This window comes from Neophocaena asiaeorientalis, unplaced genomic scaffold, assembly GCF_003031525.2.
Source record: "Neophocaena asiaeorientalis asiaeorientalis breed wild unplaced genomic scaffold, Neophocaena_asiaeorientalis_V1.1 scaffold85, whole genome shotgun sequence".
NCBI classification, from domain to species: Eukaryota; Metazoa; Chordata; class Mammalia; order Artiodactyla; family Phocoenidae; genus Neophocaena; species Neophocaena asiaeorientalis.
Genome location: NW_020174301.1, coordinates 826,400 through 891,961, shown reverse-complemented (window position 1 = coordinate 891,961; position 65,562 = coordinate 826,400). Strand labels below are relative to the sequence as shown.

The 65,562-nt window shown below is 40.1% G+C and overlaps 1 pseudogene; it reads right to left on the bottom strand.

Moving 5' to 3' along the window:
* Nucleotides 1-20,592: 20,592 nt before the first annotated feature.
* On the bottom strand, nucleotides 20,593-50,964 carry LOC112406894 (nitric oxide synthase-interacting protein pseudogene; annotated as a pseudogene).
* Nucleotides 50,965-65,562: the final 14,598 nt, after the last annotated feature.

The window sequence follows — 65,562 nt, the reverse complement described above, 5'->3', positions numbered from 1 at the left end:
ATATATACAAAAATATATATATATATATATATATATACACACACACACAATACATAAACAGATACATAGTATACCTATGATATTAAAACTTTATTGGAGGAGGGTGATTAGGAAAAATTGTCTAAAAGGGCTCTTTTGAGGGATAATAATGAAAAAAAGTTTGAGAAACACTGTTGTAAAGCAGTGGGTTTGATTTTAAGGTTAAAGCAAAGATACAGATTTTCCACCTGCCTTGGAGTTTGACTAATTCATACAGATGCCACTATTGAGTTGTGAGTAAGAAAAACAGAGTTAACTGGTAGTTCAGAGATCAAGAAAAAGAACCTTAAGAAATTTGAAGACATCTGTGGGCTAAGGTTTAAAGCAGACCTTTCATATTTAAGAGTTGTTTGGTTTTTCTTTGTCTTGTTTGTTTTTTAAGCCTGATAATTCTTTTACTCTTTTGGTAACCTGACTGCTCTCTGTGTGACCTAGAAAGTAGTAGTGGACATAGGAGACAAACAGAAATACTATTTGAGAAATACTCAAAAGCAGAGAAAATAGTTTTTCCTCTGAGGCCTTGCATTAGAGTTTGCAGAAGTAAGCTACAGAGCGGTTGGGCATAAATGATGTAGGAAATGCTCATTAATCACGACTTGACTGCCCATTTCTCAAGCAGCTTAGTGACAATATAGTTGGAATTTTCTTTTTCCACCAAAATCTCTCACATTAAGCATCCTGAATGAGACTTTATGGGCATCTCTCCTGTAGATTTACTGCTTTTCCTGCAAGAACATCTTCCTCCTTAAATGCTGGGCAGAGGGAACTTAGGCTGTGAACAGGTGTGCCTGCTTGTCAAGGATCATAGCAGAGACAAAGACTCAAATGCCAGATGTGCTGTTCTCTGGAAACCATTTCTGTCAGACTATGCTTCGTGTCAGCATATGAACTTTGAATTTTCATATTGCACGTATTTATTTTAGAAAGAATCGTTCCATTCCTCTCACCCCACTTCTAAAATAAATACATACACAAATAGATACATCACCTTTAATGAAGTAAAAAGTAAATAATAAATGCTAAGATACTTGCAACTTCCGTAAGAGGAAATAGTTACTATTATTAATATTAATAAAAATTACAAATGTTCAAAAATATGTACTCATGTCACAAATAAAGAAATGCCAAGACCCATAAAATTGTTCTAAATGTCACTCCTCACTAATAATTTAAGATTTAAAAATTAAAATGTATTCATCTACTTATTTCCTCAAAAAATTAAAATAGAATTACTATGCAATCTAGCAATTCCACTTCTCGGAGTACACCCAAAAGAACTGAAAGCAGGGACTTAAACAGATATATGTATACCCATGTTCATAGCAGTGTCATTTACCACAGCCAAAATGTAAAAGCAACCAAGTGTCCCTGGTTGGATGAACGGATAAACAAAATGTGGTAAATGCTTACAACAGATTGCACACGTTAAACATGTGTAGGTCTTTGTATATTAACAATACTAAGTAAATACATAGGGGACTCATATAAACCAAAAGCCAAAAACCCAAATAATCCAATTAAAAATGAGCAAAGGAATTGAATAGACACTTTCCCAAAGAAGACATACAAATGACCAATAGTTTTATGAAAAAGTGCTTAACATCGCTAATCATTAGGGAAATTCAAATCAAAACCCAATGAGATATTGCCTCACACCTGTCAGAATGGTTATCACCAAAAAGACATGAAGTAACAAATGCGGGAGAGGATGTGGAAAAAAAGGAACCCTTATACACTGATGGTGGGAATGTAAATTGGTGCAACCAGTATGGAAAACAGTATGGTGGTGTTTCAAAAAAGTTAAAAAAAAACTACCACATCATCCAGCAGTTCTACTTTTGAAAATATATCCAAAGGAATCGTAATCACATCTTGAAGAGATATCTGCACCTCCTTGTTCAGTGCAGCATTACTCAGAATAGCCAAGACACAGAGGCAACCTATATGTCCATCAGTGAATGGCTGAATGGCTGAATGAATAAAGAAAATATGGTATATATGTACAATGGAATGTGCTTCAGCCTTAAAAATGAAGGAAATCTTGCCATTTGGGACAAGATGGTTGAATCTGGACAGGGGTACATTATGCTAAGTGAAATAAGCTATACACAGAAGGAAAAATGCTACGTGATACCATCATGAAGATTCTAATATAGTCAAACTCATAGAAGCAGAGAACAGAATGGACTGCCAGGGGCTGGAAGACGGGGTAGGTGGGGAAGTATTAGTTAAAGGGTACAAAGTTTCAGGTATACAAGATGAATAAGTCCTAGAGAGTGATGGTACAGCATAGAGGCTATAGTTAACAATACTGTATTGTATACTTAACAATTTTCTAAGAATATGGTTCTCATGTTAAACATTCTTTTTACACACTAAAAATAATAAAGAGAACAGGAGAAAAAAAGAGAAATAAGTCTCCAACTTCACCTATTAAATCATGAAACGTTAAAAAAAGCACACTAACCTTTTGAGTTTTCTTTTAAATACAGAAAAATTTTAAATCTTTTTCAGCTCGTTTGTTATGTTTTCTATCTAGCAGTGCCCAAAGGTATGGCTAACCTAAAATATAATAGTAATAAACGGAAAAGCAAAGTATATGAGGCAAACAATAAAACTTACCTTGAAAGACATTTCAGAACAGAATTTTTCAGTAAACAGTAGGGTCATCTGCTCTAAGAGAAGAAGCAACGCTAGTACACAAAGGGACAAATGCAGTTTAATAGACACCATCTAGCAATACCTGGTGTGAGAAGACTTACTTCTCTGGTTAAAGAATTATGGGATGAGATAAAAAGTAAATGTGATTCTTTCATAACAACATTCCATAGCCACATTTTATTAGTAACTAGCATTTGTGAAAACCTGAACCTACCTCTACAGTAAATGGAAACATAACCAGATAATTCATACCTCCCCTGGAGCGCTACACTCCATGCTGTGCGTGTTAATTCCAGCAGATCTGGAATCAGGCTGAGCTGTTTTGCATGACACTGACCACTGATCAAGGCATGAAGCGTACTGATTAATAGTGTTGCTTTGTCAAAGGAAACTACAAACAAGAGGACAAAACAACCCTCAGAATGGGAGAAAATATTTGTAAATGAATCAACAGACAAAGGATTAATCTCCAAACTATATAAACAGCTCGTGCAGCTCAATATTAAAAAAACAAACAACCCAATCCAAAAATGGGCAGAAGACCTAAACAGACATTTCTCCAAAGAAGACATACAGGGCCAAGAAGCACATGAAAAGCTGCTCAACTTCACTAATTATTAGAGAAATGCAAATCAAAACTACAATGAGGTATCACCTCACACCAGTCAGAATGGCCATCATCAGAATATCTACAAACAACAAATGCTGGAGAGGGTGTGGAGAAAAGGGAACCCTCTTGCACTGTTGGTGGGAATGTAAATTGATACAGCCACTATGGAGAACAGTATGGAGGCTCCTTAAAAAACTAAAAATAGAATTACCCTATGACCCAGCAATCCCACTACTGGGCATATACCCATAATTCAAAAAGACACATGCACCCCAATGTTCATTGCAGCACTATTTACAATAGCCAGGTCATGAAAGCAATCTAAATGCCCATCAACAAAAGGAATGGATAAAGAAGATGTGGTACATATATACAATGGAATATTACTCAGCCATAAAAAGGAACGAAATTGGGTCATTTGTAGAGACGTGGATGGATCTAGAGACTGTTGCACAGAGTGAAGTAAGTCAGAAAGAGAAAAACAAGTATCATATATTAATGCATATATGTGGAACCCAGAAAAATGGTACAGACGAACCGGTTTACAGGGCAGAAATTGAGACACAGATGTAGAGAACAAACGTACAGACACCAAGGGGGGAAAGCGGCGGCGGGACCGGTGGTGGCGGTGTGATGAACTGCGAGATTGGGATTGACATGTAAACACTAATATGTATAAAATGGATGACTAATAAGAACCTGCTGTATAAAAAAATAAATAAAATAAAATTCAAAAATTCAAAAAAAAGAAAAAAAGAATAGTGTTGCTTTGTAATCCTGGGTCTGAGGAGTTTCAGGGCTGGGTGCCAGCACTCTTTGCGCATAACAGTGAGACTGACAACTTGCATCTGGTCTCAGTGAGACTCCTGGAGGGCTCTGCTGTTGAGGCTGGTCACTTAACAGAAGGATGCCTACATGACCAGGAAAATATAAAAATGTCCAGCTGAGACAGCATTTTGGACCCCCTGGTTCCAAGGTGTTCTCTGCACACATCAGTGGTTCCTGATCTTTTTGAGAACGTATATTCTGCCAGGGCCTTACAGTAGGGGCAAAGGCAGCTTTCACCTGGGCGCTCCAGATCCCCTGCTGTGAGATAGCCTTTGGCTGTGATGCACATCCTTATTTAATGCCCTTGCTATACTGAGTATGCATTATCTGTAATGAACTGTGGATTTGTAAGCATTGTCATTTGGGGTCCTGTGAGTCTTCTTTAGCAATCCAACCTTGTTTAACTACCACCATCATGCAAAATCACACACAGAACCAGATTAAAATTATACTCTATCAAAAAAATGGAAGGAAATTCTGACACATGCTATAACATGGATGAACCTTAAAGACGTTATGCTAAGTGAAATAAGCCAGTCACAAAAAGACAAAGAAGGCTTGATACTATTTCTATGGGGTAACTAATGTAGTCAAATTCACGGAGACAGAAAGTAGAATGGTGGTTGCTAGGGACTGAGGGGAAGGGGAATGGGGAGTTAGTGTCTCATAGGTATGAAGTTTCAGTTAGGAAGATGAAAAAAGTTCTGGACGTTGATGGTGGTTAGGCTGCAATACAATATGAATGTCCTTAAGACCTCTGAACTGTACACTTAAAAATAGTTGAAATGGTAAATTTTATGTTATGTGTATTTTACCACAATTTAAAAAATGTTTTCACTGATATTGGCAAAGTGGCTTTTTTTCCGCCAATGATTACACACTGAGTTTGCTAACGTATTTAAAAAATTTTTTTAATTGAAGTATAGTTGATTTACAATGTGTCAATGTACTTTTGATAGGACAATAAGTTGGTACAATCTTTTGAGAAAGCAATTTGTTGGTATGTTTCAATGATCCTAAAAATGTATATATATCTCTTTGATCCAATTTTCTCTCCTAGGAGATTATCATGGTTATACTCAAAGACTGTTCTATTAAGAAATGCATTGAAGCATTGTTTGTATTTTTTTTTTTTTAAGCAAACAGTCTGAAGTTTCCAAAATTCATTAAGTAAATAATGATGCATTTCTACTCTGGGACACTAAGTAAGCATTAACATTATTTATGTGAATATTTAAAGGTATAGAAAAAAGTCGCTAGGACATAAATTAGTAAAAAAGTCTACATACAATTATGAAACTATAATAAACTCCGTTTGTTTTGTTAAAAAGCAGCTGGTTAGCTAGCTAGAAAAAATATTACTATCTACTATTATCTATTGTTACATATGCACATATAGAAAGATTTATAAGAGAATATATTATCCTTTTGTGGCAGGATTATGGTTCATTTTTATTTTCATCTGACAGCTTTTTCCCCCATGTAGTTTCTAAACATTCTGCCCTAAATATCTATTCCCTTGCTAATCATAATCAAGTAATAAGAGTTGTTAAACATACAAAGTATTTTTCCAGGCCTGTGTTTCCTAATCTCTTTCTTTTGTCCAGGTGAAACCAAAGCAGAGTCAAGGTTTAGTCTGGGATAAACAGAGGCATTGGAAAAAGTTTTCGAGGATACTCTGGACCAACCAGTGACTGTTCTTGGCAGAACAGAAATGTGGCTCTTGTAAGGTACCCGGCTGGGAAGCAAGATGGTGGAGGGAAACACTACTGCCTGGGGCACTGGAAAACTTCTCTCCCTCTAATTTTATCAGTGACTCAAGAGGGACCCTGGGAAAGTCACTTCACAATTTGGGACCTCATGGCTCTCATTATAAAACAAATTTGGGTCTTTTAGGCCTTCAAGTTTAATTGCTTTGCAATTTAATGTTGTGTATTGTTCGAGGTTGATTTGTGTCCAGACTGGGAAAGGATTAAGCCCTGCCTTTTGCAAGCAGTTTGGAGTGTTGTTGCTTCTTTTTTTTTAAAAACATATTTATCTAAAATATTATTATTGTTATATATCATTACATAGATAAAGAACCAAAAATATATATGTGGTCAGACAGAGGAGCAAGTTTGGCCAGCTTTCAGGAAGAGAAACATTAGAGACTGTCATCACGGAAAACATAACAGAGGAGTGTTTCATGTAAGGAAGGGTCAAAACGTCAAATGCCACTAAAATGTCAAATAAGGTAAGGATAAAGATCTATCCATTGATTTTGATGACAAGGTAATGAGGCGAGTCAGACTCTTCTATTAATCTATTTAAATTATTTAAAAATAATCCTCACACTTTGTTTAAAAGTATGACAGTCAGCCATCTCCTGAGAATTAGGGAACACTTTTTTCCCTTCTGAGTAGGAAGACTTTTCATGATTTCAGAACCAAAGATTCCTGAGATGTGGCTTCAAGTAAGTACAACATATTTATCAATTAACTCTACAATGGAGAAACCTAGCCAGCACCAGACCAAGTGACAAAAGTTCACATCTCTCGTTACCAGGCTCATGGATATGATGTCCCTGATATGTGACTCCTGATACGATGCACTGAGACGAGCACAGCATCATTTCGGTGTGATTCCTGCTTAAAATGCAAAAATCACGACGGAACAGTAGAAAAAACTGAAGGACCTTCTACAAAGTAATTAGCTTCAACTCAAAAAATATTGAGGTCATGTAAGGCAAGGAAAGACTGAGGAACTCTTACACACTGAGACGCCAAAGGATACGACATGACATTTAAATGCGATGCATGATCCTAGTTTATATACCAAGCCTCTGAATTATATTATCGTAATTATTTATAAATCTTGACTAGGAACACATAATTATTTTCTGATATAAAGAGAAAATAAACTCTCAGCAGCAAATACCCACATTGCTTTTCATATTGAAATTTTGCCCACCCTTCCCTAAAAGATGCATCCTACAGATTCTACCAACGTTATGCTGGTTTATATTGGTTTACCTCCTATAAACATGTAGTTTGGGAAGGGTGGGCTGTTTTAAAAGGCTTTGATTATGTAATCATGGGAATTAAGATTTTGGGAGTCCTTTTCCCCCTTTATTTGTATACTGGGGACAGAAACTGATTTTAAAAATGATTAAAGTCCACCGGAAGAAATATAATAGTAGGGTTATTATTAACAGCGATAATAGCGACTATTGACTTGCTTAATATAAACTAGGCACTGTACAAAGTACTTTGCATACATGATCTTATACAGTTTTCAAAATTCCATTAGTTAGTTATTAGGCCCTAGATTTATATATGAAGATTATAAACTCAGAGTGGTTGAATGATTCTTAAAATCACAAAACTATTAAGGTGACAGAGCTGAGATTGAACTCCAGCCCTTTTGTGACAGATGAATCAGGGGAAGGCCATGGAACTGACACCATGCTCTGTTCCCTGAGCATCAACATCATTGAAGGCCCCTCTGTAGCTCCTAATATATTAGCACTTGCCATAAAAATCCAAATTCTGATGGTAGCGCAAAGAATGGCCAAACAAACCATCATCTTTTCCTTCTATTAAACTTGTTTGGCTGTACTCACCCTTGCCTTTTCCATTGTCTCTCTGCTTATGTAGTTTACGGAACTATTTCAGACTATATTTCATTGCTAAGAAAGATCTGAATGACTCCACTGGTGCTGGATAGTAAGAAGTACAGTGAGAACAAAAGGTAAGATTCTGAGCACATTTCTGTCCTGATGTTTCTAGACGGTAAAACCACAACATGACATTTATGAATCTCATCTCACACTGAATTTTACTCTCATATAGAGGAGAGAGGAAGAGGTGATCTAAAAGTCAAGAACAGGACTCTAAATAAGATGCCAGTGTCAGCAATTTGGGCAGAGATGTAATTGGCACTGCTGCCTCCTAATTCATGGCCAAGCAGCCAGACACTGATAACCCTCAAGGAGGTCACCAAACTGAGAAAGAAAGCTAAGGCTGATGAATGGTCTAGTAGAATAATGGCAAATAATCTTCTTGGCTTTTTGCTGAGTGAGCCAATGGAGACGTATTTTGTCATCACAGTAGTTTGCAGCTGTAATGTGGATATCTTCACAGTTTTCTGTACCCCTAGAAATATCCTTGTACTTTTCGGACACCTTTGCAGTGGGGCGTGTCAAGGGAGAAGAGGGGATCTAGATGTCATTCCCAAGGATGACTTATGCTTAAAAGTTTAATTTCCAATGCTAGGCTTCTCTAACATAAATCATACTGTTCTGGGGAGAGAACTAGTTATATACTCTTTTCAAATATGTTTTCCCAACTAATGATCTTACATGGCTTAAAGTTATACTGACAGAAAAACAACTGCAGTTGCTTTTAAACTAATGATGCAACTCATGGATAATTTCCTCTAAATACCTCAGAGATGTGAATGAATGAATCATATATCATTGCAGGAAGCAATTTCCCTCAATGGATTCTACCTGATGGAACCTCAATGCATATCAGATTGGGTAAAAACTTTCAATTGAAGTAAGATTCTGAAACTGGCTCTGGAGCAAAACCCAAACCCTGAGGGGAAACAGCTGTGAATATATTTAGAACTTTCCACTTTCCAGGAGCTCTTGTGTTACAACATCTATTTTCTGTGCACAGCAACATATTTTGTGAAGGAATCTAATGACATAGGTGGCTTCAACAATTCTTTCCAAGTTGAAAGAACGTGGGTTAGCTTTCTTACTGGGTCACCATCCTGCAATGTCTTAACTATATTCCCCCAGAGGTTTCTTTCTTTCTGATCTATGTATGTCACAGACATACGCATGTTCATCAGGAAACTAAGACACCTTGACAAACCCAACGGCAGCTCCTGGGAAGTTGTAATCAGAAGTAAAGTGATGCCTCCCAGGCCTAGAAGGGTTTAAAAATAATGTAATACCTTTTGAGAGAGAGAGAAAGAGAGACAGAGAGAGACAGAGAGAGAGAGACAGAGAGAGAGGAGGACTTTTTCTGCCAACCTGGGGCAGATCTTCAGAGGAAATCCTATTCATCTTTGTTTGCCCAAGTGTTCCTTGTGCTTTTCTTGTTTCTAGGTCTCTTCTAGGAGAGGAATAACCAGAAAACCTTTTGTATCTTGCTACTCAAGGAATACAAATGAATTACGCAAAATCAAGCACCTAATCTACATGGACTGGGCTCTAGTACAAGTCTTCTAATGCCCCCTAATGTAGTGGCTACGGAATTGTACGTGGCCTCATGCTGCTGTCATCATCACAGTTACTCTGTCCCTCCAAAGAGACCACAGGCACCTTATGGACACAGAGGTGCTTCAGGGTCACCCCGTCCCCTACACAGGGTTGAGTACACTAATAGTTTTTGTTTGATGCCCTGCAGAATGGCTTTGTTCAATACAGGCTTATGACAGATGAAAGGGGTTACTGATGACATAGTAACTTTTAATTCTCTGATTCAGGTTTTGGAGAGATTTGGAACATATAATAGACTCAGCCTGTAATATGGAACCATAGCTTGTGGTGAGAAATCATAAAATCTGGGCTCTGGTCTCTTCTCTGACACTTAACTGGTTAGACGCTCTTTGATGACCTCATCGACTGAAAGGGGGACAACGCCTGTTCAAATGTCCCAACTGGCTGTTGTAAGGATGTAAGAGATGAGGATGTAAACACTGTTCAGTGCCACACAAATGCCTAAGCATCACTGTTGACATGATGCTGTGTTTTCTGGGGCTCCAGAAAACCACAGGGATAATTACATGGTACAGGAAAGCAAAGAAAAGAGACAGTAAAGGTAGGAGACAGTGAAAGGATTGATGGGCACCTGCTTTTCCATAAATCTGTAAGGAGATTTTTTTTAAAAAGGCCTTGAAATAACCAAAATCCTTCTACAAATACCTGTTTGTCAACTACTATAATTCAGGCACTTTCACATGTTCCATCAATCAGGATAATAAAGATAAGATCCACCATTTACTAAAAGCTCATTATGTACCAGTGCCCCACAGCAAGAAATGTATTAGGTATAATCACCACTGAATAAGGTTGGTATTGCTATTCCCATTTTACAAATGATGAAATTAAGGCCCAAAGAAGTTAAGTAACTGTCCTATGGCCATCCAGCTAATGAGGGATAAAAAGAGCAAAAGTCACAAGGGATCAGCACCTGCCTCTGTTACATCTTGGCTGTTGTCCTGTTCTGGTGGCTTTATGTTCTATGTGACCAGGGGTCACTTCCACATCGCACCGTTTGGTTCTTTACAGCATGTGGCGCTATGAGTATCAGTTCAGAGGCCCTGCTGGTGCAGCTGATGGTGTGTCAGATCAGGGCAGGGTCTGACCCTGTAGCTAGTTCTCTGAAAGACACATGGCTTGTGATGGTGCTAACCCTGGTAAAAACAGTAAGTTCAAGATCAACATCACATTTCATCCAATTCCCAGAGACTGTAAACCACAGATGGCAAGGTGACTGGGTCAAGGAGAACCAAGACAAACACAGGCGGATCTTAGCAATCCAAACAGGAGAATCTGAAGTCTGGAGATCAGTGCATTGGGAAAATAAGTACGGCTTGGTCAACAGGGGGCACTCAAGCTAAATCCAGAGCCATCTTGAGAGGCTGCTGAACCAGCCCTATGATTACTTCTTGCTGGGTAGAATGAGGCAGTCAGGGGCATCTAGGTGACCGCCTATCCCTGACTGGGACAAAGCTGGACCCACAAAAGGCCCTCACACGGAGAAGAAGTCGAGTTAGATACACAGGTGGCAGGCATTTCTATGACTGCGTGGGGGTCTCTTGGACTCCAGAGAGTTTTCTAACTCCAGAGCAATTCAGACATCAGTACCAGTGCTCAGGCCTAAAGGAACCAATGGAAGGATAAGTGAAAGACTTGTTTCCAATGTGAGTGATGGGATGCCAGGGCTTTTATGGTGACACCAAAGATTGCCTATAGACATATGGTCCAGGCCCAGGAAAGATCTTTTATCTTCTTTCCTCCTATAGTTAAAAATAAACAAATGAACAAACCAACCCAAGCTGCACTCCAGTGATTCATTCCACCTTACATTTCAAGGGAAGTTAAAGCCCTTGCTTTTGTATTCTGTGCTTGATACGTTTCATGTTTCTTGCACTCACTGCTCTGATTTCTTTGCAGAACAGATGTCACCTTGACAGAGGATAGACGTCATCTTTATAAAGTATTTCTGAACAAGGGAGACTCACGGCTAATGACTCCTGCATACAGCAGGCAGCTATGCCCCCTCTCATCCTTCTCAGAAGGGAAAACACCAATCCTCAATTTTTATGGCCGCTGGCTGCCCATGAATGAAAGGCCAACTGATTTCAGAATCATCCCTAAACTTCAAACCCAAATGAAAGTTTGAGAGCCACTGCCTCTGTGAGCTACTGTCAATGACTTAGCACTGCTATGTACGCTGACGGGAGATTGGAAGCTCTGTGCTGGGGGAATAAGGGGAGCCAGTTTCCTGCTCCAGCTCTTTCACAAACTGTGGGATGTTGCTGTTTAACCCATCTGGGTTTGTGTCCTCATCTGCACGATGTGAGACTTAGAGTTAATCCTCCTGCAACAGGCTGTAAAGCTATAAAGTATAAATTAACACACATGTGCGTATTTTCAAAGCATTTAGAATCACGGATGTTGAAAATATTAGTAATGTTTAGCCACCATTTTTTTGTTCCAGATGTCTAAGAGGTATTTAATGAAAGAGTCATATTTTTTCTACCATAAACTACTTCTGGGCTTTCCACATGCCATTTAATGACAATGGACATCTTTGGAATTATGACTCAATATGTATGTATATCATTCCTTATTTAGTTTACTGGTATTACTGTCACCAGCATCACACAGGTTGTAAGAAAAAAACACTGCAGGTTATTTTTCTTTCCTTGGAATTGACAGAACACTGCCCCATCTTCCCGCCTTGCTTGGTTTCTGGTATCGTGTAATGTCTGGTACATCCCCCACCCAGTTCCCCACAAATGGTTGTAACAAGGACAATGCATTCCTTGGTTCTTTTGTGAGCGAGAGCACAGAAGAGGGCTGTAGTCTGAACCAATATGTTCTGATATTAAGTAGTCTTGGGGAAAAATAGCTTCAAACTGCTCTTCAAACACAAGGCATTAGAATGACTGATGAATGTACCCCTATCATTGTTACACTTCTACGCCAAGAATCATGACACTTATGTTGAAAGAGAAGCACAACACAGCACAAATCACCCTTTGTGCAGAATTTGTTTGAAACAGCTCAGGCGCCTGAGTGGGACCACTTGCCAGGATGATGGCTATCACTGCATCCTGGGAAGAAGAGCCAGGAGTCCAATGTGAGCTTTGTGTCCTGTGACCATGGAGCTAAGTTTGCTTTCCTCCCATGATCACCCTCATCTTTAGCCGCATGCCTGGGAGGCAGGTTCTGTGTGCACTTTTGGCCCAAGCTGTATCTTCCTTTTCGACTCAGACTCCTTCACTGTAAAAGGAAGGAGTCTCACACTGTGGTCTAAGTTTCTGTGTGTCTCTTTATCCTGACGAGACCTTTGAGGTCAGTGACTATCCTTTTTATTTTTCTCATTTTCCTCTGACTTTAAAGGGGTGCCTGGCACAAAGTAGATGCTCATAAATACATACTGAATGAATGCACATATGGATGGAAGGATGAGTAAATCTTACTCTTATTTTTTCAATTAAATTTTTAAAAAACTGCATAAAAGATTGGATATACAAAAAGGTATAAAGACTAATACGATGAACTGTGTTATCATAGTGATTCACCTATGAATGTCTCATGCTTCTACCTATTTGAATCTTCCCCTCATCCCCCATCTCTTCTCAGGGAGGTTACTGAACTTGTTCATCATTCCTGTTTTTACTCTTTATATCTTTAATACATATATATGGATGCCTAACAAAAAACTACAGTATTTTTTTGTCTGCTTTGAAAATTTACAAAATATTATCATACTGTACTCTTCTGAAACTTGCATTTATAATCAAAAGTATATTTGTGAGACAAATGCATGTTGATACACATCCTTCTGGTCCAGGCGTCTTCCCTGTTGTGCAAATGTATCATAATTTAGGTATCCATTCTTGTGTTGATGGAATTACAAACAATGCTGCTAGCAACAACCTTACCCCTGTGCTGTGGGCACCTGTGGGCAGGATTCTATAGTGCACAAGCCGAGGAGAGGAACTGCTGGGTCACAAGGGATGCATATCCTCAACTTTACCGGGATTGCTGGATAATGATCCAAAGCAGCTGTACAAATTTACATTCTCATAAACCCGCATTTATAAGATATCTGTTTTCTAACACTAATGCTTGTCTTTTTAGGTGCTGACTTCTGCTGCAGAATAAGCTTTGTTGCCAAGCCCGCCTGAGGGCCACCTCTGAAATAGGCTGATTCAAGGGCTGGTATTCTGTCCCACAGTGGTCAGAGTGATTCCCATTCCTCTGCTGTTGTTTCATAAGCTGAAGCCACTGTACTGCCTCAGTGTCTGAAGTATCGGAGTCCCTTCCTCCTAACCCTCAACTGTTTACACCCTATATTCATTGCAAACTCAGGTTACATGAAAATAAAAGGTTGCTTTTAATGGTAAAGAAAGTGTTACCTTCATCTAAATGTGATCTGTGTTCACAGGACTGATGGCCATCCCTTTTCCACACTCCTGGCGTCCCCATATCCTGACACCCTTTAAGTCTCGTTATATTGCATTGTGGGATCACAGAACCATAGGGTAACAATGTTGCTGCTGGAATTCTGTGGTTTTGGTAACAGTAGGTTTCACCTTAACGCCTCCTACTTCAACTTCTTAAATATAATGCTTCAGAATAGGGGGTATTAAAACAAATCAGACTATGTAGTATTCAGATCATATTTCAAAAGGAAAATCTGTGATAGGTGACCATGTAAATGATGATTTGCTGTCCAAACTATCCTATCATGATTTGGAGCCGAGGTTTTTTATTTTTTTCCTTTCTAATAGTTACTTATCTCCTCAAATGAGATGAAGATTCATAGGGGGTTTAAACACTTTAAAAAACATTTTTCTATGTTTATACTTGACCTTTTTCTCCAATTAGGATTTAAAGTGCCTAGTATATTTTTTGGTTTGTTTGTTTCTAATGTAAACTTTCTTCTTGAAGAATAAAGTACATATAGAAAGTGCACCAAGAGTAAGCTTACAGACTGATGATGTTTCACGAAGTAAACACTTTCTTGGAACAGCAGTCAGGTCAAGATTACCAGAACCTCAAACCTCCCCCCCCCATGCTCTCTTTCAGTCATTACACCTCCTACTCCCAGGGTAATCACTATCCATTTATTTTTTTTCTCCAATAGATGTAGCATATCCCCTAAACCAAACTGCTCCGTTTACAGATGAGTTCAGCAAGAGCCAGAGAGATAAAATGACTCACCCGAGGTCACACAAAGAGAAAGTGAAGAACTGGGGCTGGAACTCTTGGCCCGATCCACTATCCATTCTGTGATGATTCACTCTGACTGTTCTTATTTTCTCTTTTACTGAAATGTGGCAAGAAATACTGGGACCCACGTTCTCTGTGCACTGCAGAGGCTGTAGGTCCTCTACGCACATTGTGTTCCCTCCTCTACTAGGATCTTTCTACTCCTAAGGCTTTTTGCTTTTCAGCAAAAATAAACAAATGGGACTTAATCGAACTTGTAAGCTTTTGTGCAGCAAAGGAAACCATAAACAAAACGAAAAGACAACCTACAGACTAGAAGAAAATATTTGCAAATGATGTGGTGGACAGGTAAAGGGCTTAATTTCCAAGATACACAAACAGCTCCTACAATTTAATAACAAGAAACTAAACAACCCAATCGAAAAATGGGCAGAAGACCTAAACAGACATTTTTCCAAAGACATACAGATGGCCAAGAGGCACATGAAAAGATGTTCATCATTGCTGATTATTAGAGAAATGCAAACCAAGACCACAATGTACCACCTCACACCCGTCAGAATGGCCATTAAAAAGTCTACAAATAATAAATGCTGGAGAGGGTGTGGAGAAAAGGGAACCTTCTTACACTGTTGGTGGGCATGTAAATTGGTACAGCCACTATGGAAAACAGTATGGAGCTTCCTCAAAAAACCAAAAATAGAGTTACTATATGATCCTGCAATCCCACTCCTGAGCATATATCCAGACAAAACTATAATTTGATATATATATATATATATATATGCAATGGAATATTACTTAGCCATTAAAAAGAATTAAATAATGCCATTTGTAGCAACATGGATGGACCTAGAGATTATCATACTAAGCGAAGTCAGGAAGAGAAAGACAAATACCATATGATATCACTTATATGTGGAATCTAAAATATGACACAAATGAACATATCTACAGAACAAAAACAGACTCACAGATATAGAAGACAGACTTGTGGTTGCCAAGGGGGAGGGTGTCTGGGGGAGGGAAGTATTGGGAGTTTGGGATTAGCAGATGCAAACTATTTTACACAGGATGGATAAACAACAAGGTCCTATTGTATAGCACAGGGAAATATATTCAATATCCTGTAATAAACAATAATGGAAAAGAATATGAAAAAGAATATATATCTATAACTGAGTCACTTCACTATACAGCAGAAAGTGAACACAACATTGTAAATCAACTATAATTCAATAAAATTTTTTAAAAAGACTTTTTTTACACAAGGGGAACAGATCCTTGTACACATGTGTAAGTTTCAGGACTCTATGAATCAAGGTAGGATTTGAAAAACAATGCAAGTAGTGTTTACTAGCCAGCACTCTTCTGATGGAAACAACCAATTATTCAGTGTATTAGCTACCTTTGTCCTCTCTCTAAGGGAGAAAGCAATGACAACAGACAGGTTCACATCAGTAATGTAACCCAACACTTAAAAACCGGTCACCTTCAACATACACTAATTTCTACATCCAGACTGAAAGCCCTTTCCATCACAACACTCCCTGAACATTCTGATTAACTGAGGTTTCTGAGTGGTGTGGAGCAGCAGATAAACTGTGAAATGTGCAGACAGATATTCAGTCTTATTCCCAGTTTGCCTGTGTACGAGCAGTGTGGCCTTGGCCAAGTCACCTTGGCTCTCTAAGCCTGTTTCTCTTTTGTAAAACAGAGAATAAGATTACCATAGTGTTTGTGATAATGTATACAAATCATTTAGCACAGTGTCTGGCACCCAAAGAGCTCTTAACAGATGGTAACCGACTCCTACTCTAATCTTAACTAGGGGTCAGCATTCTCCATTTTAGCATCTATCTCGCTGATGACAGTATTATTTGGTGTTGGGTTGACAATAATGGTCCTTCAAAAGTATATGTCAAGGACTTACCTGGTGGCGCAGTGGTTAAGAACCCGCCTGCAGGGGTTCAGAGGTTCGAGCCCTGGTCCGGGAAGATCCCACATGCCGTGGAGCAACTAAGCCCATGCGCCACAACTACTAAGCCTGCGCTCTAGAGCTTGCGAGCCACAACTACTGAGCCTGCGTGCCACAACTACTGAAGCCTAAGTGCCTAGATCCTGTGCTCCACAACAAGAGAAGCCACTGCAATGAGAAGCCCGCTCACTGCAACGAGCACAACTAAAGTCCACGCGAAGCTACAAAGACCCAACGCAGCCAAAAAATAAATACATAAATAAAATTTATAAAAATAAAAAATTATATGGCAAGGACCATTTCTCATATTCAGGAGAAGGCTCAGCTGAACTTTCACATAAAGAAGAAAGATTATGTGTGGCTTCCAAAAAGGTTCTGCACTCAATTCCAATTGGAATTCTCTGAATACCAGCTGGGTGTCCTACAGTCCAACTCAATTCTGACACTGTCTACCAGAAGATAGTAACAGATTCCACAATTTGAAGATTCAGTCCTATAAGACTGCTCCCCGACCCTACCCCATTTCAGATGCCAATCCCATCTGAAGATAATTACCAGATAAAATAATAAATATGATAAAGGGAGAACAGAGGATGGTGCTTAATGTAATTTGGGGAGTGGGAGACTGAAGAGGTGGTTGCGGGAGACTTTTCAGAAAAAAAATGATATAAATCTGAGGCTTGAGGATAAGTAAGAGTAAGGCCAGAGAAAATGGATGCGATATGTAAATAAGCAAGGTGAAGGCAGGAAGGGAGAAGAGAAAAGGGGACAGAGAAGGAGAAAGAGAGAAAATCCTAATTAGTCTGGGGGACATAGTAGGGTATCCCAAGGGGACATAGGGGTTTGAAGATTATTTGCAAATCTTCTAAAGAATGTCAAGCCTGTTCCTACTAGGGAAGACAGCCCTGGGTCTGACTCTGCCTGAGCCATAAGAAAGAAAAATTCTAGAGTGGTGAGGAGTGTCAAGTTAAGCCTTGAAGACTGTCCACAGGACCAAAAATCATGTCGAATTTTAATGCATGATTTAGGAGACAGAATGGGTCCCCAGAAAGTTGCAGAGTCGACCAGTTAACCAAGTGGGTCTTTGGTTACCTGTACCAGAGTGTGAACTAAGAATGCCGCCTGCCACATCAGTAAACAAAGGATGTGGCAGCCATCAAGCCACCACATTACAGCCGCCCTGAAGGGGAGCCCTGAGGGAACTCAGGATGGAAACAGAATGCTTGCCATCATGCAGCCAACTGATGCAGCCACTCCCAACAGTGCACCCTGAGGAGACTCAGGATGTGAAAACACAGGCTACTGCCCCCAGACAGCTGAGGTGCATATCAAAGGAATGATTTCAATGAGTCCAGACTTTGCAGTTTCCCATGCATAGAAAAGCACTAATTTCATTAATTTGAGATGTCTGGTTTTCTTTAATTAGCAGTAATCTTCCGATGTTCCGACTACCTGGTCTTTGTTGCAAAAACTCCTATATATCCTGGCCCACCCCTTGCCTCTTCAGAGCAGTCCCTCAGAGGGATCTGAGAGTCCTGTCTCCTCAGAATGTCCACTGAATAAAACATAGCTCTCAACTTTTAGGCTGCGCACTTTTTTTTCAGTCTACAAGAGTTGCTACCTAATTAGTGCCCAGGGCACTGTTCATCAGGTGCCCTGGAAAGCCCAGGTCCCAATTCATGATTCCAACATGTCCTCCAGCAAAGCTCCCATTACCCATGGAATCCAGTTGTGGGAGAAAACAGAGTATTTGATAATCACACTTTCACTGAATCAGTAGTGGCTGACTAAAACATCCTATACCTGTCTAGCGAGTTAGCTACAAAACATACATTTCAGGTGTTGCCCTAGAGATGCAGAGAGAGATCTTTCAGCGGGGGTGGGTGGGGATTTGCCACACAGGCACTTACTTCAACTCCCAGCCACTGGGACTGAAAACGAGCCTCTTGTTTAAAGACACCTATTCTTTCATGATCATCCATCGGTACACACGTATACACGTGCACACGCAGTGCACTTATGTGAAAACACACACACGGCCTCCACAGGAAACCAGGGCCTCACTCACAGATGCTCGTTAATCCTTCTCATTTCATAGTGACAAATTCTCTCGATTTCTGTCAGGGAGATCAGGTCTAAAGTTACATACTTGAGCTTTTCAGCCCAATTTGTTTTCTTTCCAACGCTTAGATAATTATTTGAAAGAAAATTATAACACACATTAGGTAAATAATTGATTTTCTAGGCAAATTTCAGACCTGAAGCATTTTTTTGAAGCATTTTTAAGTTGGGAAGTTTAAGAAAGTAACTGTGGTATTAGGGAAACATTCTACTAGTCATTAATCATTTTTTCTTAGAACACATAAAATTGATTTAAAAAGAGGGACATAAAAAAGAGGTTATTAAGAATTTTACTGGGTCAAATGAACATTTCAAGTTTTCTTGGAGAAGAATAAAGAGACCCTAATAGGACTTGTTTCATGTGCCTTCATGTTCATTTTAAACAGGGGCAGATAATCAATTTGGGGAAAAGCCTCATCTGGTTGGAGTCTCACTAACACCCCTTGTGCTTGGACTGCCTTGCAACAATAAACAGGTGACTTGTATTCACATCAAAGTGTGAGAAGCAGTGTTTTGTATCAGGATGACTTGGCTCACACCGTTCCCACTAGCTGCAGGTGACCCCCCACCCATCCCTTCCTGTGGAGTTCTACACGCTTCATAACAAGACGAAGGCTTCTTTGATTAACCATGTCCCTTTTCTGAAGCACGTATTTGCAAACCATTTGGGTAGCACTGAGCGAAGGGTGATCATGCCTGTGCCTGTCGTATCCCCTCTCCCACAGGAGAGGTGGTAGAGTGCAGCGGTTGGTCTCCTGAACACTGAATCCAGATTGCTGGGGTTCAAAGCCCAGCAACTCCAATCACTACGTAGTGACCTTGAGCAAGTTACTTAAACTCTCTGTGTCTCAGTTTCCTCATATGTATAGTGATGATAATAATAGCATTCTCCTCTTTTTTTTTAATTGAAGTAGAGTTGATTTACAATGTTGTGTTAGTTTCAGGTGTACAGCAAAGTGGTTCAGTTAGATATATACTTTTTCAGATTTTTTTTCCATTATAGGTTATTATAAGATGTTGAATATAGTTCCCTGTGCTATACAGTAAATCCATGTTGCTTATCTACTTTAGGTATAATAGTTTGCATCTGTTAACTCCATACTCCTAATTTATCCCTTGACTCCTCCCTTTCCCTTTTGGTAACCATAAGTTTGTGTCCATGTCTCTGTGAGTCTGTTTCTAAGTAAGTTCATTTGCATTATTTTTTAGATTCCACATATAAGTGATATCATGTATTTGTCTTCTTCTGACTTACTTCGCTTACTATGATAATCTCTAGGTCCATCCATGTTGGTGCAAATGACAATATTTCATTCTTTTTTTATGGCTGAGTAATATTGCACTATCTATCTATCTATCATCTATCTATCTATTCCACATCTTCTTAAACTAACTGTCTGTTGATGGGCACTTGGGTTGTTTTTACTTCTTGGCTATTGTAAACAGCGCTGCTGTGAATACTGGGGTGCATATATCTTTTTGAGTAAGAGTTTTCAGCTTTTCTGGATATATGCCCAGGAGTTGAATTGCTGGATCATACGGGAGGTCTATTTTTAGTTTTTTTGAGGAACCTCCATACTGTTCTCCATAGTGGCTGCACCAATTTACAGTGTAGGAGGGTTCCCGTTTCTCCACACTCTCTCCAGCATTTATTATTTGTAAACTTTTTGAATAGCATCCACCTCTTGGGCTGCTAATGAGGATCTATTAACAAATACATATAGGATACTTAACAACAGTGCCCAGCAACCCTGGCACTCAAGAAAAGGCAGTTTGGTATTATTGAGGGCAGAAAGTACGTTATTCCCCTTAAAATCCCAGCTAGCACCCGATACAGTACCTGGCATACAAGACGTGCTCAGTTAACAAAATGGAGGATGTGCTCACCAGCTACCGTAGTGGCCTGGACTTCTCCACCTGCAGCTTCACTCCGGAGCCGCTGCAGCACGATGATGCCGCGGTCCGGGAGCTTCTCCGGTTCACGGGGTCCACGTGGTCCTTGCGAACCGGCTTCTCCACGCGTTCCAGAGTGACCACGGCTCCAGAGGACCGCAGCCCGGCGCTCAGCGAAGCGCTCCTCAGGCTCGCGTGTCCCAGCGCACAGGCAGTGCTTGCCGCGCTTGACGAGCCCCACGCGGTTCACCGAGCTGTGGAGCAGCCTGAAACACACGGGCGTCAGGTGGGACGTGCAGACATGCGCAGCGCTTCCCGAACGTGGGCCAGGTCACGAGGCGCGACGGCTTCTCCTGATTCGTGGCCGTCTCCTCAGGGGTCAGCGGCGGGATCCAGACGCTGGGCAGCGCTTTGTCCTTGTCCTTGCGTGCGGGGCCCGTACTGGGCCCCGTGGGGCATCGCTTGGGTAGTTCCCCGAGGCGGCCTTGGGCGTGAAGGGGTCGAGGGGCCGGCTCTCGGTGGCCGCCTCCTTCTCCAGGAAGCCCCCCGCCGGGTCCTGCGCCGCCGCCCTCTGCAGCTCCTTGTGCTTCTCACGCCCGGCGCCCCGCTGCTTCTCGTAGGCCTTCACCTGCGGCGCAGTCTCCTTCTTCTTTTAGTTCTTGTGTTATCTTCACCAATGATCGACAAGACCGCGCATTCTATTGGCCCCAGCTGGGCCCCATCCCTTATGGAAGTTGTTAGTGGGTGTTTGTGTTGGAGAAACTTCCACTTATTACATGGTAGATATTATCTTCTGGGGAAAGAAAACAAAGACAACAACAACAAAGTGGGTTTATTTAGCTCCTGCGCCTGGGAGCCAACATTTTAAATCTTCTATATGTGGGCACATCAGTTCAGCAGTAGTTGAACAAAGCCATTCAATCCTCTGGTTCTTTAACTAACTGGCATGTTATTACCGTCTTGATTCCTGATCAACCCTGAGGTCCTTTGAAATACCTACACATGGAATGAAATGTGCATTTTAAGCTATCTTTTCATCCATGGGGTTTACGACAGCACCCGACACCATAATCCTGACATGGGGAATTATATCAGAAGAAGAGCAAATAATTTCATTCTCTTCCCCTTTCCCTGTGGGAAAGACTATTCTTCCATCTGCTGAACTGAGGACTTCGGGTTAGGGGCCAATCACTCAAGGCCCTGTAGGGGTAGAACAGTCTGCACAGATTTTCCTACAGGTCACATGGCCCAGCAACTCTTCTACTTCCTGTCCTGGAATTGAGACACAGCTGTGCGTGGAGACGGCTGAAAAGCGCTGATGCTCTGCTTGAAAATTGTGAACATCCATATGGATAAATCTCTATTAAACTTACTCTTTATTATTATTACTAGTCAATAGTGTTTATTTTATGTAAAGTGCTTAGAACAGTGTCTGGCACAAGATAAAGACTTATGTATTGGCCAGTCTCTCTCTATATTATACAACTACTTGGTATGTACTTCATTCTTTTTAAACATTCCATGTTTATAAAACTTTGCTTTTGCTTTTTATTTTCTTCTCAAAACCCTTTATGAGGAGGGGAAAAAGAAGATACTTGCTCCGTGTATTCAAGGAGAAAACTGAGGCTCAGGTATTTGTGGAATTTGGAGCATAATTGCAGAAACTGGTTTTCTGACTTTGAGGCTGGCACTTTCCATAAATCAATCCTCTCCCAAGGGCTGGATGGATAGGGGACTGGATGGATCCAATGATTAATTTTCCTATTTTTCTGAGAATGGTATTTTCCTGAACTGAGGAAATAGCATGTCCATAACAGACCAGGGAATCAACCACTTGGAGGCAAAACCTTCCCTCTCAAAAATGCTAATGCTAATTCCATGCTAATAAGGATGCTAATGATAATAGTAAGTCCAATGCGTTAGAGCCACAGATATGAACACTGAAAGTCAGTTTGCTCCAAAGTCAGAGTCTCAGGTGGGAGGTCTAACTACACATTTATGGCACATGGGGGAGTCCTCGGTGGGTCACATTCGTGATGGAAGTGGTGGCAGAGGCCCTACGTGGCTGAGCTGCTGATCTGACAACATCCACTTATGTTTTGTACACAAGTCTTCATATCAATTGTTCCTAGAATATTTCGGAAATCTTCAAAGGTATAATCTAGTTTTACAAAACATTATTTTGTGGACACCACAGAGGCAGTTTGGTTGCCACACATTTAATGGACAAAAATCCTGATGGGCTTGGGTGAAGTTTATCTTTCACGATTTATTATGGCTATTACTGCTGCTACCATTTCCACAACACTGATTCCAGTGGTTTGCAAGGATGTAGCACTGTTGTTTAAAAGCTTCTTCGTCTGACCACTGACCTGCATTCTGTTTGCACAACAGCATTATGCGTTAAGACATCTGGCCGCTTGCAGCTGTGGCACTGAGGCTACTGGGGTTAAGTGATTTGGCTGCACAGTGGACCGGTGAGACAGCACGGACTCCCAGTTCACTCTTTTCCCCCTAGACTATGAGGACCAAGTGCCCAGGATGTGGGAACACTGTGGTAACGTGCTGGGTTCAGGAGGGGCATGCCACTGCAAGCCTGGCGGTGTACATCTTGGCCCCAGACTGATTCCTTTTTGCTGTGGGATCTTAATCAAGTTACTTTGCCCCCTGGATTTTAGATTAGTTCCCTGAAAAGTGATCAGGATGGATAAAGAATCTTTAAGCTGCACCCCCCTCCTCTTATCACTCTTAGGCTCAGAAGAAACACGCTGAGAGTGCCGGCGCATGCATCTTCCTTTGCCTAGCCAGTACAGAGCAGAGATTTAGAAAAATGAAGGAAGAATGGAAAGAAAGCCAGAATGCCTAGTGAAACCACCCCCAATGACATAGTTTCACCCACTTCCAAGTCCCCCGGAGGTGTTTCTTAGGAATCCAGATGTATCTGTGTTGCAGAGAAGCATGGCTGCCGATCAGCCAGTCATGTTTGGTTGGAGGCCACAAGAAACAATGGTACAGATCTTGGAGAGCATCTGGTCAAAAGCCCAGATAACGAACCTGAGGCTCAGAGGGCAAGAGAGTTTCCCAAGGTCACATGGTAAAACAGAGACAGAGCTGGTGACTATCCCCTGCCCTTCTAGGATGGATGACATGTTTCCAATGAAGTTCAGTCTTGGTCTACTACCAGGTCTTACCTTCATGAGAGCAGGACCCGGGCTATCTTTCTCACTCCCATATCCCCAGTCTCCAGCACAGGGCCCAGCACAGGTGGGTGCTCAAGAAATAGCTGTTGAATAGTTGAATAGATGAATGAACTGATGAAAAAAATGGCTGAACAGAAGGATGCAAAATTTAGATCATTCTTCTCATTACATGGGCACAGACGGCCTACACTTCAGTCCCTGTCCCAGCCTCTTTACATAGACTTGGATGTTGAAGTGATCCAAGCAAAAGAGTCTGGCTAGGTCTATACAGGTCCATTCTTGTTATTTGAAAACAAGCTCACAAGACCGTGAATGTCCCACACTATTAGAAACCTCGCTCTCATAACATAAAGACAATCAACTTCTGAGTGAAGTAAGTCAGACAGAGAAAGAGAAATATCATATGCTATTGCTTATATGCAGAATCTAAAAAGAAATGATACAAATGAACGTATTTACAAAACAGATACGGACTCCCAGACTTAGAGAATGAACTTATGGCTAAGGGTGGAGGGAAGGGATAGTTAGGGAGTTTGGGATTGACATGTACACACTGCTATATTTAAAAAGGATAACCAACAAGGACCTAGTATATAGCACAGGGAACTCTGCTCAATGTTATGTGGCGGCCTGGATGGGAGGGGAGTCTGGGGGAGAACGGATACAAGTATATGTATGGCTGAGTCGCTTTGCTGCACACAACATTGTTAACTGGCTGTACTCCAATATAAAATAAAAAGTTAAAAAAAAAAGACAATCAACTTCTGGGGCACTGGGCCAGGCCAAGACAAGCCTGTCCAAGTGGGCAGAAATAAAGCCCAACTTTAATATATGATTCGGTTAGGAGTCAGGGCTGGCCTCGGAAAAGTTGTAAAATTGAAAATCTGGTCTTTGGTTACTGTTCCCCCAACCAACAGCATAGTAGTGCCCAGTATTCTAGATATTTCCATCGTGGTGCCTGGAAGTGCAATTTATGATTTGAACATATCCTTCATCAAAACTCCCATGGCCTCAATGCTTTATTCTCAGCTATTGGAGAAGATATGTATGTTTCCACTGAGTCATTAATAGCTGATCAAAGTTCCCTATTTCAGCTCTCTGAGGGGTATTTGCCTTTAACATTTAGAAGTTTCAGGCTCTTTTCTGACAAAGAAATTTCAGAGGAATATTTTAGTCATGCAGGTGGGAGAGGGTTCACATCACATAGACATTTCTTATCTTTCATGGCAAACTGCTCTGTATACACACACATATGCACACGTATACATAAACATGCATATACAAATACAGGCAGAGTAATACTTCAAAGGAAGCAGGAACCCCAGCCTTAAAGCCTAATAAATCCTGTTTCATCTTACTTATATTGGTCATTTCTGACTCATTTGCACCAGGAAGATCAGGTCTCTCAGCCCAATTCCTGTAAATAAAATATTTTATTTCCTGACGGATCTCAGACTTTTTAAGCCGTTAGTAAGTAATAAAATAGTTGTTTAATTAGGAATGTATTTATCACTACTAAATAATTGTTATATTTACATCATGTAAAAATGGCTTTTTAAAGAGGCGAATAAAAAGATGTTGTTAAGAATTTACTGAATCAAATGAAAGTTTTAAGTTTTATTGGAGAGGAATAAAGACCCCTAATTGGAATTGGTTTTATGGGCCTCTAGGACCATTAGAAATAGGGGCAGGAGATGAATTTGAGGGAAATGCAATCTAGCTGGATTCTTGCTAACCACGCTCATGCAGCTCTAGGTTGGATCTGGGCTAACACAAAGCCAGTGCCTGTCCTGCCTCCTCTGCTTCTTCCCACGTCACCCCCAGCTTCAGCTTGTTCATGATGGTTTGCATATCCCCATCTCCATGACAACTCTAGTCAAAGTCATTCTTGTCTCCTGCTTGGGCTAGTCCTACAGCCTCCTAGCCAGTTCCCACACCTGCTCTTGCACCTCCAACCCGTTATCTACATTGTGGTTACATCAGAGGAAGAGCTCTTCTAAGGCCTTTCAATGACTGCTGTAATTCTTAGGATAAAATCCCGTGTCATTACCATGGCAGTGAGTTGGACATGGCCAATGATTAATCTCCCACTTTGCTGAGAACAGTTTGTCTTCCTTGGTTAATGTCCATGCCCAGAGTACATGGCAGGGGAAAACCACGGTGAGCCACCAATCTCCCTCTCAGAAACATCAATGGAAAAGCATAATACATTTAGAGTAACAGAGCCAATAGTCAAAGGTCAGTGTGTGTCAAGTCAGTATTTCCAGGTGAATGTTAATTCCATTACATGGTACTTATAACACAGGATGGTACCCACATAGCGAGCCATGTTAGTGGTGAAAATGAGGGCAGATGCTCTCCATGGATGACCTGATGTTCTTCTGAAAACACTTGTTTTATATTTTATATATAAATGATCTAATTAGTTTGAAATATTCCTGGATCTATTAAAATTGTCACTTGGTTCTGCAAAAACATGTTACTATGAACAACAGTGAGGTGAGGTGAGGTGATCTCAAATCAAGCAATACGTCATGTAGATGCCACCTATTAAACAAAGACAATTTTTTAAAGTCTTTACTGAATTTGTTACAATATGGCTTCTGTTTTATGTTTTGGCTTCTTGGACTGGAGGCATGTGGGATCTTAGCTCTCCGGGACTGAACCCACACCCCCTGCACTGGAAGGCGAAGCCTTAACCGCTGAACCACCAGGGAAGACCCAAACAAAGAAAATTTTAATTGCCTTTACTGCAAATGATATTTCATGATTTACTATTGCTATTGCTACTATTGTTGTCAATAACAATGATATTTTAAATGTGGATATAGCACTTTGTAGATGAAAAGTGTCCTCGCATACATTAGATTCATACAACTGTACTACATATAGGTTAGATTGAGAGTCAACAATTTTTTTTCTGCAAAGGGCCAAATAGTAAATATTTTTGCCTGTGGATCATATGGTCTCTGTTAACTGTTACTCAACTCTTCCATTATAGGTATTTACAACAGGTAAATAAACGGGTATGCCAGTAAAACTTTATTTACCAAAACAAGTGTGTACTAGATTTGGCCTGTAGTTTGCTGAACTCTGAGTTAGATCATGTAGAATTATCATCTTTCCTCCTGCAGCTGTGAAGCCTGAGGCCAAAGGGTTAAATGATTTTTCCAAGGCCATAGAATGAATTAGTGAAAGAACAAGGATGTGGCACCATGCCATCTAGCTCCCAGTCTGTCTTCCCTCTACTGAACTGTGATGACCAACTTACAAGTAGAGTGTAACCCTGGTTCATCGCGCTGTGTATCAGAAAGGGTACATCACTAGAAGTCTGCAGATCTGGGCCCTGGCCCTAATTGGCTTCTAGTTAGATGTGTGACCTTAATCAAGTCACTTCACCTTCTTTAGCTTCAGTTGATTCATCTAAAGAATGAGGAGATTGGTTGAGGAATCTTCCCTCTGGCTTTCAAATGGTGTATTTTTAAGATGAGGGATGGGAAGAAATATTTTATTGTGAAGTATTTGAATTGATCATTTGTTACAAATTTTGCAGTATTTATTTACACAGAAGTCATTATTAACCAACCAGCAAATATTTACTGGGCCTGTTATGCTGTGAAAAGATGGAAAAAACATCTGACATAGTCTTTGTATTTAAATAATAGTGAAGAAAAGCAATTCCTCGCATTTAGAGAAAATGAGTAAATAATCAGTGTAAGAAGCATTGCTCAGAAGGCATGGTGAGTTCCTTTGGGTTTCTGAAGACAGATGTCAGTGAGAGCAGCAGCTCTCAGAGAAAACCGCATGGAAGGGCTAGACAATGCTCTGGGGCTAGAGGATGGGCAGTGGGGTGGCAGTGAAGAGAAGCATTCCAAGAGGCAGGTGTGAAGACCTATGTACACAAGTTGCTCATGTGGGTTGCAGCAAGTCAACGGGTTTGATTAGGCTAGATGGCGTACATTGGGGAAGGTAGGAATTATTGATTTTGCATCACTTTTTTTATTAGTTGGAATATAGCACCATTAAAAAAATATACAGCACAAAAACCTTAGCTTTGCCATTTGTTACAGAAAAGGTTTTGCTCCAATTAGTGCACATCTGGGTGGTCTGCCCAGATTTCATCCTATTTTGAGGCTCATTGTGAGGCACCTCTTATGGAACAGCTGAACATTCATGATCATTCACTCAGGTCTCTTATCTCAAATCCCCAGAAGAAAACTAGCCATTCCAGCTTCCTATTGGGTGGTGTGATGAGGGGAGGGCTTCATTCCTTCCATCCCTGAAGACCTGAAGATAGGAAAGAGGCCCTTTTCTTCAATCTCTTCAAGCTCTTTTTCTCAAACAGAGAGGCAATTTAGACGAGGGTATTTTGGTAATTAAAGCCAATTCTCTTCAACAACCAAAGGTACTTGGATTGCAGTGTGTGAGGTTGGCTGTTTCTTAACCAATGTGTTTCACCACAAGGTTCTCTAATCTGGATGTCCCCTATTTTTCCCCACCAGGCTTCTGAGATGACCCACAGAGAGTCAACTGGAAACCTTTGAGAGTAAAACCCTGGGACACGTGTGCTACGTCCATTTAGTCAACACATTATACAGCTAAAGGGATGCTCTCCAACGGTGGAGCTAACATTTGTGAAGCCCTTCTAAAGACCAATTATCGTCCTAGGTTTTATTTTTCAAACGTTGTGAGAAATCCCATCCAATCCTCCTAATAGTCTTATATTTCTGTCCTCATTGTATAGATGAGGAAGGAGGCTGAGCCTCACTAAGGCTAAGTTGCTCGTGTTTGACAAGCTGCATAGCACGGGTTTGAAAAAGGGCAGTTTGATTCCCAGGATTTCATGATTCACTAAGTTAATTCAAAATTGAGCTGGAAACCATCATGTTTTGACACACTTAGGTTAACAAGCTTAACCTTAAGATAGGTAGAAAGGCAGACAAACATATCCTCAAGGTTGTGGATGCATTCCTAGTTGCCATGGAGATAATACCAAGCATGAGAGATGTATTGGAGGAGAAGGATGGAATATATCATAGAGTTATCACTCAGGCTCAGAAAACAAAGGCTTTACTGATTGTGTCAAGGTATACTTGGTCTTCTCTCCCTCTACACACAGGGCAATTGGAGACAGCACGGAAAAACTGGAGCCCCAGTGAAGCCCCCCCCACCAATGCCATGGTCTCACCCAGCCTCTACACCCCTTCGGATGTGTTCCTCAAAATTTCACGTGGGTCATGGTTATTAGTCTTCAGGTTATATGTGTTTAGGGTTCTGAAGCTGGAAGACTTCTACCAGGGCCCCAAAAGTCCCTCCAATTGAAAAGGCTCTGTGTATGCTGAGATGAATTGGGAGTTACCATTAGAAGAAACAAGAAAAGTTTAAGTTCCAGAAAATGATCAAAAAGGAAACACTCTTTAATGTACTGAGACTTATATTTTAATATAGAGTTAAAAATTAGGTAATGGGAGCAGTGTTTATGGACAAGTTGTGGGTCTCAATAATCCTCAGTTGCCTCATACATAAAATGAGAATGTAAAGATCTACCTCTTTTTGTTTGTTTGTTTTGTTTTGTTGGTGAGGATCAACTAAGAAAATGTTTACCATGGGGCCCTTTGGCACGTACTTAATTGCAGCTATTGTACATGCATAGGTTGTAGTTTGGCATGTACTGAATTGTAGGTGGTAGTTGTTGCTAGGAACCAGTAAAGTGTAGCAGTTACAATACCTATGACTCATACTAGCTGTGAGATCTTAACCAAGTTAAACTCTGTGCCTCAGTTTTCAAATCTGTAAAATGGGGTTCACAATATTACCCATTGTGTGGTACTTAAGGAAATTAGGCAGCATGTGTAAAGTCCTTTGGACAGTGCCTGCCATGCGGTGAGCACTCAGTCAACTTAATTGCCACTACTATCATCATCACATCAAAAATGCATTTCCCTTATGAATGAGCTTCAGCCCAAAGACTAAGGTCGCTGCAAAAACGAAATCTTTTATTTAAGTTTTAAAGTAAAAGATAAGACTACTGCTGGATAGGAAAGGTCTCTTTACCAAATAAAGGTCACAGCATCTTCCTAAACCATACCAGTGCTGATGCTGACACTGGTCTCTAATTACTGGGAGTGCCTCATTATTGGCTGCCCCCTTCTCTCTGATGCCCTATGTTAATGATGCCGACTGAAGCAATCACACAAAACTCGCAGGGTGAGAGGGCTCTCTGGTTATGGCATCTCATGCATTTGCTGTATTAGCCTTTTAACGAATATGTAGACGTTCCTAAATTATTAACTTTTTCCAAAGTGATATTTGATGGCAAAAGTAATGTCTGTGTGGACTATTAAGTGATTTTTAAGAAAAAAGCTGAATAATTTGACAGTGTTAAAATTATGCTGTTGGGGCTTCCCTGGTGGCGCAGTGGTTGAGAGTCCGCCTGCCGATGCAGGGGACACGGGTTCGTGCCCCGGTCCGGGAAGATCCCACATGCCGCGGAGCGGCTGGGCCCGTGAACTGTGGCCTCTGAGCCTGCGCATCCGGAGCCTGTGCTCCGCAACGGGATAGGCCACAACAGTGAGAGGCCCGCGTACCGCAAAAAAAGAGAAAAAAAATTATGCTGTCAAAGATTCCATTTTCTCGGGGCCATCTTTATCCTGGCTTCAATTGCACACACTATCATCATGACGGTAAGATTTATTTTTCCTCAAATTGCAACATGGTAGCCAGTTTTATAGGGAGCGGAGCTATGGTGCCCACTTTTCAGAAAGGTGCAAGATACATGGCATCACTAAATTAGGCGATGATGTCCCTGATTAGGAGAAGGCTTGAAACAAAGAGATCAGAGAACACAGGCTTTGTGGATCCCTGTTTAGATGGTAAACAATATTTAATAACCAGTGATTCATTTATTGGCGGGAAGACAGAAAGATCTCTTGTTGCAGGGAATGGGAGTTTGACCTCTCTTGTGCAATTTCCTGCATTTTGCATTCTCATGCATTAAATATAGAGCATGCATTATTCACCCTTGAAAGCTATTTCAAGGACTGTGTGTGGTTTCTCCTTATAACCTCAGGAATTTCACACATAATTCTTTAGAGACAGATAATGATCTAGTGCTTAGGACCAGGAGGTGGAGTCGGTCTTGGCTTTTCTCCTTCAAACTGCTACTTGTGTGCTGTAAGGCAGTGTGATCAATCTGCATTTAGTGGGCTTCCCAGATGTTCATTTGTGTTCGATATCATGCATTGAATGATTTTAAAGAGTGCTTGTTTTGTGCTAGGTCCTGGGGGCCATACTCAGGAAACATAAGATATGTCTCAGGTATTACAAGGGTATTGGAGAATTAAGACTTGTATATATGAAAACTTGGAGGACAAAACAAAACTCTGTACTATCAGGTGTGAATGGAATATAAGTAGATGAATCAATGAGTAGCCCGCAGAGATGAGCTACTAAGAGTGCAGACTTCAGCACGAGCAAATTTAGGCCTGAATCTCAGCTCCACCACTAACTAGCTGTGTGACCTTGGTAGCTATGAGACGCGATACGAAGGATAGCAAACCTGGTCTGATGTTCAGGAAAGGCCTCCATAGGGAAGTGACATTTCAGTTGAAACGTCAAGGTTAAATAGGGATTTTGCTTTTACAAATGATGCTGCATGCCTTATTTCTCATGTTGCGAGTATATCTTGGCTGTTTCTTTATATTTACTCAAGTGATTTTTGGCTAATACCATTTACTCCTTATTATGAACTATGGTGAAATCAGTACATTTCAGCTTCCTCTCAACTTGCCTCTTTCTTGTGCACTTCCTGATTATAGTGATTATATGAGTTTTCTTAGTGCTTACCTTTAAACATTTGACAATAATTGTCTATGGGTCTCTTGTGTTTCTGCAGGACTTCTATCAACTTTTGTTGGGGACAATCTTTCCAATAATATTTATATAGCAAAGGACCTTGGAATATATAACGTCACCCTCCAAGGCAGGGGAAAGATTTGTTTGCTGCCCAAGATAATAAAGATAATGTCTCCCTATGGGGCAAAGTTTGGGCAGGTTTTCTAACAGACCCCTTATAAAAGATTGGGGTTTCCTAAACTCTGGTTCCTCAGCTATGATGCAGACCCACTGTGTGCACAGCATCAATTCAGGCTGCTCTGAATTGTCCCCATAGGGCTTGGGGGACGAGGGGAATTGACGTGAGCATGAGGTTCATGCTGCTTTGCCTCTGACCCAGGAGTCCCGGACTTTCTGTAAGCATCACTGGAACCGTGGCAGAATAACTTGTTAGCTTGCAAGCAAAGTAAAAGCTCACTCTTCACGGTTCTTGACATAGAATTCTATTACTTGATTTACCTGCTGTGAAGGTGCTTATGCTACTTTCCATTTTTTTCTCCCATCTTTGTCCTATCATTTCCACTTTGTCAGGGCTTGTAAAACATTTACACTCTGTTCTGTAACTATAATCCCCACGTTTATTTTAGGTTTATCCCCTCACTTAACCAGATTAAGTTTAGCCATAGGTTCTCTATTCAGCTCTTAATTGGCTGGAATTTGCCCTTGAGAATCTTCTAGAAAGTCACCTTCTAGAAAGACTCATGGGGATTATATTCCCAGAGTTCTCGCATGCTCGAAGATGTTTATGGCCTTTATACTAGAATGCTAATTTGGCTGGAAGTAAAAGTTTTGGTCCCGTTCTTTCTTTCCATGAAGACTTTTAGGCTTTGCTCTATTGTTTTCTAGATTGACCCTCACCGGGGAATAGTCTGAGGTGGGTCGATTTATTTAATTATTTTGCCTGGTTGCACAGAGAATTCTTAATATTTGAAATCCAGTATTTTGTTTGAATTTCATTTTTATAATTGGCACATGAGTTGTGTCAGTTTAAGGTGTACAATGTGTTGATTTGATGCATTTATAAATTGCAATATAATTACCATGGTAGCATTAGCTAGCACCTCTATCACATCACATAATCATTATTTCTTTTTTGTGGTGAGGATAATTAAGATCTAATCTCTTACCAACTCTGAAGTTTCTAATACAGTATGGTTGACTGTAATCACTATGCTGTGCATTACATCTCCAGAACTTATTTATCTACTAGTTGCAAGTTTGAACCCTCAAACATCTCCCCAGTTCCCCATCCCCTCAGCCCCTGGTAACAACCATTTTACTGTTTTTATGAGTTCAGCTTTTTAAGGTTCTGCATATAAAGGATATTACACAGTATGTATTTATCTTTCTCTGTCTGACCTCTCACTTAGCATAATGCCCTCAAGGTCCATCCCTGTTGTCACAAATGGCAGGATTTTCTTCTTTCTCATGGCTGAATATATTCCATTGTGTATATACATATATACATATATATATATATATATACACACACACATACCACATCTTCTTTATCCATTTATACCTTGGCAGACACTTGTTAGAATTTCATTTTGGCAATGACTATGAATTTCATTTTGACGATGACCATTCTCAAAATTTCCAGAGACATGGTATGACTTTTTGATCTATATATGCAATGCTTCTTTTGTTTCTGAAAAAATTTGTGTAACACACATCTATACCTAAATATTATTTATATGTCAGTATAAGAATAATTTCAGTGATTCTGTATTCTTCAGGAACACTAACTTTAAATATGTTGGATTTATTTAATCTTTCCATTTTTAATTTTATCCTTATCCTGTTAATTTTGTGTGTGTGTGTATTTCTATTTACATTGGCTTATTTTTTCTTAAGCCTAATGCCCACATTTTTAGTGAACTTTCAGCCATGTCTAGTCTCCTTTGTGCTGCTCCCAACCTGACCTACATTTCCGTAATGTGTGCTATTTCTCTTCCACTTCTCTCCCGAGAGCAGTATTTCAATTCTTCCTGTGGTCTCATCTTCCCTGAGCGCTTTTAGCTCTCTGCTCTGAGTTTTTGTTTTATTGAACAATTGCTTGAATTTTATTTTAAATAAATTCCAGGCAATATGCTTATTAAAAAAATTCTAAATTTGATCCATGGTAACATTTATCTGGTGAGTGAACTTCCATCTTCTACTTGTATCTTCCTGTCCCTGTCTTCCCTTTATTCTTTCCTTTTGATATATTTTTATAGATACTTTCTGGGTTGACATTTATTTATATTACTCAACTTTGAAAGAGATGAGTTCTCCCTGGATTTTCTATTGGTAGGAATTTTATGTGATGGAGGAGCCAGGCAGTGTTATGGGTTAGCTGAACTATCCATGGTTCACAGTGGGTTTTCTTAAGACCCAGAGTTGTGAGTATAAGTTGGCTCTGCTTCCACTTCTCCCAGGACAATAGAGATGAGTTGCTGAAGGACGTCACCAATGCTTCCTCTATCTTCTCTGTCTCACCAAGAGAATCCTTCTTGTAAATATTGCACATTGGTGTGGTACTTCACTCAGCCTCCCAACCCTGCTCCTTTCTGACACTTAACTGGGTCCAAGGATGCTGCTGACTCCTACTGGAGCACAACATTCTCAGTGTTCCCAGCAAGGAATTATTGGTTTTCTGCTAGGGTGTGGCATGTGCTCCAGAGAACCTTGCTCTGCCAGTTTTCTGTGCCGTGTGGCTGCAAGCGTTCTCTCTCCACATACCTCCCTTGCTCCTGTTTAACTGTAACTGCTTTGGTGGCCGTTTCTCATATATTGTGGTTCAGGGGTCCAGATGTCATTGCGCTTGTCAGTGTTAGAGCTTGCATTTCTTGTTCTTCTTATTGACCTGAGTTGATTTCTGAGAGGAGAAGGGGGCAATGCTAGTAGATATCCACAATCAATACTGATTACATTGATTACAACCCAACCTTTGTCTGATTCTGTTAGCCATTCAAGATACTAAGATTATGCAACTCAGGTTGTGCTAGATGTCCCTTTACTTCTCTCTCCAGCACACACATTTTCTGATCCTAGGATTAACTGTGGAAATCCTTAAATTTTAGAAAGGGGCATTCTAGCTTATTCCAAATGGCGGGGGAACCTTCTTGAGTTAGGCACTGAACTGAGGAAAGGTAGGCAATGGGAATCAATGCTACCCACCTATCCCATATGACAGCTCAGATTTACAAACGTGAGTGAACATTCTTAAGAAATAATGTCTATTACCCAGTGTGGAGCTTTATGCTTTGGCCTCAGTTAAAACCATTCCCATATTCCTGTGAGTCAGGCCAGCTGCTAGTTGCCAGGATGTTGCTTCTTATCCCCAAATCTACAACTGGAAGGAAGCACCAGTCAACACCACCACTATTTTTTGAGTGCCTCTTTTCTGCTGAACACTTAAGTTCCATATTTAATATCTATAACAATCCTAGGTGGTAGATACTGTAAGGTAACTGGGGCTCAGAAAGCATTAGCCATCTTCTCAAAGATGAGAAGCCGGTAAATGGGATAACTAGAATTCGAATCCACATCTGGCTGACTCCACAGTCCTGGTCCTTTCTGGCACTCTATGTGGCTTACTAAGAAAGGTCAAGGAGGTCACCCTCACCACCCAACGGTAGCTCCACTTGCAAGGTAATCGTACACTTTTATTTTTCCCAGAGACACCGAGTGGTCCCCAAAATAAGTCAGATTTAGTGAACATGGTTTTCTAATAAAAAAAGACATTTGTTTTAATGAGGAGGACATAACTCTTTAACAGAGAGTACACAGCCTCAGGCCAAAAATCATAGCTGAAAGGCAGAAAGGAGAAGACATCAATTTCTCTATTTTTTCCCAAACAAAAGATCTCATGTATTTATTATGGAATCAAACTACTAGCGAAGAAGTAGCTTGGTTCCATATCTCTTCTTGGAACTGTACCTGATTTTATTATGAGTTTCATCTGAATCCATTTGAGAATGGGACAATTGTGCTTTTGTTTCTTGGCCAGTAATTGCTTGATCCTGAAAGTCCAGTAGAAGACATGACCAGGAAGGGAGTCAGTTGCACACATCACAATGGCAGAAAAAGTGTGAGAAGGTACCCATTTCTAAATTTCTTTTTCTTTTTTTGTCGTTCATTGGCTTTCATTCACAAATATAGAACATAGTCTAGCAATTCCTTTACTTTCCAGTTATTTTACATTCATGTTCCATTCTCTAATAGCCTATAAGCTACCTGAGTGCTAGGACAATACCCATCATCTCTATTACCACAAAGTCTGGCACAGACTGAACACATTACAATCATTTCCACCAGTTCATCAAATGAACACATTGGTGGTAGCATGTCTTTCTGAAAGGGTGGCAGGATTTAAAGTTAGATAGGTCTGAATTTACTCCATCATTTCTCTGCCATTTACTAACTGGGTGTTGTATATTTTTTGTATTTTATTTTATTTTTTATTATTTAAAGTGGTCATTTTTTATTTATAAATTTGTCATAATATATATTTAAAGTAAAATATAACACAAATTGGGTCTAACATAGTGACTGACTTAGAGCAGGTATTCAGATGCATATGACACAAGCAACGTTTTTCATGTCAAGTTCAGGAATTACAAAAAGGTGTTAAGAATTCTACCACTTGTATTTTGCTCTCTTGTAATACAGGTATTACTAATTATGGTATATTAAAAATGGTCACTTTCAGCATAGATTGAGTAACAGGGGCTGGATGTACCCTGAAACAACAACAAAAAGACTGAACACAAATTTAAAGCAGCAGTTTTCAACATATTGGACATTGGACATTGGACAATGAAGAAGAGAGACAGGAAACAAATAAGGTGAGTCCTATGATGGACTCAAGTTATTGCCTGGAGAGAGTTTCCAGGCATTTTAGGCAGAGGAGACCCCCAGGTAGGGCACTGTGGTCTCCCTGAATTGAGACGCTGAAGTTGAGAAACAAGGTGACTAGAGTTTGCAGAGCAGAGAGCTTGGTTAGAGACAGCGTCACAGAGAAAGAACTCCAGAGAGTTCTGTAGGGATCTGTAGAGTCCCCTGGCTTCTTCACCTGAGCCCCAATCAGCATGTGTGTGTAAAAAAACTACTAGAGGCCAGGGTAAAAGGTATCCAAAAGGGTTAAAGGTAATAATGTCCAGAGGTCACACAGAGCCAGGAATAGTTCTTGCTCTCATTAGTCAAATGGAAAAACATCATAGTTTATAGGGCACTGGTTAGAGTACTCAAGAGATTTTCCCCCCAGTAGCAGGACAAAATTAGCCCCAGACTATACACTGCCCTGGTCCTACCTAGCAAAGATGAACAGCAATATCCAAGTAATGTAAATGTATCTCAGAACAAAGCTCAGGAATATTACAGGAATACAAAACTATCTAGCATCCAGCAAGGGGAAACTCACAAGGTCAGAATCCAGCCAAACATTACTAGATATGCAAAGGAGCATGAAAATAAAATTTATAGTGAGGAGAAAAATCTATCTATCAAAACTGACTTAGAAACGATTAGATGACAGAATTAGCAGTCAAGATCATTAAAACAATTACTGTAACTGTACTCCACAAGAAGCTGGAGAAAAGATTAATCATGTTAAGTAGTGATGTGAAAGATATAAAAAGATGTAAATCAAGTTTCTAGAGATGAAAACTACAATGTCTGAGATGAAAAATACATTGGGTGGGATTAACAGTGGATCATACACTTCAGAAATAATGATTCGTAAACTGGAAGACATAGGAAAGTATTCAAAATAAAACACAGAGAAGAGTGCAAAAGCAAATAAACAGAACGTGAGAGAGCTGTGGGATCACTTCAAGTGGCAGAAAATACATGTAATTGGATTCTTCGAAACAGGGAGAAATGGACAAAAAATATTTGAAGAAATAATGACTAAAATTTTTCCAAATTTGATAAAAACTGTAAATCTACAGATACAAGTTCAATAAACCCCAAGCGCAAACGATATGAAGAAAACAATACAACGGCACATTATAATCATATTTCTCAAAAACAATGACGAAGAGAAAAATCTTAAAAGCAGCTAGAGGATTAATAAAGTGGGAGATAATTAAGGCCATATACAATAAGGCCACATCTAACATCATACTCAATGGTGAAAAGCTGAAAGCTTTTCCTCTAAGATCAGGAACAAGACAAAGATGCCTGCTCTCATTACTTGTATTTGACAGAGTATTGGAAATACTAGCCAGAGAAAATAGGGAAGAAAAAAAAAAAGAAATGTTAGAATTAATAAATGAATTCAGTAAAATTGCAGGATACAAAATCAATATACAAAAATCTGTTGCATTTTTATGCACTGATTATGAACTATGAGAAAGAGAAACTAAGAAAACAATCCCATTTACAATTGCATCAAAAAGAATAAAATATGTAGGAATAAATTTAACAAGGATGTGAAAGATCTATACACTGAAAACTATTAGACATTGATGAAAGAAATTGAAGACAGAAATAAAAGGAAAGATATTCTGTGCTCATAGATTGGAAGAATTAATATTGTTAAAACATCCACACCAACCACAGAAATCTATAGATTCAATGCAATCCTCATCAAAATTCCAATGGCAGGGACTTCCCTGGTGCTCCAGTGGTTAAGAATCCACCTTGCAATGCAGGGGATGTCGGTTCGATCCCTGCTGGGGGAACTAAGATCCCATATGTTGCAGGGCAACTAAGCCTACATGCCATAACTAGAGAGTCCATGTGCCACAACTACAGAGCCCACGAGCTGTGGATCCCGCACACCACAACTAGAGAGAAGCCCACGCACTGCAACAAAGAGCCCGTGCGCCGCAATGAAAGATCCTGTGTGCTGCAACTAAGACCCAATGCAGCCAAAACAAAAATATATATATATATATATATATATATATATATATATAAAATTCCAATGGCATTTTTCAAAGAAATGGAACAAACAATCCTAAAACTTGTATGGAACTACAAAAGACTCCAAATAGCTCCAGCAATCTTGAGAAAGAAGAAGAAAGCTAGAGACATCATGTTTCCTGATTTCAAACTATATTGCAGCTATAGTAATGAAAACAGTATGGTACTGGCATAAAACAGACACATAGATCAATAGAACAGAATAAAAAGCCCAGAAATGACCCACACATATGTGGTCAATTGACTTATGACAAAGGAGCCAAGAATATACAATGGGGAAAGGACAGTCTTTTCAATAAATGGTGTTGGGAAAAACTGGACACCACATGCAAAAGAATGAAACTAGACCCCTCTTACACCATACACAAAAATTAACTCAAAATGGATTAAAGACTTGAATCTAAGACCTGAAACTATAAAACTCCTGGAAGAAAACATAGGCAGTAATATCCTTGACATTGGTCTTGGCAATGCTTTTTTTGGATTTGACACCAAAGTCAAAGGCAACAAAAGCAAAAGTAAAGAAGCAGGACTATATCAAACTAAAAAGCTCCTGCACAGCAAAGGAAACCATCCACAAAATGAAACGGCAACCTACTGAATGGGGGAAAATATTTGCAAATCATATATCTGATAATGGGTTAACATCCAAAATATATAAAGAACTCAGACAAGTCAATAGTGAAAAAACAAACAATCCAATTTAAAAATGGGCAGAGGATCTGGATAGATATTTTCCCAAAGAAACCATACAAATTGCTAATAGGTGCATGAAAAGGTGTTCAACATCACTAATCATTAGGGAAATGGAAATCAAAACCACAATATTATCTTGTACCTGTTAGAATGATTATTATCAAAAAGACAAGAGATGATAAGAATTGGTGAGGATGTGGAAAAAAGGGAACACTTGTGCACTGTTGGTGGAAATGTGAATTAGTACAGCCACTATAGAAAATAGTATGGAAGTTCCTCAAAAAATTAAAAACAGAACTACCATATGATCCAGCGATTCCACTTCTGGGTATATATCCAAAGGAAATAATATCACTATATCGAAGAGATATCTGCAACCTCCCTCATGTTCATTGCAGCATTATTTATAATTGCCCAGACATAGAAACCACTTAAGTATCCATCAATAGATGAATGGATAAAGAAAATGTGGTATGTATATACAGCGAATATTATTCAGCCATAAAAAAGAAGGAAACCCTGACATTTGGGACAACATAGATGTACCTTGAGTGTCTTATTCTAAGTGAAATAAGTCACAAAGAAAGGCAAATACTGTATGATCTCACTTATATGCATAATCTAAAAGAACTGAACTCAAAGAAGCAGAGAACAGACTGATGGTTGCCAGTGGCAGAGGGTGGGGAAAATGAATGAAGACGAACTCACAAAGTTGTAACTATGTGAGGTGGTGGATGTGTTAACTAACCTTATCGTGGGAATCATTTTGCTATATATACATACATCAGATTATTATGTTGTACACCTTAAACTTACAGAATGTTGTATGTCAATTACGTCTCGATAAAATTGGAAAAGAGGGTGTGTGGGGGGGTGAAGATTTGAATAGACACTTCACCAAAGAGAATATATTGATGTAAAGTATGGACATTAAAAGATGCTCAATATCATTAGTCATTAGGGAAATGTACATTAAAACCACTGTGAGATACCACCTAGTAGAACAGCTAAAATAAAAAATACTGACTATATCAAGTGCTGCTGAGGATGCGGGGGATGGGAAGCCTCAGGCACGGCTGTTGGTAATGTTCACATACTTTGGAAAGTAGTTTGGCAGCTTCTTAATAAATTAAATGTATTCCTATCATAGGATCCATGCCACTCCTAGGTATGAAAGCATCTAACCATACAACCACTTGCATATACGCAATTTTATTTGTAATGCCTCCAAACTGGAAACCTAAGATAGACACCTAAGTGTCTATCAACAGATGAATGGATAAAAAGCTTTGTTAAAGTCCTATAATGGAATAGTCAGCAATAAAAAGGAATGAACTATTGATACATACCACAACACGGATGAATCTCCAAACAATTACACCACAGGAAAGAGGTCACAGAAAGAGAGTATATTCATTACAATTCCATCTACATGAAATTCTCGAAAATGCAAATATAGCCATAGGAAGCTGATCAGTGGCTATCTAGGGGAGGGGTGCAGGGGAAACATGAGCAGGAGAGAGAATTACAAAGGGGCACTAGAGAGTTTTCGGGTGATAGATATGCTCATTATCTTGATCATGTTGATGGTTTTCATGGGTGTATGCATACGTCAAAACATTTTGACTGCTATAATTTAAATATGTACAGTGTATGCCTTATTATATTTCAATTATGCTGTTAAAATAAAAAAGAACAAAATGGGAAATAGGGGGTGCCAAAGTATTCTCCATTGCAGTTTTACCAGTGATAAAGTCAGCACAGAAATCAATTTCATGTTTATTTGTTTTTAAACTTTTTTTTTTTTTTTTTTGCGGTACGCAGGCCTCTCACTGTTGTGGCCTCTCCCGTTGTGGAGCACAGGCTCCGGACGCGCAGGCTCAGCGGCCATGGCTCACGGGCCCAGCCGCTCTGCAGCATGTGGGATCTTCCCGGACCGGGGCACGAACCCGTGTCCCCTGCATCGGCAGGCGGACTCTCAACCACTGCGCCACCAGGGAAGCCCTTATTTGTTTTTAACTTTCTGTTATCAGTTGACTAGAACTGAGGGGAGAGGATGTGTGTGTGATTAGTGCAGCTAAAACTTCAACACAGTTTACTGGATATTTCAACTTCACAATGATTGTGGCACAAACTGTGTTTTCTATTCTTTAAACAGCATGGACCATATTTAAAACTGTCTGCTCTGTCACTAGAGGTTTACAAACCACAGTTCAGGCAATTTCTAGGTAGGAAGGCCAATGAGAATGGCAGTGTTAATTCTGGAGAGGAGTAGAGGATTCACCTAGTCCAAACTCTTCATTTTGTAGATGTGAAACTCAGAAAAAGTTATTTTACCTTTCTGGTTCTGAGTCATGTAGTTCATTTGTAGCCACGTGTGGGAAAAAGTCCAGATCTCTTTATTTCTCATCCAGTCCCTGACACAATTGTTAAAAGCCCTGTTCTCATGAGTCAGATGCACCTGGATTTAAAATCCGTCTCTAAAACTTGAAGTTAGCTTTGTGACCTCAGTCATCCTTCTAATTTCTATTTTGAGGATTTATAAACTGAAGTTCAGAGCAGTTGGTTTCTTTGAACAGCTCATGAGATTGCTGTAATGACCCAATGAGATCATCTGGCAAAGCCCTTGGCACAGTACATGGGACACACTATGTGGCACTTGATAAATGGGTTCTACTATCAATATTATGATTATTAGTTTATTCTTATCACTCCTGTGGCATTAGCTGCCCCTTTTTAGTCTAATATGCATAAATGACCTGCCTTTAAGGTTCCCTTCTTGTATTCCTTCCCAGGCACACTCAGGCGCCTGTTTTCTCAGCCTGATTTCCATGTCTGAGCCACATTTGTTCCCTTTATAACGTCTCTCCCATTTGCGCCCCCAGCATTAGTTTCCAAGCTTCTGCACTTCCCGGGGCACGAGTTGTGAGTTTTGCTCATTAGATGCTAAATTATTGCCACCAAAAAGTGACAAAAGACAGTTTGCAACTTTTTACCACCATTAAAGCTCATGCATTAAAGCAAAAAGGAGCTATAGAGACATCTGGTTTGTGAGATCACAAGGAATATATGTCTGCTTCAGGCACTTTATTTGAGTGGCAGAATTCAGTGAGTTAATGCTTCAAGAAGGAGACAGCTTCAGTTAATAAAGTTTAGTATTTAGGAACACAGATCTATCACCATCGCTTGCCATGTCAAACAGTGGATTTGTTACTTGCCAATGTACCTACGTTAGCAGAAACATTTGCTCATACTGAAACCTTACCCAAAGCAGCAATTTTCTTAATAAAGAAACAGGCTGTCAAATGTTTTCTTCTCATCCTTAGAACCCTTCCAAATAGCTTCTTGACTGTGGGCCATGGCCTTCCTGGGGCCTTATTTCGTGGGGTGATTTGACAAATGCAGTGTGTTCAACTGTATTTCAGAGCCAGAGTGGATACTCTGAGCTGAGCCCTAGGGATTCCCCCGTGACACTTGAGGTCTGAGTGCATTTGCTTTTTGTGAAGCAGGGAATATAGAGGTAGAAATCTTAGACTGTCAGAGCCAAAGCAAAGCTGTGCTTTGTAGTAAGAAAATCATCCAGGTACCCACCCCGCTTCTTCAGAGCCAAAGCTCTCTAGATAATTTTCTCTACTTCCTCACCTCACCCTCACTTTTCTTCCCACTCCCATTGGGCGACTGTCCCTTCACTCTAATAGTTCTCACTAATGGAATCAATGATCTCCATGTTACGGATCAAATGATTTTTTTTTCAGTCTTCCTCTTACTCTACCCATCAGTGGAATTTTCCACAATTGATCAATTCCTGCTGCTTTTGGTTTCCATGACTCGACACTATCCTAAGTTTTTCTTTTGTCTCTCTTCTTACTGTTTTTTTGGACTCCCTATCAGGTTTCATCTTCCTCTAACCTCAGCCATTAAGAGCTGGTTGCCCTTTGAGGGTCAGCCCTAGGCACTATTCTTTTCTCACACTTTGCTCTCGCCCTGAAGGATCTCACCGCACCTGTGGCTTCTACCACATCCTTATGTGGGACTCACACACTTCCCATCTGAGCTGTGGACTCTCTTAATCTGCTGTCCCACTGATATCTCCCCAAGATATCTCAAAGGTATTGCAAACGCAAAATGTCCAGGTCCAAATGCTCACTCTTCTTCCCCAAACATGGGCCCCCTCCAGCTCCACCATCCGTTCTGTATCTGATGAGTCAAGGACTTAGACATTATTTTCAGCGCTCTCTCTTCTTGCAGTCCATGTCCAATTCATCAGCATGTCTTGTCAATTTTATCTCAAATCTTTCCACCTCTGTTCATCTCTAGTCCCAGCACAGGAATGGCATACAGAGGCACTCAACAGATATTTGATGAATGAATGAATCTTCACAATGGCATCCTAGGACAGGCTACTGTGGTGTCTGGCCAGAACAGCTGCCAGAGCTTCCTAATAGGGGTCTCACTAATCTATGTTTCCCCAATCTAAACAGTATTCCATGTTACAACCAAAGGGATCTACCCAAAAAAGCAAATCTTATTACATCACCTTCTTTCCCCAGCTTAAAACACTTAAATGGTTTCTTATTGCTCCTAGGATAGAATAAAAATTTATAACATGACTTGTAAGGGCCTGTGTAGTTTTTCTACTGCCTGTTTATCCAGCCTCATCTTACACCAGAAGCCACCCTCCTTTTTTGCTCCAAGCACGCCAAACACACCCCTCTGCTCTAGACCCCTCACACTTGCCGTGCCCCCTCCTGCCATAGAAACTTCTACCTGACCCACTTTTCTTTCTTTTCTCCAATCATTTCTTAGTTAACTAGTTCTCATCCTCCAGATCTTGCCTCACATGTCACTTATGTCATCAGGGTCACCCACCTCAAACTCCTATGATGCCATATACCTCTGAAAGTATTGGGTTGGCCAAAAAGCTCGTTCCAGTTTTTCCATAAGATGGTATGGAAAACACGAATGAACTTTTTGGCCAACCCAACCCAATAACTATTTCATTTAAAAACGCGTATAATTATTTGTTCAATATCTGTCTCCTCCAAGAGTATAAGCTCCATGATGACAGGAACAGTATCTGGCTATGTTCTTGCTGTATGCTTGGAACTCAGCACAGCTGGTGCTCAATACTGTTTATTAGATACATTGAATAATTGTAAACCAGAAGGCCTGGGACTAGGCCCTGGCTCTGCCTTGGATGGATGCATGGCCTTGGAGATAAAGGACTTGCATGGATCAAAGAAATTCTGTCCTTTATTATTGAAATTTATTTGTTCAAGGTAAAGGTCCTGCCCTGGGGGATCAGATCCATTCACTGATCAATCCTTTAAGTGGAGGTATCAGTTAGAAGGAGCTTGGGCCCAGGCAATTGGCAGCACTCAATTACCTCAATCTAATTTCCAAAATTCCCTCCATCAGCAGTGGTAAACGCCCTAGGGTGCACAGTTTTCCTGACTGAGCTTCATATTAGGAACCTGTTTGGATAGAAGCAGCAGCTTGTGTTCTTTTGGGGCTGCAGAGTTACAGAAAGTGCACAGCTGGTTACACTCTGCGATGCCCAGAGCTTGCCCTGTTGCTCTATGGATTGAGGCACCCTTGGAGTCTGTTGCCTCCTTCTTTTGAATCCTTCACAGAAACACATACTTTATAAGCACTTGCATATCTATCCTTTCACCTGAACCCTCAGGTCAATCCTATGCAATAAAGAGAGCTGGTATAATCCTACTCACACCTCTTAGATGCATGGAGAAGGGATGCCTGAGTCCTTAACATGGCTTAGGCAGGGGCAGTATAGTAAGGTCCTTTCTGGACCTCTGGAATCAAACTCCTTGGCTTCAAATCTCAATTTTGTCACTTAAAGTTGTATAACAACGGGTAAGAAACACTTCTGAGACTCGATTTCTTTAACTTTAAAGTGAAGATGTTGATATTGGCAGAGTCTACCTCGTAGCCTTGTTTAGCAGAGTAAATGAGAAAAAGTAAGAAAACTTTTGGCAGCATGCTTAGCAAATGTTAGCTGTTAATATTCCTTGCAGACTAGGAAAAAGAATCTAGACCTTCAGACATTGAATTTGAGGCTCTTCCCTTTGTGTCACATTGCCACACGCACGCTGGTTCACATGCCTTCTTTGTCCCCAGTTCCTGGAATGTCACAAACTTAGGGTCTTATGGGGACCACTGATGAGGATTGTCTCATGCGGCTGCTGACGAGCACTAGATAAGCCACTGAACTTCTCAGCCTCCTGCCCCAATTGAATGAAGGTAATCACATTTCATGCTTTACTAGATAAATCAATGGCCATCGGATTCCAGCTGATCTCCTTTTTACATGCTGTTGAGAGCCTTGAACAGTTTGGCTACACAAATTGTGGCTTTACTTCTGTTGAATCATCAAACTGGAAGTTTTATCAGTGCCAGAAACTTAGGCCAATATATCACCCCCAGAGGCAGAAGCATTCACATGTGGCATAACTCATTCTTCGAGATAATGCTTCCTGATGTCTGAGGATCCCCTTGGATAGAATTGGAAAGCTTTCCTGGAAGCCTTTCTCAGAATTTGGTCCTTGGCTCACCTGCCTCAGAATAAGATGGGGCAATTTTACAAAGGCAGATTGCTGAATCTATCAAAAATCTACTGAAATACAATCTCTTGAGGTAGTGCCCAGAAGTCTTCCTTTTAACAAGCACCCTTGATACACTGAAGTTTGAGGACTACTGAACAGATGGATCCAGAAATCAAGGTTTGGAGAAATATGACAACTTGAGAACTGTTGTAGAGTTGGGAGAAGAATTGGGGTCATTTCAGCAACAGGTATTAGTATGAATCAGGTATCATGGCAGATACTAAATAATGGGTCCAGCCCTTTAGGAGTAGGCAATTTAGACCCATTTCCTTATAAAAATATGAGAAATATATAGGAAAACAAGTAATTGCGTGATTAAGTATTAATATGGGTCCTGGTGATAAATGCAGTAAGGTTTCAGGAAATAGGTGACTAGTAGAGAAAAGAACGATCTTGGAAAGAGGTGATATGATTGAGAAGGAGGTAATATGTCCCAAATTTTAATAATGGCTGGGAATAAAAAGAGAATCTTCTTGTTTGAGGGCAATATGGGTAAATGTGAGGAAATGGTAACAAAAATGGTTTAGCGGTATTTGATGCAGAATTGAATGGATGAACTTGGGATTAAGAATTTACAATTTTGTGTTGCTGCATCTAAGAAGAATCAAGGCAAGACTGAGATCTTAAGTCTCAAAGCTGCACTCTGTCTTAGGTAAAGATTTCTTGATTTGTCTTCAGGGGCACCCAAGTCTTTCTAGGATGGTGTCGTTTACTGGACGTTTCACAGTGAGTCTCTTCTTCCCATCAAAGGCTTTGGCCTGGGAGTGTGTGGGCCGACTCTACTTTACCAGAAGAAGATGATAAAGTGAGCTAATACTAAATGCAGCATTTGTGAGAACAACTAAACTCTGTACAAAGAGAAGGAAGAAGTGAAAAGGAGAGAAGACAAAAGCCAGAGATCTACCTGCCTCCATCGACGTTTCTCCCCTGTTCTCTGGGAAACCAAGTCGTACCTCTGCAGTAATCCACACATGCAGCAGGATTCACCCATGAAACTTAGCTTCCTGAAATACTTCTGTTGAAATGGGAACTGGTGGCCTCATTCACTTTAACTAAGAATAAAACTTAGAATCACATTCTTTTTCCTGGTTGCATTGAATTATTGAATTGGATTGCTCTTATGCCAAACCCCAGACACTTGGAAAATCCATGCAAGATTGATTTGTGCTCTTTGTTCTCTCCATCTTGGAACATTAAAAAAATAAAGTTTGCACTTCCTCTTTATATTTTCTAACCAGATCAATATTGTTCATTTGTACTTCTCAGGGATGGCACTAGATGGCAAGGTAACACCATAGGCAGGTAGACACAGAGATTTAGCCTGCAAAGAATGTGCTTGGAAGTCTCCGTGGAAGATGCCCGTGGCAAGTGGAGGCATGTGCTATATGGGAGAGTCTCCTGGTGGCTGTATTGTAGCAAGGCCAAACATTCCAGCTAGTGGAAGGCACAAAAGCATCTGTCCCAGGTATGGGTGTGAGAATCCTGCTTGGTTCTAGCTTTACACCAAAACTGTAACCCAGTAAGTTCATGTATGTGCTGAGCACAGTGAACCCTTGTTCTTTTTTTTTTTTAGTTCCCCAGCTTTCATTTTTCCTTCTTTTTGTAAAGAATCTCTCCATTTGCCTCTAGAGATCCCAAGCGGCCCTACTCTCAAAGAGTGTGTTTTGGATGAAGCTGACCTCACCTCCTGCTCCAGATGTGGACATGTGACCTTAGACCGGAGCCAATCAGCACACTCTGTTCCCTTGGCCACAAATAAAGTGAATGCAGGGATAGTCACAGAACCAACGTGAACCACTGAGAACTAATCTTAGGACTTGACTGAGGTGACCACGAGAGAGACGTGCTACTTCTTTTCTCCTGGAATAAACAGATGCTGCCTGGAACTCTCGCAGCCGTGACAAGATAAGAAAGTGGCCACCACGGAGAAGAGAGACTGCAAGGTTATCATTTGAGTCTAGAGTCAAGCCATATGGTGAGATAAATATTACCATTACCCTTGGAGTTTTTATTTTCATAAGAAAATAAAGTCTTATTATGCTTAAGCCATCTGTGGTTGGGTTGCATGCCGAGGTCTTATAAGTCAAGAGCATTTGCTTCTTTTGACATTAATCAACCACTTTAGAAATACTATCCCTTTGTTTTATATTGATTCTCGGTGGTTATTATAATTACAAATTAGTTCTAAGCTCTTTTAAGCTCCCTCAGATTCTTCTCTAGCTAATGTGTTATTAATAAACACTTAGAGACATGAGGAAAGCTGCCCATTTAAAGAATCTCACAGTTAAATCCCATCTTATTAAATCAGGGCATCCTCTTGTAAATTATTAACCATACTCTAACATAACAGCTTTGTAGTTTCTGTTTTCCATCTGCTTGAGCAGGTACCCATCCTAAGACTTGTCCATGTCTGAACTTTGGCTGGTGGCTCTCCAGTCTCCCAGCCATCAGTCAGCCTCTGAAGGAACTATGGAATGCTACTTACTTATTGAAACATATAACACCCATTTCCCTAATCCTCAGTGCTCCTTGCAGAATTTCAACCTTTAGGTATCAGATTGATTTTTCATGTCAAACCATGTCAAAGAGGCTCTATGTTTGTGAATCTCAAGGCCACAGCCATAAACCAGATTATAAAATGGGGAAAAGAAATGCTCGCAATGATGACGTCCTTTTCTTCCTCTGGTGAAACGTAATTATGGTGAGTGCTCAATAAATGTTAGGGATTTGTAGCCACTTTCTAGACATTGTTGCCTTTTGAAGTTTGTGTCACAGAAGCCAATGGGGGGATGAAAGGATTTAAAAAGAAAGAACTCATAAGTCCTGTCTTAATGAGGTGTCACCTCACACCAATTAAAATGGGCATCATCAGAAAATCTGCAAACAATAAATGCTGGAGAGGGTGTGGAGAAAAGGGAACCCTCTTGCACTGTTGGTGGGAATGTAAATTGATACAGCCACTATGGAGAACAGTATGGAGGTTCCTTAAAAAACTAAAAATAGAATTATCATATGACCCAGCAATCCCACCACTGGACACATACCCAGAGAATACCATAATTCAAAAAGACACACATAATTCAAAAAGACACCTCAATGTTCATTGCAGCACTATTTACAATAGCCAGGTCATGGAAGCAATCTAAATGCCCATCAACAAAAGGAATGGATAAAGAAGATGTGGTACATATATACAATGGAATATTACTCAGTCATAAAAAGGAACAGAATTGGGTCATGTGCAGAGACGTGGATGATCAAAAAAAAAAAGTCCTGTCTTATGCTGCAGAGGGGACCAGCCACAATAGAACTGTAAAGTGTCCTCAGAATTTGGCAAACTGGAGGTCACAAGTGGCCTCTCCAAGAGCTGGCTCAGGAATGTGGCCAAGGCTTGATTAAAGAGGGGAGGGGTAAGAAGGAGGCAATGTCGGTGACTCATGAAGTTTTGTTCGTAGGAGGAGGGAGGTGAGGTGCTCACTGGAGAAGGATGTAAAATACCCGGAGAGAAATTTCTTTGCTTTAAATTTCTTAATAGAAGTAGTTTGGACTTATTTATAGGCCAAGAGTCAAGAAAGATACTTGATAATAAAGGGATTATGAAGATGAAAAAGAAAACATGAAGAGATGTCTGTCAGGCAGGGATAAAGAAGAATGACCAGAGGAAGGCTCCAAGGAAGGATGAACAGGGTAAATCAATCTATGAGAAGTTTGTGCTGAGTGGGTACCAGGGAGAGCAGAAGAGGACCAGAAGGCCATGAAAACAGAGAACTTAGTTATAATTGAGATACGGGCAGCCATCAAAAGTTTGGCAGGACATCAAGAGTACAAGTAACAAAAGACAAATAGACAAGTTGAACTTTATCAAAATTAAAAACATTTGTGAAGCAAAAGATATTATCAAGGAACTGAAAAAATACCCTACAGAATGGGAGAAAATATTTGCAAATCATGTATCTGTTAAAGGTCTAATTATTCAGAATATGTAAAGACCTCTTAACAACAGAAAGATAAATAATCCAATTTAAAAATGGTCAAAGGACCTGAATAAATATTCTCTAAGGAAGATATACAAATGGACAACAAGCACATGAAAAGATGCTCAGCATCATTACTCATTAGGGAAATGCAAATAGAAACCATGAGATACCACTTCATGCCTACTAGGATGGCTGTCATCATCATCATCATCACCAAAAGATGAAAAATAACGAGTGTTGGTAAGGCTGTGGAGAAAGTGTAAAACGGTGCAGCCACTGGGAAAAAAACAGTTCGGCATGTCCTCAATAAATTAAACATTATCATATGTTTAATAGAACTATCACATGATCTAGCAATTCCACCCCTAGGTGTATACCCCAAATAATTGAAAACAGGAACTCAGACAAATTCTTGTGCATGAATGTTTATAGCAGCAATATTCAGAATAGCCAAAAAGTGAAAACAACCCAAATGTCCATCAGTGAAAGACTGAATAAACAAAATGTGGTATATATCATCATTGGAATATGTATTACTCAGCTATGAAAAGGAATGAAGTACTGATACATACTACAATGTTGATGAACTTGTAAACATTATGTTCAGTGAAAGAAGCCAGATACAAAGGGTCACATGATTCCATTTATGTGAACAATCCAGAATAGGTAAATTCATAGAGACAGAAAGCAGATTGGTGGTTGTCAGGGGTTGTGGGGAAGGAGGGAGGAATGAGGCGTGATTACTTAATGGGTATGGGATTTCTTTGGGGGTGAGGAAATGTTCTGGACCTTGATAGAGGTAATAGTTACACAACATTGTTCTAAATATCACCGAATTTTTCGCTTTAAAACAGTGAATTTTATGTTATGTGAATTTTACCTCAATAAAAGGGTTTGTGAAGTCAGTGCTCCTGAATCCTTCACATTTCCAGCATCCACCACCTCCAGGGTTGGAAAACTTTTGGTGCAGCTCCCACTTCCTGCTGTAGTCGGCTGGGCTGTGGTTTCCTTCTTCATTCCCTTTGCTTTCCACATTTTGGGGATGCCTAATGGTTTCTCATCCATGGAGGTCCCCTTTTTCTTATATTCAAGAATTGTAATTTTCTTCAATATAATTTCAGGAATGGTTAGGGACTTGGAATAGAAGAGAGAACCTGTAACTTATGTTTATTTTTTTGGATTGAATAAAAAAATCTCAAATGCCATCCTCAAATGGCTCCATCTCTTTTAGCTCAAACCCCTTTCTAAGAAGATGATTTTACTCAGGATTTGCTTCTAAAATGACTTAACTGCTTTCTCATAAAGTGCCTTGAGTATTAAAGGTTTTTGGTAATTTCCTCCACTGCTAGAAAGAGGCTCTCATCTTTTTATCATGAACCAATGTCCTGATTAACCAGCTCCTTTGAAATGGGGTTCCTAAGGGATGCACTTTCAAATAAACCAGAGATAACTGAGCAGAAAAGAAATGAGACATAATGAATTATAGATGCAAGTGAGTTCCATAAAATAGTTACCTGTAATGAAGTGAAATTTGATGCTATCTGAACATAAAGAATCAAGCTTAGTTCACTACACCCAGATTTTCTTCAGCATGCCACAATTTTGCATTTTTATTGAACGGTCCCACCATTGGGAATGGATAGGGACCTACACATGTTTTTTCTACTTGTCTCTCTAGTGTGGTCTTCCAAATACTGATCTTCTAAATGGAGTTGTAAGAGTTGCTTGGCATTATTGCCTCTTGGAGTTATGCCTACAGTACTCAGTTTTGGCCACTTGCTTGCAACCCTACAGGTGCATGTTTAGGAATAAGCACAGCAATCCTATAGGTTTTTCTGGATGAGGTAGTGCGTGGAAAGTGCCTAGACAGGATTGAATCAGATTAACTGTGGGGCTGGTGTGAAGGAGCACATCATGCAGCTACTGAGGGTCCCTACCTGACTACTGGCATCCACGCCTCAGAGTTGGTTCCCTGCACTCTGGAGCCCATACAGCACAGGGGTTCAGAGCTCTGGACTGAGGCTGCCTGACATGGATTTGCCAGCCACACCCTCCCTAGGTCTGTAATCATGGGCATATCACTTAACTTCTCTATATCTGTTTCCTCTTCTGTAAAAGGGAGATAATAGTGCCTACTTCATAAGAGTGTTGTGAAAATTCCAAAGAAAAACACATGTAAAAGCGTGTAGAATAATGCCTGGCTCACATATATGTTTAATACTATGATTAGTTCTGAGATGATGGGTTTGCAAATTCTCTAATTGTCTCTCTCAAGAATCAAGACTGAACCATACTCCACATACTTCAATGCCAGCAGAGTAGCAACAGCACTCTTCCAGACACCAGGCTCCGTGAAATTTGATCTCTATTTTGGGATATAAACTTTTACTTGCCCCTTGGTCTCTTTTGAAAGATACAGGAATAGGAAACATCTGGCATGTTTACTGATACTCTTCCTTCCTATACCCATGGCCGTCATTGCTGATCGACCCAAGTACTCTCTCCAACTGACCCCAGATCATACCTCAGAGCTATTCTCAACACGGAGCTTGGACAGCACTGTTAACTAGAGTGAGCTCATAAGAGGTAACCGACTGGCAATCTTTATTCTAGAAACTTAATCCAATACTATTACTACCCTTCAGGAAGGAAATTGAATGGAGGGGGGGGCTAAGGCAATCAGGAAGAGGACAAAGAATGACTGATGTTCCCTGTGTCATCTGCTAAGTCATTCCCTGTCATGAACACTCACTCTTCATTACCCCCAGCATGATGATTTGCAAGAACGTAAAATGAGCTAATTTTGAAAATTTGTCAATGCAAAATCTCAAATAATAAAATATCCAGATTTATACAGGAGCTGCTATAAAAATGACAGTAGAATTTATCTGTGCAACTGGGTTGGGGGGGTGAGGGGTGGGTGCTGCAGAGAGTTTCAGTTGCTTTATGTGTGGAGAAATATTTTTGCATTCTGTATTCCAGTTACAGGAAGGCTGATAAACTCAATGCAGAGGTTATAGAGAGAAAAGATTTATCAATTGATGCATGATTTACTTTCATAGCATTGTAGTCTGGGTCACGAGATTTGTGCATGAACTCTTATTAGAAACATTTTTTTTTTTTTTTTTTTTTTTGCGGTACGCGGGCCTCTCACTGTTGTGGCCTCTCCCGTTGCATGGCTCTTATAACGTTGCATGGCCCACGGACCCAGCCGCTCCACGGCATGTGGGATCTTCCCGCACCGGGGCACGAACCCATGTCCCCTGCATCGGCAGGCGGACTCTCAACCACTGCGCCACCAGCGAAGCCCAGGGCATATCTATTTTTGAGTTAATGTCTTCATTTCCTTTGAATAAATACCCAGAAGTGGAATTGCTGGATCATATGATAGTTCTATTTTTAGAGGAATTTCCGTACTGTTTTCCATAGCGGCTGCAACAATTTACATTCCCACCAGTAGTGCATAAGGTTTCCCTTTTCTCCACAACCTCATTAACACTTGTTATCACTTGTCTTTTGGATAACAGCCATTCTAACAGGTATGAAGTGATATCTTATTGTGGTTTTGGTTTGCGTATCCCTGATGATTTGTGATTTTGAGCCCCTTTTCATGTACCTGTTGGCCATCTTTATGTCTTCTTTGGGAAAATGTCTATTCAGATCTTCTGCCTGTTTTATAATTGGATCGTTTGGGGGTTTTGCTATAGAGTTGTGTGATCTCCTTATATATTTTGGATATTAACCCCTTATCAGATATATGATTTGCAAATATTTCCTTCCATTTGGTAAATTGCCTTTTCATTGTGTTGATGGTTTCAAAGATTTGCTGTGCAAATCTTTTTTGCTTGATGTAATCCCACTTGTTTATTTTGCCCCTGCAATGTTCATTGCAGCATTATTTACAATGGCCAAGACATGGAAGCAACCTAAGTGCTCATCAGTAGGTGAATGGATAAAGAAAAGGTGATTTTATATATATACATAAAATTCAGCCATAATAAAGAACGAAATCTTGCATTTGTGACAATGTGGATGAAGCTTGAGGTGATTATGCTAAATAAAATAAGCCAGATAAAGACAAATACCATATAATATCATTTATATGTGAAATCTAAAAACAAAGCAAAACAAAAAAACTGAACTCATAGATAGAGAGAACAGATTGGTAGTTACCAGGGGTGGTGGGTGGGTAAAATGGGTGAAAATGGTCAAAAGGTACAAACATCCAGTTATAAAATAAATAAGTCATGGGGATGTAATGTACAGCTTGGTAACTATAGTTAATAGTACTGAATTGTACATTTGAAAGTTGTTAAGAGAACAGATCTTAAAAGTTCTCATCACCGGGCCTCCCTGGTGGCGCAGTGGTTGAGAGTCCGCCTGCCGATGCACGGGACACGGGTTCGTGCCCCGGTCCGGGAAGATCCCGCGTGCCGCGGAGCGGCTGGGCCCGTGAGCCATGGTCGCTGAGCCTGCGCGTCCGGAGCCTGTGCTCCGCAATGGGAGAGTTCACAACAGTGAGAGGCCCGCGTACCACACAAAAAAAAAAATTCTCATCACAAGAAAAATATTGTGGGACCTTCCCTGGTGATCCAGTGGTAAAGAATCTGCCTTCCAGTGCAGGGGACGGGGGTTTGATCCCCAGTCGGGGAACTAAGATCCCACATGCTGCAGGGCAACTAAGCCCGCACGTCACAACTACTGAGCTCGCGTGTCTCAACAAGAGAGCTTGTGTGCTGCAAACTATAGAGCCCACGTGCCCTGGAACCTCCGCGCCACAACTACAGAGAGAAAACCTGCACTCCACAACTAGAGAGAAGCCCGCACACCACAGCAAAAGACCCCGCATGCCACAATGAAGACCCCATGTGCCGCAACTAAGACCCAACGCAGCCAAAAAACAAAAAAAAAGAAAAAAATTGTTTATGTGTGGTGATGCATGTTAACTAGATTTATTGTGGTGATCATTTCACAATATATACAAGTATTGAATCGTTATGTTGTACAACTGAAACTAATATAATGTTTTATGTCAATCATATCTCTAAAAACAAACAAGTCAAGGCACTTTACATAGCATCTGATTTGGGTACCAGCATCTGAGTTGATATTTTCCTCCTAGACTGACACGCCATCACCTTGAACTTTCTCTGCCAAAGTTAAGAGTGGCCATGAGATGGTCAAGTGTTTTCCCTTGGCTACCTTCCATAATCCATTCCACTTTCAGATTATGCCTCTTTTTCCTGACTTAACATTATGACTAATCCTTAAAACAGCATCAAGATAGGTGTTATTATTTCTCTTTTACAGATGGGACTATTGAAGCTCAAAGAAGATCATGTAATGGGACAAATACCAAATACTGTATAAGTGGTAGGGTTGGAATTTTAACCTTAGATTGTCTGGCTCAGTTTAAAGCTCAGTCACTCTTGGGTCATTTGCTTCCTTATGCCCAATGAAGCTGAAGCTGGGTTTACTTCTTCCACACTGGGGAAAACTGCTCCCTCATCTCAGTCCTTGTGACTCCAGAGCTATACTCTCTTATATTTTTGACTTTCAATGGAATGTGATAAAGTGGGGTGGGCTGGCTCAGCCCTGTGATGCTCTGGAGAATGGGTGGTTAGATGCACTGATACATGAAAGGAAAAGGCAAGAAAGAGGAAGCCAGTACTGCCAAATAGTGCCAAAACAGACCAGAGAATTCATGGAAAAGGCAAGTAACCTCCAGCTTCCCAGACATGTCTCTGACTTTGAGGAGGACTATGACAGGTGGACTTGGAGGAATACCTCCTCCCAGCTTCCATATTTTCCCATCCCTGGGCTGCAGGTTGATGTTCTGTGGTGCCTCTTCCTTGTCCTTTCTCCTTCAAGTCTGTAGATGTGAACTCAACCCTGATTTCACTGGACACCTTCCGTCTTGCAGGGAGGTTGAGTTATGCACGCACGTGCTCTAAGTCTCCCTGTTGTCTTGCCTCTCCCTGGCCCATTCATTCCCGTTCTTGATAGCTCTCATTACCTCCCTCTTCCTTCCTCATTATGGCCAGAAGAAGAAGGAAATTACCGGTTCCAGTCTGTGTCTTTCTCTAAAGCACATGCCTCAAAACCCTATAATCTGTGAAGAGAAGAAATCTTGTGATTTCATTGGAGGAAATTTCATCCTAATCGAGAATCTTTCTGAGCAGATCTTTTATTATCCTTTTGAAAGTTTCATCTGGCCAGAAGACTTCCTTGCTGCCGGCCTATCACCTTCTCAGTGCACGGCTCAGACCTCAGCAACTTTTAAGGACCACGGTTTATTCTTCACAACAGCCATTCACATTCTGTCACCTCCACTGTGTTTACTCCCTTCCAGACTCTTGAACTGGCCCAGGTGGTCCTGGTGTCTATGTCTTTCTCAGGGACCCATTCCAGCCAAACTGAAAGAGCTTTGGTAGCTCCCTCTAAGTCCTCTCCATGTTTCTATGCCTACTGGGGGGCAGAGATGCCCACTGACAGGGACCCCACCATTGTACTCAATCTTTCCCATCCGGGTGATTTCTGAAAAAAGCTTAACAAAGTCTATGAGAGTATTCTCAACTCAGTCCAGAATACAATAAAAAAGTCCTAGCTACAATAAAGAGTTTTACTAGAAATCTTATTTATGTTTTTATGGTTTCTGAAACTCTTCTTTAATTACTGCCTACACAGAGCTCAAGATCTGTCAGGAATGATAAAGAATCATTCTCATTATTACCTTAAATTTACTTCCCTTCCATCCAATACATTAACCTTTATTGCTATAAGTTATGGCTGTCAGGAGCCAGAGCTAAAGAATAAACTTTACTTTCATTCAAGACGTGAAGGCAGGCAAGTCACGGCTTTCTGGGTGAGGGCAGGATGAGTAGTGGAGAGTGTGTCATTTGGTGGATACATAAAAAATGCATTATATTCCTCTTAGAAGATAATTATCTAGGAGTCATTTGCCTAGTTCAGTTAGAAGTTACTTTCTGAGGTGGGAAATGGGGGGAGAGAAAAGAGAAAAGAGAGAAAGATGGATTGGCTGACAAATGGACTAATTAAGTGATAAGATACAGAAGAAATGAGAGGGTTATAGACCAGGAAGACAGCAGCTCTCTCGAACGCAGCAGGATGTGAAATGTCGCCTAAAAAGAAATCATAAAACAGATGGTTCAAGTTAACTAAATGATGGTTGGTTCTTGAAAAGTGCATTTCTTCCTACTTTCTAACACACTCAAATGTGTCTAAATAAGAAAAAAATGGAACAACACTTATTTCAGATGCTTAATAATAAATATTAGTCTTTTACTGCTTTATCTTTGGTTCAGAGATCTCAAAGTCCTTTTCTCAGCTTCGTTAGAACTTTGCAAGTTCTCCTTTATGGGGGTAAAGGTGTAATTTTTTTTATTGATTGGACAGTGGAAAATCATAGGAGTTGTCTCTCAAAAACTGATGCAGGAACAAGGGACTACTTCCCAGCAATTTCTCCAGTCCCTCTGCTGCAGGACCCCTGCCCAAGACTTCTCGTTCCACATCTTATTCCATCCATTCTTCCATTCTGTGTTAATCAGGATTGTGTTGTTTATAAGTATAAAGAGACCTAAGTCAAACTAATTTAATCAAAGCAAGCAAGCAAGCAAGCAAGCAAACCAAACTGGGAAGCCCAACTACTGCCTTCAGGTCAGTTTCCATCCAGGCATTCTAACAACACCATCAGGACTGTCGTCTCTGACCACTGATATATGAGCCTTGCTTAGGTTCTTCTCTGCCGTGCTCTGTCTCCTGCCAGTGGCAAGCTGATCTCCAGAGTTACGGCCCTAAATGGTCCTCAGAACTCACGATCCCCCAGAAAGAAGACCCACGTTAGTCTCTAGGAAGAATTCTGTTTGGCTAACTGGCATATATTCTCACTCATTTCTCAGGTATGAATGGTGAGCCCCTTGACTGGTTACTGTACATGAATCACATGGAGAGTTGGACAAAGGTTTCCATTAGGATGAAATAGACCACAAATATAATAGATGCCAACTACACATTCAATTCTGTACAAAGTTTCCACAGATTCAGACACTTTGGTTTCCATCTTATCTTCCTAACATCCATGTTGGATAGAAAGCGCTAATTGGAAAATTTGCAGCGTGGATGTTTCTGTTTCCCACATTAAGTTTCTGTTCTTAAGTTGTTCCCCTGAGGAAAGCCCACCCCTTGGCTTGCTATCCTTCCTGATGCCCTCTCACTGCTCTCTTCTTAACCTTCCACAACAGTTTACATCACCCAACCTGATGCTTAATAGTAGCCATCCTTGTGGTCTTTTCTGAAATTTCACTTGTGTTAGTCTCAGTTTCCCAACCAGACTGTAAAGAACCATAAGGAACACATCTGGCTTTATGTACTGCCCATCCTACCTCACCTGGCACACAGTGCATACCCAATACTAGGACTGAATATTCAGAATTATATACATTTTGTGCCCATTGTATAGTTCAGTCATTTGTAAAATGAAGATGATAATGTCAACCACATAGGGCTCATATGAAGAATAAGATGGTATCTTTGAGATGCTTACTACATAGTAAGTATCCAATAATGCATCTATTATTTACCCACATATGTATGCAATAAATAATGGATATACATACATATGTATGTATAATTTAGATGATAAATTTCCTGAGGACAGAGCCCGTGTTTCTTCTTTTTTCTTTCTTGTTATGCCAGAGGTAGCATAGCACAGACACTCAATACAAGTCTGTGACCATCTGATTCTAACACTCAGGTTCTTATTTTGCCATCTCCCAGTGATGTCATGTTAATGAAAACAATTGATGCCATCAATGCGCCCTTTCAGAATTTCCTTCTTGTCATAGGGAAACATCTGAAAGCACAAAACACACACATATGCAAGTAGCTGAGCACATGTGGATTCTTCACAGAAATCCTCCATATGCTTCTGGCCTATGAAGTCTTTGTAAACTAGCACAAAGGGTTGGAGTGGGAAAAGGGAGTGGTGGGGAGTCCAGTATCCTCTGGCAACACTCTGGTGAATAATTCCCCTCTCTTCCCTCTGGGTGGTGCTTGGAAAAATGACCATCTCCAGTTTTGTTAGAGAAATGCAACAGAAGCTAATACATCTCATTTCATTTTTAGTTTTCAAACTAAGGACATCAGCACATTTGTAATTAGGCTTTTAGTTATGCATAACTCTGGTTATGTATTTTCCTGCTTTTATGAGTCACTGGGGCATTCATAGTCTGGCAAATCCATAAGAATTCAATTTAACAAAGTAAAAACATTTATAGCATAGACAGGGAGCACAGAGCCAGTAGCTTCTTAATGAAAAAGATTTAAAACAAACGAGCATCCAAAGGAAACAGTAGGATTGAAATTGAAGACTGAAACCTTGGAGTGGGAATGTTATTGCTCACAGGCCTCTGGGCATATTCTCCTGGGGTAAGGGTGAGAGATCCTGGTTTGCTTTCAATGAGAACTGAAGATGTATACGGATGGCAGCACAAGTCAGAGAACAGAAAACCAAGCTCCTGTAGTACCTTTGCATCTCATAAAGGGCCTTGAAAAACTCCAATTTATTGCTCTTTTGGTGCCCATATGGGAGTGACTATAGCACCATGGTAAAGATCATTCATTGGCTTTGAATCAGACAGACCTGAGGTTGACACCTGGTTCTATCATCTCTTAGCTTCTAAGAGTCAGTTTTACCATCTACACAAATCCAGGTGATAGTAATATTCTCACATTGACTTCTCTGACTCATAGATGAGAGTGTATGATCAGCATTCTGCAGCATGTCTGGCACTGACTTAGCACTCAATATGATGGTGATGATGACAATGCCAAATATTGCACCTGCAATATGGCCCGCCCCTCAGATATATTTTTGGGAAAAGTACATTTCATAGGTCCTCTAAAATCTGGAAAACAAACTTTATAATGGAAGCTAAAACCAGCTAACCAACCAACCAACAAACCACAACTCATAAGGAACTGTATGTAGGCATGGAATCCTATGATTAACCATTAGAATTTAATTTTTCTGGTGTGACACTGGGCCACAGAACTAGAATGCAGCAAAGTCTAGATTAGTTCTCACAACTCTATACCCTTAGTTCAGTTGTCTTGGAATAGCATAACTCCATAACTGTTTACTTCCCCCCAAAACACTGCTACAAACCCACTGAGAGACCTTCTTAACAGAGTTGTCCCCCTAAGAACACAAGTAGAGCCAGTCCCGACAGAAATAGCTGATAGGAAAAGAGACCAGCTATACACTAACAGGTGATGAGCTGTCCAGCAGGCTCTCTGTCCTGTGTAAAGAGCGAGGACCTCTTAGCTTCACACTCCCTGTAAGGCTACAGGCCCCACAGTTTTATTTCTGAGTTGTTTCTGAACCAGGCAAGATATTTTATGGGCTACTAAATACTTTATACATCAAAGTTTATAAGAAAATTTCAGTACATACCATTTAAAAAATTCACCTTCTCAAGGGAAAGCTCCTCTCTACTGAAGAATACTAGATAAAAGAAATAGAAGAAATTATGAAATTAGAAAATCACCATCTTGCAATTATCAATATAATAATTATTCAACCAAGAATCACCAAATGCTGCCAAAACAATTACGTGGACATATATTGGGAAACAGGAGTTCACATAATCTCAGTGTACCAGCTCACAGATTACTTACCAATTTCAAAGGGAGAAATTCTTACAATAAAGAATTCTGGCCAACATGAATTTAAATAAGCGATCAAACTTGACATCATCTAATAGTGAAATAAATTGACATTACGTAATTTTTTTTTTTTTTTAGTGGACATCATATAACTCTTGATGTGATGCCAATGCTAGGAAAGATGAAAAAAGATGGGGGAATTCTAGATTAAAAAGATAAAGAATGATGACCAAATTCTTTTTTAGATAGTTTGTTACTAGTGTGTGGTAACATAAGTGATTTTTATATGTTGATTTTGTATCCTGCAACTTTACAGAATTTGTTTATTAGTTGTAACAATACCAGTTTTTTGGTGGAGTCTTAAGTTTTTAATATGTAAGATCATATCATCTGCAAACAGAAACAGTTTTCTTCTTCCTCTCTGATTTGTATGCTTTTTCTTCCCTCCCTCCCTCCTTTTTTTTTTTTTTTTTCCTAATCGCTGTGCCTAGAACTTCCAGTACGATGTTGAATAAAAGTGGTGAGAGTGGACACCCTTGTCTTGTGATTTTAGAGGAAAAGCTTTTAGCTTTTCACTGTTGAACTTGATGTTAGCTGTGGGCTTGTCATATACGGCCTTTATTATGTTGAGGTACATTCCCTCTATACCCAGTTTGTTGAGATTTTTATCATGAAAGGATTTTGTATTTTGTCAAATGCTCTTACTGTATCTATTGAAATGATCATAAGATTTTTACCTTCACTCTCTTAATGTGGTGTATCACATTTACTGATTTGCAGATGTTGAATCATTCTTGCACCGCAGGGATAAATCTCACTTGATCATGGTGCATGATATCTTTAAAGTGCTGTGGAACATAGTTTGCTATTTTCTGTCGAGATTTTTTGCACTAATGTTCGTTAGGATTTTGGCCTGTAATTTTCTTTTCTCATAATGTCCTTGTCTAACTTTGGTATGAGAGTAATGGTGGCCTTGTAAAAAGAGTTTCAAAATGTCACCTCTGTTAATTTTTTGGAAAAGTTTGAATAGGTTTGGTGTGAATTTTTCCTTAAATGTTTGGTAGATTTACCCATGAAACCATTTGCTCCTGGACTCTCCTTTGTTGGAAGGTTTTTGATTACTAATTCAGTGTCTTTACTTATTATTGGTCTGTTCAGTTTTTCTATTTCTTCATGATTCAGTGTTGGTAGGGTGTATGCTTCTAAAAATTTATTTCTTCTAAGTTTTCAAGTTTGTTGGTGTATAATTGCTCATAGTAGTGTTTCACGAACCTTTGCATAACTAGGGTACTAGTTGTAGTGTCTTCTATTTCATTTCTGACTTTGAGTCTTATCATTTTTATTCTAGGTCTACTTAAAGGCTTGTCAATTTTGTTTATCTTTTCAAAAATCAGCTCTTAGTTTTGTTGATTATTTCTATTTTTTCTGACCTCTATTTATTTCTGCTCTGATCTTTTTATTTCCTTCATTCTGTTAATTTTGGGCTTAGTTTGTTGTTACATTTATAGTTCCTTATGTGTATAGTTAGGTTGTTTGAGAACTTTCTTTTTTCCTAACGTAGGCATTTATTGCTATAAACTTCCCTTTTAGAATTGCTCCTGCTGTATCCCTTAAGATTTGGTATGCTGTGTTTCCATTTTCATTTGTCTCAAGATATTTTTTGTTTTCCCTTTTAATTTCTCTTTGACCCAATGTTTGTCCAAGAGTATGTTGTTTAATTTCCACATTTTTTGGTGAATTTTCCAGCTTTTCTTCTTTTCTTGACTTCTAGTTTCATACCACTGTGGTCAGAAAAGATACATAATAGAACTTCAATATTCTTGAATTTGTTGAAACTTGTTTTATGGCCTAATATATGATCTATTCTGGAGAATGATCCATGTGTACTTGGGAAGACTGAATATTCTGCTGCAGTTGGATGGAATATTCTGTATAGGTTTTTTATGTCTATTTTGGTCTAGAGTGTTACTCAGGTCATTTGAGAAAGCAGAAATGAGATGAGCCTTATCCTAGGTCAAAGAATAATTGTTCTTGTGTACTTTTATATGGTAAGTAATGTAATTTGCAGAATTAACATGTAAGGTTTAAATTATTCCCAATGGATTGTATCTTTTTTGAGGCATCTATCTGAATACAAAATGTCACACGTTGATATGAGAGTTACTAAGCTCATGAGTAAGGCTAGTCTACTTCTCAACATCCACATTACAACAAAAGACCATACTGCCCAGAGAGCATGGGGAGCTTTGTTCTTCCAGCATTTATAGATTTCAAATGATTACAGAATGAGAGTCAGAGATTGTAGTGATGATGAACTGACAATGAACTGACAATGTCTCCCTGGAATCTTGTGTTCAGAGGGATTCTGAGCTCATACCTATAGAAGAATTCCGTGACTAATCAATGGGTAATTGAAAACATCACCACACATGCCTCGTAAATACTTAAAACAGTAGGAGGGAGATTTTCTTAACCCATAAATAAAGGCTGCATTAAGGGGATTTTGAGGAACGTGATCCCAGGATGCAACTGTGAGGGCAAAGACAGTGAACAGAGAATGAAGGAAAAGCAATACAAGAGTGCACTGTTGAGTTGCCTATTGCTACCGGTGACCAGCACTTTATTCCAGGGTACCTTGTGGGGAGCCTTACAAAATTTACACCACAATTATTTGCCTAGGGAATAAAAGAAGGAAATATTTATGCAAAGTTTCCCTCCCCTGTCAGTCAAGGGAGACTCCACAGACATTAACTCCTCTGCATTTCCAAATTGCATACCTGAGTGCTGAGTGGGTCCTGGGGATATCAGTGGCCAGCTTCAGAGGAGCCCCAGGGCAGGAGGCAAGAGCAGGTCTTGAGGTGAAGTGATGTCAGGCTGTCCCTGTGCAAAGCCGATCAAAGTCACCACAGCAGTGACTAGAAGCAGAGGTGGGACTAGAAGGAGATGAAATCATGCTTAAAAGGTGTGACCAATAGTTACTTTTTTTTTTTTTTTTTTGGTCGCTCCACACGGCTTGTAGGATCTTACTTCCCAGACCAGGGATTGAACCCAAGCCCTCGGCAGTGAAAGCACAGAGTCCTAACCACTGGACAGCCGGGGAACTCCCCAATACAGTTACTCTATGTCCACTCCGTTGGGTCTTATTCTCATAATGGCATATGCTCAGTGGTTGAACAAAACTCCATAGAATCTCACCCATTTAAGGGAGAATACATTCAAGCTATGATCTTCTCAGAAACCATATTGCCTGGACCCACATCTAAGCAGTTACTTCAGATGTAAATTTGTTTGCTAAACACAGCGAATGATGCTGCCCAGCCTTTGAACACAGCTGCTATGGAGGCAACAATTTCAATGAAAAAAATTACAGTGCAGTACACCTAACAGAAGAAGGAATTGTCGTCATTCACCACATATTAGCCTGACCCACATGGATTATTATTTCTGTGAAGGTTTACACTCCTCACGCACTTTTGAGAAATGCACCAACACTAATGAAGCATAAAAGTGATAAGCATTAAGAAATGTCGGTGCTCTCTGCTGGAGTACCTCTTTTTGTCCATGTATTGTGAGGAGCTTGCCAAGTTTTAGACTTTTTTTTATTTTGAGAGACATCAATTTTTTTCTTTGATAGTAATAATTTACACTTGTATCATTAGAATGTTTTAAAACTTCTATTAATCAACGCATCATAAAGCATAAAGTGATTTCTGTATCCATTTCAACCATTCATTGCAGCTTGCCTTGGAAAGGAAAACAGCTATTTTCTGCTAACTATAAATTTAACTTAAGGTTAGGAGATCCACGAGCCATGGTGATTATAGGGTCAAAATTTAGAGATAGATGGAGCTGGTAAGGTTGCCATCTCTTCCTTGACATGATTAAGATTATGGCCACAAGCAGCAGAACACATATGAATACATCAGGGATTTTGACATCATGGCAGAATGCACGTCTGATGCTGGAAACCTGCTGGGCTGCCTCCAGGGCACAGGCAGTGGGTGTCCTCATCAAATACACGGGAGGCCTCTAAAGGGAGTCACTTCAACACTTGCCCTTCCCAGTGGTGCACAGACATTGGCCACACAGGTGGGCCAGGCTGAACAATAGAGCTTAAGACAAAGCTGATGAAGTTTCAGCCATTTTTCTTTATGAGCCTCACCCAGGTTCTCAGTTCATTAGTCTCCTTAATAATTAATTCAGAATGTTCTATCTTTCCTCCACACAGAATTGACGGATTCATATTCTAAGTGTGCCAGAGAGAGGGAAGAGACAACATTTACAATATCATGGCACTGAGCTGGTCAGATGCTGATTGATGTGGGCTGTAATGGAACGTCATCTGAGATGATTTTCTAAGGGTCGTACAGTATGAAGGAGAGAGAATACTATGGAGAAAGGGACACTGATGAGCTGGTCAACTAACCAGAATTAAAAATAGCTCAGGAGAAGGATGTACACATTGTGCATCAAGAACAAAATTGAGCTTTAAGCCCCTATCGCCACCCGGAAATTTTGGGAATGGTGGCTCCAGCTGTCCTGTGAAATGGAGTGAGTGCTAGTGCTAAGGACCCAGGACTGAAAACTTGGGGAAAAGAAGTGGAGCGAAAGAATCAAAGGGATAAAACTAATCTGACAGGGATGGAAAACATGCACTATTCTCACCTTCCACTCATAGCAGACATCACTAATCTCTTGTGATTCCTTCCCTGATGAGCACTGAGATATCCTAAAACTCTCATTAACCCACCCTTTTAGGTAGTTGAATCACCCCATTTTTTTGTGAAGAAATCAATGTGTCATCCTTGATCTATGACCATATCTAGTGTTATTCTAAACATCTCAATGTCTATGAGAAGTTAAGAACAGATAGTTTGCATAAACTACCAAGAATCTTTCTCTTATAAATAAATTACTTAGTTATAATGTTCTATCTTGTGCTTTTCCTTTTCATGTAATACTACTACTACCTTAGAT